Source organism: Salmo salar, chromosome 07 (genome assembly GCF_965601325.2).
Source record: "Salmo salar chromosome 07, fSalSal1, whole genome shotgun sequence".
In the NCBI taxonomy this organism is placed as follows: domain Eukaryota; kingdom Metazoa; phylum Chordata; class Actinopteri; order Salmoniformes; family Salmonidae; genus Salmo; species Salmo salar.
Window position 1 is genome coordinate 75317389 of NC_138297.1, and position 72089 is coordinate 75389477.

General features: G+C 48.4%; 2 protein-coding genes across 5 annotated transcripts in view; one reads left to right on the plus strand and one right to left on the minus strand.

Moving 5' to 3' along the window:
- Nucleotides 1-18321: 18321 nt before the first annotated feature.
- Nucleotides 18322-50892, plus strand: LOC123733059 (nuclear pore complex protein Nup50). 3 transcript variants are annotated; one of them, XR_014392977.1, is made up of 11 exons: nt 18322-18480; nt 19479-19561; nt 27586-27669; nt 29833-30055; nt 35026-35697; nt 37735-37816; nt 38157-38275; nt 43729-44003; nt 44126-44137; nt 44225-44437; nt 45013-50892. XR_014392977.1 is itself a non-coding variant. In XM_082978090.1 (8 exons), the coding sequence occupies exons 2-8, from the start codon at nt 19493-19495 to the stop codon at nt 43926-43928; spliced, it is 1449 nt and encodes a 482-aa protein (XP_082834216.1). In that variant the 5' UTR covers nt 18322-18480; nt 19479-19492; the 3' UTR covers nt 43929-44119. The 3 variants fall into 3 exon arrangements, 1 of the variants encoding a protein (XP_082834216.1); XR_014392976.1 differs by lacking the exons at nt 44126-44137; nt 44225-44437 and having other exon boundaries at nt 43729-44065; nt 44979-50892; XM_082978090.1 differs by lacking the exons at nt 44126-44137; nt 44225-44437; nt 45013-50892 and having other exon boundaries at nt 43729-44119.
- A 9343-nt stretch (nt 50893-60235) lies between these two features.
- Nucleotides 60236-72089, minus strand: part of LOC106595395 (uncharacterized protein KIAA0930 homolog) — a 78427-nt gene continuing 66573 nt past the window's right edge. The window contains exons 8-10 of one of the 2 annotated variants that reach the window (XM_082978092.1): nt 70436-70595; nt 67090-67245; nt 60236-62981 (exon numbers count right to left, since the gene is read on the minus strand). In XM_082978092.1, coding sequence (XP_082834218.1) covers nt 62941-62981; nt 67090-67245; nt 70436-70595 — 357 coding nt within the window. In that variant the 3' untranslated portion in view covers nt 60236-62940. Of the gene's footprint in view, nt 62982-67041; nt 67246-70435; nt 70596-72089 lie in introns of both variants that reach the window. The other variant, XM_082978093.1, reaches the window with a different exon arrangement.

The following is a 72089-nucleotide window of genomic DNA, read 5'->3' on the forward strand; positions in this document are numbered from 1 at the left end:
TGGGGTATGTATGGGTGTATGAGCTGTGTGCCAGTAGTTTAAACAGACCTCTGGTGGCATGTCTTGTGGGGTATGTATGGGTGTCTGAGCTGTGTGCCAGTAGTTTAGACAGACCTCTGGTGGCATGTCTTGTGGGGTATGGATGGGTGTATGAGCTGTGTGCCAGTAGTTTTAGACAGACCTCTGGTGGCATGTCTTGTGGGGTATGTATGGGTGTATGAGCTGTGTGCCAGTAGTTTTAGACAGACCTCTGGTGGCATGTCTTGTGGGGTATGTATGGGTGTATGAGCTGTGTGCCAGTAGTTTAGACAGACCTCTGGTGGCATGTCTTGTGGGGTATGGATGGGTGTCTGAGCTGTGTGCCAGTAGTTTAAACAGACCTCTGGTGGCATGTCTTGTGGAGTATGGATGGGTGTCTGAGCTGTGTGCCAGTAGTTTAAACAGACCTCTGGTGGCATGTCTTGTGGGGTATGGATGGGGTGTCTGAGCTGTGTGCCAGTAGTTTAAACAGACCTCTGGTGGCATGTCTTGTGGGGTATGTATGGGTGTATGAGCTGTGTGCCAGTAGTTTAAACAGACCTCTGGTGGCATGTCTTGTGGGGTATGTATGGGTGTCTGAGCTGTGTGCCAGTAGTTTAAACAGACCTCTGGTGGCATGTCTTGTGGCGTATGGATGGGTGTCTGAGCTGTGTGCCAGTAGTTTAAACAGACAGCTCGGTGCTTTCAACATGTCAATACCTCTCATAAATACAAGTGGTGATGAAGTCAATCTGTCCTCCACTTTCAGCCAGGAGAGATTGACATGCATATTATTAATGTTAGCTCTCTGTGTACATCCAAGAGCCAGCCGCGCTGCCCTGTTCTGAGACAAATGCAATTTCCTGAGGTCCCTCTTTGTGGCACCTGACCACACGACTGAACAGTAGTCCAGGTGTGACAAAACTAGGGCCTGTAGGACCTGCCTTGTTGATAGTGCTGTTAAGAAGGTAGAAACTAGGGCCTGTAGGACCTGCCTTGTTGATAGTGTTGTTAAGAAGGTAGAAACTAGGGCCTGTAGGACCTGCCTTGTTGATAGTGTTGTTAAGAAGGTAGAAACTAGGGCCTGTAGGACCTGCCTTGTTGATAGTGTTGTTAAGAAGGTAGAAACTAGGGCCTGTAGGACCTGCCTTGTTGATAGTGCTGTTAAGAAGGTAGAAACTAGGGCCTGTAGGACCTGCCTTGTTGATAGTGCTGTTAAGAAGGTAGAAACTAGGGCCTGTAGGACCTGCCTTGTTGATAGTGTTGTTAAGAAGGTAGAAACTAGGGCCTGTAGGACCTGCCTTGTTGATAGTGTTGTTAAGAAGGTAGAAACTAGGGCCTGTAGGACCTGCCTTGTTGATAGTGTTGTTAAGAAGGTAGAAACTAGGGCCTGTAGGACCTGCCTTGTTGATAGTGTTGTTAAGAAGGTAGAAACTAGGGCCTGTAGGACCTGCCTTGTTGATAGTGCTGTTAAGAAGGTAGAAACTAGGGCCTGTAGGACCTGCCTTGTTGATAGTGTTGTTAAGAAGGTAGAAACTAGGGCCTGTAGGACCTGCCTTGTTGATAGTGTTGTTAAGAAGGTAGAAACTAGGGCCTGTAGGACCTGCCTTGTTGATAGTGTTGTTAAGAAGGTAGAAACTAGGGCCTGTAGGACCTGCCTTGTTGATAGTGCTGTTGAGAAGGTAGAAACTAGGGCCTGTAGGACCTGCCTTGTTGATAGTGTTGTTAAGAAGGTAGAAACTAGGACCTGCCTTGTTGATAGTGCTGTTAAGAAGGTAGAAACTAGGGCCTGTAGGACCTGCCTTGTTGATAGTGCTGTTTAGAAGGTAGAAACTAGGGCCTGTAGGACCTGCCTTGTTGATAGTGTTGTTAAGAAGGTAGAAACTAGGGCCTGTAGGACCTGCCTTGTTGATAGTGTTGTTAAGAAGGTAGAAACTAGGGCCTGTAGGACCTGCCTTGTTGATAGTGTTGTTAAGAAGGTAGAAACTAGGGCCTGTAGGACCTGCCTTGTTGATAGTGTTGTTAAGAAGGTAGAAACTAGGGCCTGTAGGACCTGCCTTGTTGATAGTGTTGTTAAGAAGGTAGAAACTAGGGCCTGTAGGACCTGCCTTGTTGATAGTGTTGTTAAGAAGGTAGAAACTAGGGCCTGTAGGACCTGCCTTGTTGATAGTGTTGTTAAGAAGGTAGAACTAGGGCCTGTAGGACCTGCCTTGTTGATAGTGTTGTTAAGAAGGTAGAAACTAGGGCCTGTAGGACCTGCCTTGTTGATAGTGTTGGTAAGAAGGTAGAAACTAGGGCCTGTAGGACCTGCCTTGTTGATAGTGTTGTTGAGAAGGTAGAAACTAGGGCCTGTAGGACCTGCCTTGTTGATAGTGTTGTTAAGAAGGTAGAAACTAGGGCCTGTAGGACCTGCCTTGTTGATAGTGTTGTTAAGAAGGTAGAAACTAGGGCCTGTAGGACCTGCCTTGTTGATAGTGCTGTTAAGAAGGTAGAAACTAGGGCCTGTAGGACCTGCCTTGTTGATAGTGTTGTTAAGAAGGTAGAAACTAGGGCCTGTAGGACCTGCCTTGTTGATAGTGCTGTTAAGAAGGTAGAAACTAGGGCCTGTAGGACCTGCCTTGTTGATAGTGCTGTTAAGAAGGTAGAAACTAGGGCCTGTAGGACCTGCCTTGTTGATAGTGTTGTTAAGAAGGTAGAAACTAGGGCCTGTAGGACCTGCCTTGTTGATAGTGTTGTTAAGAAGGTAGAAACTAGGGCCTGTAGGACCTGCCTTGTTGATAGTGCTGTTAAGAAGGTAGAAACTAGGGCCTGTAGGACCTGCCTTGTTGATAGTGTTGTTAAGAAGGTAGAAACTAGGGCCTGTAGGACCTGCCTTGTTGATAGTGTTGTTAAGAAGGTAGAAACTAGGGCCTGTAGGACCTGCCTTGTTGATAGTGTTGTTAAGAAGGTAGAAACTAGGGCCTGTAGGACCTGCCTTGTTGATAGTGTTGTTAAGAAGGTAGAAACTAGGGCCTGTAGGACCTGCCTTGTTGATAGTGTTGTTAAGAAGGTAGAACATTGCTTTATTATAGACAGACTTCTCCCCATCTTAGCTACTGTTGTATCATTATGTTTTGACCAGGACAGTTTACAATCCAGGGTTACTCCAAGCATTTTAGTCACTTCAACTTGCTCAATTTCCACATTATTTATTACAAGATTGAGTTGAGGTTTAGGGTTTAGAGAACGATTTGTCCCAAATACAATGCTTTTAGTTTTATAAATATTTAGGGATAATTTATTCCTTGCCACCCACTCTGAAACTAACTGCAGTTCTTTGTTAAGTGTTGCAGTCATTTCAGTCGCTGTAGTAGCTGACATGTATAGTGTTGAGTCATCACAATACATAGACACTCTGTGTCACGCCCTGACCATAGAAAGATGTTATTTTCTATGGTAGAGTAGGTCAGGGCGTGACAGTTTTTTTTTTTCTCTCTCTATGTTTTCTATTTCTATGTTTAGGTTCTAGTTTTGTATTTCTATGTTGGTGTTTTGTTTGGGGATGATCTCCAATTAGAGGCAGCTGGTCCTTGTTGTCTCTAATTGGAGATCATACTTAAGTAGGGTTTTTTTCCACCTTGGTTTTGTGGGTGATTTATTTTGAGTTGTGTATGTGTTCGTCTCTGCGTCATGGTTTGTTTGGTTTTTCATTCAGTGTATTTATGTATTGCGTAGTTTCACAGTATAAATAAAATGCGGAACGAGACACACGCTGCACTTTGGTCCGCTCATTCCTACGACAACCGTGACACTCTGGCTTTACTCAAAGCCAATGGCAATTCATTAGTAAAGATGGAACAAAGTAATGAGCCTAAACAGCTGCCCTGGGGAATGCCCGATTCTACCTGGATTATGTTGGAGAGGATTCCAATTAAAGAACCCCCCTCTGTGTTCTGTTAGACAGGTAACTCTTTATCCACAATATAGCAGGGGATGCAAAGTCATAACACATACATTTTTTCCAGCGGCAAACTAAGATCAATAAATGTCAAAATCCACACGGAAGTCTAACAAAACAGCCCCACTCACAATTTCTTTTTTTTTTAATCATCAATTTCTCTCAGCCAATCATCAGTCATTTGTGTAAGTGCTGTGCTTGTTGAATACTGTCGAACCCTACTGTTAGTGGTCAGAAGAAGTGCACTGTGGGAATCGGTGCCATTTCGCTAGCATCCAGAGTGTAATTGTATCACTATGGAAATGGTTTTTGGCTTTGTCCACAAAATTACATTCGCCTCTAAAAATAAACAATTGTGATTCGTTGAATCTCAGCACTCTCTTTGTAAAACCTTGTATTGTTCAGTCCTGGTGAGAAAAAAAAAATCGCATGTGGAGATATACTGAATCTTGGTTTTTTTACTGTGTCCCCCCCAAAAATGGTGCCCTTATTCCCTATATAGTGCACTACTTTTGACCAGGACCCATAAGGCTCGTGTCAAAAGTAGTGCACTATATAGGGAATATGTTGCCATTTGGGACTGATCCTTTCTAGTGACTCACTGCTATTCTGAACTTCAGGATGAAGGAAAAATCTCCTGCTGTCTGTTTATTGTCTGTGGCTCTGCTCTCTTTTCTTTTTGCCGAGCTGGGGGGAGAGAGAGGCACGCCGATGTTTTCTCTTCTCAGCACACAAAGGGAAGTGAATTAAATTCTCATCAGGGATAAACAACAAACCCTCCTGCATAGAGGCAAAACGTTTTGTGGATAACGTTTTAGTCTCATCAAGTACAAAACACAAACTCAAGTAACAACACCACGCCCATCAGGAACAGGCAGTGTCTGAAATGACAACCCGTTCCCTATATAGTGCACTACTTTTAACCATAGGACTCTGGACAAAAGTAGTGCACTAATTAAGGGGACTAGGAAGCCATTTCAGACTCAACCCAGGTGATTGGTATGTAAGGAGGGTTTTTTGAAAAGACAACCAGGAATGTTAATTATCACACTTCATAGAAGTTAGTGTTAGTATCATAACTATAGACCTTTAAATAACAAGTCATGTCCATTTGTAAACCCCGTGGTTGGTGTAATGTATGTTTAATCTGGATGGTTGAGGAAACAGGAAGTACCACTGTCATAATGTAATGTATGTTTAATCTGGATGGTTGAGGAAACAGGAAGTACCACTGTCATAGTGTAATGTATGTTTAATCTGGATGGTTGAGGAAACAGGAAGTACCACTGTCATAATGTAATGTATGTTTAATCTGGATGGTTGAGGAAACAGGAAGTGACAGAGGTCAATAATGTAATGTATGTTTAATCTGGATGGTTGAGGAAACAGGAAGTACCACTGTCATAATGTAATGTATGTTTAATCTGGATGGTTGAAGAAACAGGAAGTACCACTGTCATAACGTAATGTATGTTTAATCTGGATGGTTGAGGAAACAGGAAGTGACAGAGGTCAATAATGTAATGTATGTTTAATCTGGATGGTTGAGGAAACAGGAAGTACCACTGTCATAATGTAATGTATGTTTAATCTGGATGGTTGAGGAAACAGGAAGTACCACTGTCATAATGTAATGTATGTATAATCTGGATGGTTGAGGAAACAGGAAGTACCACTGTCATAATGTAATGTATGTATCATCTGGATGGTTGAGGAAACAGGAAGTGACAGAGGTCAATAATGTAATGTATGTTTAATCTGGATGGTTGAGGAAACAGGAAGTACCACTGTCATAATGTAATGTATGTTTAATCTGGATGGTTGAAGAAACAGGAAGTACCACTGTCATAATGTAATGTATGTTTAATCTGGATGGTTGAGGAAACAGGAAGTACCACTGTCATAATGTAATGTATGTTTAATCTGGATGGTTGAGGAAACAGGAAGTACCACTGTCATAATGTAATGTATGTTTAATCTGGATGGTTGAGGAAACAGGAAGTACCACTGTCATAATGTAATGTATGTTTAATCTGGATGGTTGAGGAAACAGGAAGTACCACTGTCATAATGTAATGTATGTTTAATCTGGATGGTTGAGGAAACAGGAAGTACCACTGTCATAATGTAATGTATGTTTAATCTGGATGGTTGAGGAAACAGGAAGTACCACTGTCATAATGTAATGTATGTTTAATCTGGATGGTTGAGGAAACAGGAAGTACCACTGTCATAATGTAATGTATGTATAATCTGGATGGTTGAGGAAACAGGAAGTACCACTGTCATAATGTAATGTATGTTTAATCTGGATGGTTGAGGAAACAGGAAGTACCACTGTCATAATGTAATGTATGTATCATCTGGATGGTTGAGGAAACAGGAAGTACCACTGTCATAACGTAATGTATGTTTAATCTGGATGGTTGAGGAAACAGGAAGTGACAGAGGTCTATAATGTAATGTATGTTTAATCTGGATGGTTGAGGAAACAGGAAGTACCACTGTCATAACGTAATGTATGTTTAATCTGGATGGTTGAGGAAACAGGAAGTGACAGAGGTCTATAATGTAACCCTGTACAGTAGATGGTCTATACCACTGTCATAATGCCGTTGAGGCAGTGGCCAAATGAAATTCCCATCATGCCTTACAGCAGCGTTCTCCAGTCTAGCTGTTGTACTCATGTTTGCCAGAGAATAATGATAGCAGCTTAAGGCTGTGTGTCTAAACAGTTGAGGGACAGGCAAACCGTATGTTGAAGTCAGAGGAGGGGGTGTCCCAAATGGTACCCTATTCCCTATATAGTGCACTTATTCTGACCAGGGCCCCTAGGGTTTTGATCAACAGGAGTGCACTATGTAGGGAATAGGGTGCCAGAGTCCTACTGACCCTGGTCTAAAGTAGTGCACTATGTAGGGAATAGGGTGCCAGAGTCCTACTGATCCTGGTCTAAAGTAGTGCACTATGTAGGGAATAGGGTGCCAGAGTCCTACTGACCCTGGTCTAAAGTAGTGCACTATGTAGGGAATAGGGTGCCAGAGTCCTACTGACCCTGGTCTAAAGTAGTGCACTATGTAGGGAATAGGGTGCCGGTTGGGATGCAGCCAGAAAACCATGAGAGGAATCAACAGTGATGCTTAATGTGATTATTTTTAAATTAAAATGGTAAAAAGAGAAACACAAATAGCTTCTTAGCAAAAAGCAATTTCTCAAGCAAGTATTTTCCTAGGACTGTCTCTGGGAGTGGTCTGAGTGGGGAGGGGAAAACTAAAAACTAGCTGTTATTGGCAGAGAGGTTTGGAACTCTCTTTCTTATTGGTCTATTAACTAACGAACCAAAACAGGCTGACATTTCAGGCAGTCTTTCCAAACAGCTCTTATACTAAAACAACCCACATGGCTTGGTACACAGTGATATCAGGCTTGGTACACAGTGATATCAGGCTTGGTACACAGTGATATCAGGCTTGGTACACAGTGATATCAGGCTTGGTACACAGTGATATCAGGCTTGGTACACAGTGATATCAGGCTTGGTACACAGTGATATCAGGCTTGGTACACAGTGATATCAGGCTTGGTACACAGTGATATCAGGCTTGGTACACAGTGATATCAGGCTTGGTACACAGTGATATCAGGCTTGGTACACAGTGATATCAGGCTTGGTACACAGTGATATCAGGCTTGGTACACAGTGATATCAGGCTTGGTACACAGTGATATCAGGCTTGGTACACAGTGATATCAGGCTTGGTACACAGTGATATCAGGCTTGGTACACAGTGATATCAGGCTTGGTACACAGTGATATCAGGCTTGGTACACAGTGATATCAGGCTTGGTACACAGTGATATCAGGCTTGGTACACAGTGATATCAGGCTTGGTACACAGTGATATCAGGCTTGGTACACAGTGATATCAGGCTTGGGTACACAGTGATATCAGGCTTGGTACACAGTGATATCAGGCTTGGTACACAGTGATATCAGGCTTGGTACACAGTGATATCAGGCTGGGTACACAGTGATATCAGGCTTGGGTACACAGTGATATCAGGCTTGGTACACAGTGATATCAGGCTTGGGTACACAGTGATATCAGGCTTGGGTACACAGTGATATCAGGCTTGGTACACAGTGATATCAGGCTTGGTACACAGTGATATCAGGCTTGGTACACAGTGATATCAGGCTTGGTACACAGTGATATCAGGCTTGGTACACAGTGATATCAGGCTTGGTACACAGTGATATCAGGTTTGGTACACAGTGATATCAGGCTTGGTACACAGTGATATCAGGTTAGGGTACACAGTGATATCAGGCTTGGTACACAGTGATATCAGGCTTGGTACACAGTGATATCAGGCTTGGTACACAGTGATATCAGGCTTGGTACACAGTGATATCAGGCTTGGTACACAGTGATATCAGGCTTGGTACACAGTGATATCAGGTTAGGGTACACAGTGATATCAGGCTTGGTACACAGTGATATCAGGCTTGGTACACAGTGATATCAGGCTTGGTACACAGTGATATCAGGCTTGGTACACAGTGATATCAGGCTTGGTACACAGTGATATCAGGCTTGGGTACACAGTGATATCAGGCTTGGTACACAGTGATATCAGGCTTGGTACACAGTGATATCAGGCTTGGTACACAGTGATATCAGGCTTGGTACACAGTGATATCAGGCTTGGTACACAGTGATATCAGGTTAGGGTACACAGTGATATCAGGCTTGGTACACAGTGATATCAGGCTTGGTACACAGTGATATCAGGCTTGGGTACACAGTGATATCAGGCTTGGTACACAGTGATATCAGGCTTGGTACACAGTGATATCAGGCTTGGTACACAGTGATATCAGGCTTGGGTACACAGTGATATCAGGCTTGGTACACAGTGATATCAGGCTTGGGTACACAGTGATATCAGGCTTGGGTACACAGTGATATCAGGCTTGGTACACAGTGATATCAGGTTAGGGTACACAGTGATATCAGGCTTGGGTACACAGTGATATCAGGCTTGGTACACAGTGATATCAGGCTTGGTACACAGTGATATCAGGCTTGGTACACAGTGATATCAGGTTAGGGTACACAGTGATATCAGGTTAGGGTACACAGTGATATCAGGCTTGGTACACAGTGATATCAGGTTAGGGTACACAGTGATATCAGGCTTGGTACACAGTGATATCAGGCTTGGTACACAGTGATATCAGGTTTGGTACACAGTGATATCAGGCTTGGTACACAGTGATATCAGGTTAGGGTACACAGTGATATCAGGCTTGGTACACAGTGATATCAGGCTTGGTACACAGTGATATCAGGCTTGGTACACAGTGATATCAGGTTAGGGTACACAGTGATATCAGGCTTGGTACACAGTGATATCAGGCTTGGTACACAGTGATATCAGGCTTGGTACACAGTGATATCAGGCTTGGTACACAGTGATATCAGGCTTGGTACACAGTGATATCAGGCTTGGTACACAGTGATATCAGGTTAGGGTACACAGTGATATCAGGCTTGGTACACAGTGATATCAGGCTTGGTACACAGTGATATCAGGCTTGGTACACAGTGATATCAGGCTTGGTACACAGTGATATCAGGCTTGGTACACAGTGATATCAGGCTTGGTACACAGTGATATCGGGCTTGGGTACACAGTGATATCGGGCTTGGTACACAGTGATATCAGGCTTGGTACACAGTGATATCAGGCTTGGTACACAGTGATATCAGGCTTGGTACACAGTGATATCAGGCTTGGTACACAGTGATATCAGGTTTAGTACACAGTGATATCAGGCTTGGGTACACAGTGATATCAGGCTTGGTACACAGTGATATCAGGCTTGGTACACAGTGATATCAGGCTTGGTACACAGTGATATCAGGTTTGGTACACAGTGATATCAGGCTTGGTACACAGTGATATCGGGCTTGGTACACAGTGATATCGGGCTTGGTACACAGTGATATCAAGCTTGGTACACAGTGATATCAGGCTTGGTACACAGTGATATCGGGCTTGGTACACAGTGATATCGGGCTTGGTACACAGTGATATCAAGCTTGGTACACAGTGATATCAGGCTTGGTACACAGTGATATCAGGTTTGGTACACAGTGATATCGGGCTTGGTACACAATGATATCGGGCTTGGTACACAATGATATCGGGCTTGGTACACAGTGATATCGGGCTTGGTACACAGTGATATCAGGCTTGAGGATTAATTTGACTTTCATTTAACATCAGAGTATAGGAGTATATAACTTTTTTAAACATTTAATTTGTCATTTCTATAAAGCCATATACCACTAAAACGTTTCTGTTCCCTCCCTAACAGCCAATACGACACAGCTTTCTGCATCCTCCCCTGTCACTAGTTAGTACCCTTCCCTGTCACTAGTTAGTACCCTTCCCTGTCACTAGTTAGTACCCTTCCCAGTCACTAGTTAGTACCCTTCCCTGTCACTAGTTAGTACCCTTCCCTGTCACTAGTTAGTACCCTTCCCAGTCACTAGTTAGTACCCTTCCCTGTCACTAGTTAGTACCCTTCCCTGTCACTAGTTAGTACCCTTCCCAGTCACTAGTTAGTACCCTTCCCTGTCACTAGTTAGTACCCTTCCCTGACACTAGTTAGTACCCTTCCCTGTCACTAGTTAGTACCCTTCCCTGTCACTAGTTAGTACCCTTCCCTGTCACTAGTTAGTACCCTTCCCTGTCACTAGTTAGTACCCTTCCCTGACACTAGTTAGTACCCTTCCCTGTCACTAGTTAGTACCCTTCCCTGTCACTAGTTAGTACCCTTCCCAGTCACTAGTCAGTATCCTTCCCTGTCACTAGTTAGTACCCTTCCCTGTCACTAGTTAGTACCCTTCCCTGTCACTAGTCAGTATCCTTCCCTGTCACTAGTTAGTACCCTTCCCTGTCACTAGTTAGTACCCTTCCCTGTCACTAGTTAGTACCCTTCCCTGACACTAGTTAGTACCCTTCCCTGTCACTAGTTAGTACCCTTCCCTGTCACTAGTTAGTACCCTTCCCAGTCACTAGTTAGTACCCTTCCCTGCCACTAGTTAGTACCCTTCCCAGTCACTAGTTAGTACCCTTCCCTGTCACTAGTTAGTACCCTTCCCTGTCACTAGTTAGTACCCTTCCCAGTCACTAGTTAGTACCCTTCCCCTGTCACTAGTTAGTACCCTTCCCTGTCACTAGTTAGTACCCTTCCCTTTCACTAGTTAGTACCCTTCCCTGCCACTAGTTAGTACCCTTCCCTGTCACTAGTTAGTACCCTTCCCTGTCACTAGTTAGTACCCTTCCCAGTCACTAGTTAGTACCCTTCCCTGCCACTAGTTAGTACCCTTCCCTGTCACTAGTTAGTACCCTTCCCTGTCACTAGTTAGTACCCTTCCCTGTCACTAGTTAGTACCCTTCCCTGACACTAGTTAGTACCCTTCCCTGTCACTAGTTAGTACCCTTCCCAGTCACTAGTTAGTACCCTTCCCAGTCACTAGTTAGTACCCTTCCCTGTCACTAGTTAGTACCCTTCCCTGTCACTAGTTAGTACCCTTCCCAGTCACTAGTTAGTACCCTTCCCAGTCACTAGTTAGTACCCTTCCCTGTCACTAGTTAGTACCCTTCCCTGTCACTAGTTAGTACCCTTCCCTGTCACTAGCTAGTACCCTTCCCTGTCACTAGTTAGTACCCTTCCCTGTCACTAGCTAGTACCCTTCCCTGTCACTAGTTAGTACCCTTCCCTGTCACTAGCTAGTACCCTTCCCATGTCACCAGTTAGTACCCTGTAACTATTCCTAGGAGAGAAATACACATTAATTCCACAGTTAGCATTGTAGTTCTCGTTTCTTTTGATAATGGTGATTGTGTTGAATCATGAAATTAATTTGTCACTCTACTAATTACTGTATAACGCCGCTAAACTAATTGGGTGTAATTCTACTTCGGCGATTTGCATAGCGCCTGATTGACATTTAAATACGACACGCGTCCCAAACGGAACCCTGCTGTTCGCTACGTAAGTGCACTGACGTTAATAACCCGAGCCCTATGAGCCCTGGTCCAAAGTAGTGCACTATATAGTGAATAAGGTGGCCATTTTGGATGTAGCTAATGTCATGATGAGAACAGACCAGCTATTAGAGATGGCTGCTGTAGGAATTATGATTTAAGACCTCTGGATTTTAATTCCAGAACATCACTAAAAGAGATGGGGATGTTTTCTATGAGACAAATAGTTCATTATAATAGTTTATATGGAATTATATGGTTTGAAAGAAGCTGTTTATATCTTTCAAATATTGTACCGGATTTATCTGTGTATCCAATTTAAATTCTTTGCTCTGAACGAAGCTCTGAAATAACAAACTTGTGGTTGAACATGTATTGTCCTTGTCCTGATGTATTGACGGCGTGTTAGAATCAGAAACTCATCGGCAATAATCGCTGGGGGTCTGACATCCTCTCATAGTGATTAAAACAGTCTCTGTCTGTCCAGGGAAATAACAAGCCTGTGATTCTAACAGTGTGTGTGTGTGTGACTGTGTGACTGTGTGACTGTGTGTGTGTGTGTGGTGTGTGTGGTGTGTGGTGTGTGGTGTGTGGTGTGTGGTGTGTGGTGTGTGTGTGTGTGTGTGTGTGTGTGTGTGTGTGTAACTCTTAACCTGCCTATGGAAGTGCTTCCCCCATAGTGCCCAGTAGGGCTCCTCCATTTTGTCAGCCTGGCTGGTAATCTCCTCCACCCAGCAGGCAGGCAGAGGGCCTCCTTTTGTTACCCCATCTACGCCCCTTCTCCCTGGGCTGGAGAATAGCCTACCAAGGCCCTCTATGGATGACTGAACCTAATGCACTTCACTGATGCTCTGAATACCGGTAAGACAAATGAATATCATTATCAAGTTGAAAAGTAAACAGTCAATTTAAAAAACAATACAGCAAGCTAGATGGCTTCCCAGCATGCATTTCACTCCACTGACCCATGGTAGTTGGCTTCCCCAGCATGCATTTCACTCCACTGACCCATGGTAGTTGGCTTCCCCAGCATGCATTTCACTCCACTGACTCATGGTAGTTGGCTACCCCAGTATGCATTTCACTCCACTGACCCATGGTAGTTGGCTTTCCCAGCATGCATTTCACTCCAATGACCCATGGTAGTTGGCTTCCCCAGCATGCATTTCACTCCACTGACCCATGGTAGTTGGCTTCCCCAGCATGCATTTCACTCCACTGACCCATGGTAGTTGGCTTCCCAGCATGCATTTCACTCCACTGACCCATGGTAGTTGGCTTTCCCAGCATGCATTTCACTCCAATGACCCATGGTAGTTGGCTTCCCCAGCATGCATTTCACTCCACTGACCCATGGTAGTTGGCTACCCAGCATGCATTTCACTCCACTGACCCATGGTAGTTGGCTTCCCCAGCAAGCATTTCACTCCACTGACCCATGGTAGTTGGCTTCCCCAGCATGCATTTCACTCCACTGACCCATGGTAGTTGGCTTCCCCAGCATGCATTTCACTCCACTGACCCATGGTAGTTGGCTTCCCAGCATGCATTTCACTCCACTGACCCATGGTAGTTGGCTTCCCAGCATGCATTTCACTCCACTGACCCATGGTAGTTGGCTTCCCCAGCATGCATTTCACTCCACTGACCCATGGTAGTTGGCTTCCCCAGCATGCATTTCACTCCACTGACCCATGGTAGTTGGCTTCCCCAGCATGCATTTCACTCCACTGACCCATGGTAGTTGGGTTCCCAGCATGCATTTCACTCCACTGACCCATGGTAGTTGGCTTCCCAGCATGCATTTCACTCCACTGACCCATGGTAGTTGGCTTCCCCAGCATGCATTTCACTCCACTAACCCATGGTAGTTGGCTTCCCCAGCATGCATTTCACTCCACTGTAAAATTATTTTAGAGGTCCTCTTTGTTTCATGCACCTTACATTTATATTTACCTTGAATTATCCTCAATGACCTTTTTTTGTCCCTGCTCTCTCCACGTTGGAACAGCTTTCTCTTTCTAGCAGTGCCCAACCAACCAACCCAAGGCTCCCCGGCCTACTGTCTTCTCCTCCTGGCCAGACCAGCTGCTCCGGGCTGAAGTTTCCCCTGGTCAAGGGCCTCTAGAGCCCCCAGCTCACTTCCTCCTTTTCTCCAGCACCTGTTCCTGCCTTGTCAAGACCCTGGCACTGGACTGGAGAATCCTGGGAGCTTGGAGACCGGCCATCTGCTCTGCTTCCCAACTCTACACGATTCTATAGTTCTACCTCCCTAGTCCCTGGAGCCTCTGTAGTCTGCAGCCTGGCCTACTGCAGCCATGGTCTACTGCAGCCTGGTCTACTGCAGCCTGGTCTACTGCAGCCATGGTCTACTGCAGCCTGGCCAACTGCAGCCATGGTCTACTGCAGCCTGGTCTACTGCAGCCATGGCCTACTGCAGTACTGGAGCCATTCTACCCTCAGTCCCTGGAGCCTCTGTAGCCTGCAGCCATGGCCTACTGCAGCCTGGCCTACTGCAGCCATGGCCTACTGCTGCCTGGTCTACTGCAGGCATGGCCTACTGCAGCCTTGTCTACTGCAGCCTGGTCTACTGCAGCCATGGCCTACTGCTGCCTGGTCTACTGCAGCCTGGTCTACTGCAGCCTGGTCTACTGCAGCCTGGCCTACTGCAGCCATGGCCTACTGCAGCCTGGTCTACTGCAGCCTGGTCTACTGCAGCCTGGTCTACTGCAGCCATGGTCTACTGCAGCCATGGTCTACTGCAGCCTGGTCTACTGCAGCCTGGTCTACTGCAGCCTGGCCTACTGCAGCCTGGTCTACTGCAGCCATGGTCTACTGCAGCCTGGTCTACTGCAGCCTGGTCTACTGCAGCCTGGTCTACTGCAGCCTGGTCTACTGCAGCCTGGCCTACTGCAGCCTGGTCTACTGCAGCCATGGTCTACTGCAGCCTGGTCTACTGCAGCCTGGTCTACTGCAGCCTGGTCTACTGCAGCCATGGTCTACTGCTGCCTGGTCTACTGCAGCCTGGTCTACTGCAGCCTGGCCTACTGCAGCCTGGTCTACTGCAGCCATGGCCTACTGCAGCCTGGTCTACTGCAGCCATGGTCTACTGCAGCCTGGTCTACTGCAGCCTGGTCTACTGCAGCCTGGTCTACTGCAGCCTGGTCTACTGCAGCCTGGCCTACTGCAGCCTGGCCTACTGCAGCCTGGTCTACTGCAGCCATGGTCTACTGCAGCCTGGCCTACTGCAGCCTGGCCTACTGCAGCCTGGTCTACTGCAGCCATGGTCTACTGCAGCCTGGCCTACTGCAGCCTGGCCTACTGCAGCCTGGTCTACTGCAGCCATGGTCTACTGCAGCCATGGCCTACTGCAGCCTGGCCTACTGCAGCCTGGTCTACTGCAGCCATGGTCTACTGCAGCCATGGTCTACTGCAGCCTGGCCTACTGCAGCCTGGTCTACTGCAGCCTGGTCTACTGCAGCCATGGTCTACTGCAGCCATGGTCTACTGCAGCCTGGCCTACTGCAGCCTGGTCTACTGCAGCCTGGTCTACTGCAGCCTGGCCTACTGCAGCCTGGTCTACTGCAGCCTGGTCTACTGCAGCCTGGTCTACTGCAGCCTGGCCTACTGCAGCCTGGTCTACTGCAGCCTGGTCTACTGCAGCCTGGTCTACTGCAGCCTGGCCTACTGCAGCCTGGTCTACTGCAGCTCTGGAGCCTAGCTATTTTCATTTTGTATTATTTTTTATTTAACCTTTATTTAACTAGGCAAGTCAGTTAAGAACAAATTCTTATTTACAATGACGGCCCACCGAAAGGCAAAAGGCCTCCTGCGGGGACAGGGGCCTGGGATAAAAAGTATATTTTTGTATAAAATATAAATATAGGACAAAACACACATCAGGACAAGAGAGACAACACAACGCTACATAAAGAGAGACAACACTACATAAAGAGAAACCTAAGACAACAACACAGCATGGTAGCAACACATGACAACACAGCATGGTAGAAACACAACATGGTAGCAGCACAACATGGTAGAAAAACAAAACAGGGTACAAATATTATTGGGTACAGACAACAGCACAAAGGGCAAGAAGGTAGAGACAACAATACATCACTCAAAGCAGCCACAACTGTCAGTAAGAGTGTCCATGATTTGAGTCTTTGAATGAAGAGATTTGAGATAAAACTGTCCAGTTTGAGTGTTTGTTGCAGCTCGTTCCAGTCGCTAGCTGCAGCGAACTGAAAAGACGAGCGACCCAGGGATGTGTTCGCTTTGGGGACCTTTAACAGAATGTGACTGGCAGAACGGGTGTTGTATGTGGAGGATGAGGGCTGCAGTAGATATCTCAGATAGGGGGGGAGTGAGGCCTAAGAGGGGTTTTTATAAATAAGCATCTACCAGTGGGTCTTGCGACGGATATACAGAGATGAGCAGTTTAGAAGAGTATAGAGTGCAGCGATGTGTCCTGTAAGGAACATTGGTGGCAAATCTGATGGCCGAATGGTAAAGAACATCTAGCCGCTCGAGAGCACCCTTACCTGCCGATCTATAAATTACGTCTCCGTAATCTAGCATGGGGTAGAGCCATAATGAGTTGAAGGAAGACACCATCTCATGCCATAAGTATCACAAGCACATTCTGTGTCTATTTTGAAACATACAGTATGAATATTGTACACGCCCCAAATGCCTCACTGACAAGATATATAGTGTGGCACAAGTCCAAGAGTGTGTGTGTGTGTGTGTGTGTGTGTGTGCGTGTGTGCGTGTGTGTAAATCTCCTCATCACAAGGCTCTTGAGGAAGTGAGTTTTGGGGTTATTTTTTGGGGGGGGCATTTCAGTAGAAATATTTTAAAACAGACACCGAGCTCAGAAGGAATCTCAAACTCTGCTACAGGACTACAACTCCCATGAATGGTCCATATATTTCGCACTTGCGCATTGGGCCATCGGAGACGAGACGCGCGGAGATTCCGTTTTGTGAAATGGCGGCGTGAAAAAGGCCTGGAGAATTTTACTAAACTAAACCGAAGACTTTCTATTATATTGACAAGATAATCAAGTGACCGCTCTAACGATGGAAATACATGTTGTCAAAGATGAAATGCAGGCAGGAAGTAGAGACATTACTGAGCACGGTTACATGCACACTATAATGCGATTATTGTAGACAGGTTAATATAATAGTTCATTTAAAAGCGTTTACATGCTTTGCAAGAAGAACGATTTCCCTAATAATCCTGTTTACATGGACACATCTGAAGTCAAGCTACCTGATGGGACTTTTGAATAAATGCAAAAAAATTGCTGATCCAAAAAAAACATTCTTACTACAGTGACTATGTTATTTTTGCCAAGAGTTCGGACATATACAGTTTGTATGTTAAAACTATTTATAAGATAAATACTTTCAGTTTTTCCACTCATATATACCCGTTCAAAAGAGGAAGGCTTGCTTTACCAAGTGCTGAATTTGGTCAGTTTAATATCAAATTATTATTGTACTCAGTATGTTTCCATGCACACTAATACTTTGATATTAAATGGATTATGGCAGAAGGCTGATTATGCAATAGTCATGTAAACACCTTCGTCTGTTTATCTTGAAAATCGGCGTACGGTCAAAATCATACGCAATCTTTCGAATTATTAGGACGTGTAAACACAATCGTCATTCCAGAAGTGTATTTGACCTCAGCAATGGCTAGCACCAGCCAAGTGAACACCCATCTTTAGCAGGAGTCAGTTCGGAACGGAATCTATACTTCTTATAAGTAATTATTTTCACATACAAACTCAGAATCAAATATTCTTCCCCCCCAAAACAATAACATGTTGGCTGTGTTGGTAGAACGTTTATTTTTGACTGAATTTATCAGTTCCATCAGACATCCTTTTCAGGTGTGTCCATGTCAACAGGATTATTAGAGAAATCGTTCTTCTTTCAAAGCATGTAAACGTTTTTAATCGAACTATTACATGAATCCGACTATCCATAATAATCGCATTATTGTGTGCGTGTAAACGCAGTCTGAGGTCTGAGAGGGCAGATACACATATAAATACCATAAAGTCGTTGTTTTTTTTATTATTTATTTTTTATTAATCAAGTTCACGAAATAGTAAATCCGTCCACTTTTATCAGTGCATTGGTTACAGCCTAACCATTACGAAACTTATATTCCGCCAAAATAAATAAAAGCTCATGTAGCAAATTAGCAATTACATTTTAATAAGTTTATTAAACCCAAATTCTACACCTCTCTCATTGACCCCCATAACAACAAAATAAATCACTATTTCCGTGGGTGGAGTAAAACCTCTCGCTTTGCTTCTTCCTCGCTGATCGGACACCCAGCGACAATTCAAAGTTTAATAGCAATTCGGACTTGTTTTTACTATCAAGGGGGTTGTTTTATCGAAAACATTTTAATTAATTAGGGAAAAGGTACGTTAACTTTTATATGTAATGATATCTGAGCAGTAGTTGGCCTATAAAACACAGCTAGCAGGAGACTTCATGGTTGTTCATGTTATTGACGGTGATGCTACAGTAGCTAGCATGGAATAATATGTTGTTTATAAGGCCATGCTAAAACACACAAAGTACACTTTTTTAAAACGTTACTCTACACGACGGTGCCTAAAAGATACCGATCTATAATGCAAAAAAAAAAAACTAGCTAAATTGCTAAATTGGTTAGCGAACTAGCTTGCTAGCTACATGCTACCGGCAGTTGATGTTCGCCAACTTTAGTCGGCTAGCTACTTTTGTCTTTTGAAATTGACACACATTTTTATTAAAGTTTGCTAACATTAGGGAAAGGAAATCCACCCACAAATGGTTGGTGAAATGATCCTTAAAAACCAAAAAGAGAAAATACGTACTGGATTATATGTAACGTTAGTTAGCTAACTAGTATTACATCTAGCTAGCTACTACCAGGCATTTAGCCATAGTAATGGTACAAGCTAAAGTTACCTGTGGTGATATTTCAGAATTAGCAGCTCATAACTATTCACTAAACAAGAACATATATATATATGTGCTCTTTTTTTGTCCTCAACTTTCACTCTCTTGTACAACAATTTGTGTGATTTTTAAATCAGTATCAACGCTAGTTAGCTACTAGTAACTAGCTACATCAACTCAGTCTTAACAGGACATGGGGGGGAAATCACTCACCTTAATTAACTAGTTACTGTAGTTAACTTTAGTTTACTGGAGTTCATTAGTTCGTCCAGGTCCCTGATGTTGAAATATTGTTATTGACATTCTCTAGTGTTTTATTGTATTTGTTTTATAGTAAACTTGTATCATGTACCACTAGAACTCACTTATTAAATAACTCTACATTTTTTTTTAAAGTGTATATGTTAATAATCACATTTGGATTAATGTGTGTGTGTGTGTGTGTCTCGACTATCTCTTGTGTTGTCTTCCAGAGAGCAGCGTTGTCATGGCGAAGAGGATTGCTGATAAAGAACTGACTGACCGGAACTGGGACCAGGAGGATGATGGAGAGGAGGTGGGTTGTTTCACTGTGTTTCTACAGCCTCACTGATTTATTTATTTCACCTTTATTAAACCAGGTAGGCTAGTAGAGAACAAGTCCTTTATTTAACCAGGTAGGCTAGTAGAGAACAAGTCCTTTATTTAACCAGGGTAGGCTAGTTGAGAACAAGTTCTCATTTACAACTGCGACCTGGCCAAGATAAAGCAAAGCAGTTCGACAACATACAACAACACAGAGTTACACATGGAGTAAAACAAACATACAGTCAATAATACAGTAGAAAAATAAGTCTATATACAATGTGAGCAAATGAGGTGAGATAAGGGAGGTAAAGGCAATAGATAGGCCATGGTGGCAAAGTAAATACAATATAGCAAGTAAAACACTGGAATGGTAGATTTGTAGTAGAAGAAAGTGCAAAGTAGAAATAGAGTTAATGGGGTGCAAAGGAGCAAAATAAACTAAAAAAATACAGTAGGGGAAGAGGTAGTTGTTTGGGCTAAATTATAGATGGGCTATGTACAGGTGCAGTGATCTGTGAGCTGCTCTGACAGCTGGTGCTTAAAGCTAGTGAGGGAGATGAGTGTTTCCAGTTTCAGAGATTTTTGTAGATTTCTTTTTTCTGATAAACTATATTGACTGTATAATAATACACAGCCTGCAGGAACATGTCCCGGGGGTTTAGGCTTTTAACACATCCTGCCAAGTAACTAGTACAAAATTATTAGTCTCCCTTTCTGTTGTTGGCTGTTTTCAATAGTTTCAGCATCCCCACGAAATTATAATAAATAGACAACTGCATGTGGTGTAAAAACAGTTATCTGATTTAGTATGGAGGGGGTTGGATAGGTCTTCAGTGATTGGTGTGGAGGGGGTTGGATAGGTCTTCAGTGATTGGTGTGGAGGGGGTTGGATAGGCCTTCAGTGATTGGTATGGAGGGGTTGGATAGACCTTCAGTGATTGGTGTGGAGGGGGTTGGATAGGTCTTCAGTGATTGGTGTGGAGGGGGTTGGATAGGTCTTCAGTGATTGGTATAGAGGGGGTTGGATAGACCTTCAGTGATTGGTGTGGAGGGGGTTGGATAGACCTTCAGTGATTGGTGTGGAGGGGGTTGGATAGGTCTTCAGTGATTGGTGTGGAGGGGGTTGGATAGGTCTTCAGTGATTGGTGTGGAGGGGGTTGGATAGGCCTTCAGTGATTGGTGTGGAGGGGGTTGGATAGGCCTTCAGTGATTGGTGTGGAGGGGGTTGGATAGGTCTTCAGTGATTGGTGTGGAGGGGGTTGGATAGACCTTCAGTGATTGGTGTGGAGGGGGTTGGATAGGGGTTGGATAGGCCTTCAGTGATTGGTGTGGAGGGGGGTTGGATAGGGGTTGGATAGGCCTTCAGTGATTGGTGTGGAGGGGGTTGGATAGGTCTTCAGTAATTGGTGTGGAGGGGGTTGGATAGACCTTCAGTGATTGGTGTGGAGGGGGTTGGATAGACCTTCAGTGATTGGTGTGGAGGGGGTTGGATAGGCCTTCAGTGATTGGTGTGGAGGGGGTTGGATAGACCTTCAGTGATTGGTGTGGAGGGGGTTGGATAGGTCTTCAGTGATTGGTGTGGAGGGGGTTGGATAGACCTTCAGTGATTGGTGTGGAGGGGGTTGGATAGGTCTTCAGTGATTGGTGTGGAGGGGGTTGGATAGACCTTCAGTGATTGGTGTGGAGGGGGTTGGATAGGTCTTCAGTGATTGGTGTGGAGGGGGTTGGATAGGTCTTCAGTGATTGGTGTGGAGGGGGTTGGATAGACCTTCAGTGATTGGTGTGGAGGGGGTTGGATAGGTCTTCAGTGATTGGTGTGGAGGGGGTTGGATAGGCCTTCAGTGATTGGTGTGGAGGGGGTTGGATAGGCCTTCAGTGATTGGTGTGGAGGGGGTTGGATAGGCCTTCAGTGATTGGTATGGAGAGGGGGTTGGATAGGCCTTCAGTGATTGGTGTGGAGGGGGTTGGATAGGGGTTGGATAGGTCTTCAGTGATTGGTGTGGAGGGGGTTGGATAGGCCTTCAGTGATTGGTGTGGAGGGGGTTGGATAGGGGTTGGATAGGTCTTCAGTGATTGGTGTGGAGGGGGTTGGATAGGTCTTCAGTGATTGGTGTGGAGGGGGTTGGATAGACCTTCAGTGATTGGTGTGGAGGGGGTTGGATAGGCCTTCAGTGATTGGTGTGGAGGGGGTTGGATAGACCTTCAGTGATTGGTGTGGAGGGGGTTGGATAGGCCTTCAGTGATTGGTGTGGAGGGGGTTGGATAGGCCTTCAGTGATTGGTATGGAGGGGGGTTGGATAGACCTTCAGTGATTGGTGCGGAGGGGGTTGGATAGGTCTTCAGTGATTGGTGTGGAGGGGGTTGGATAGACCTTCAGTGATTGGTGTGGAGGGGGTTGGATAGGTCTTCAGTGATTGGTGTGGAGGGGGTTGGATAGACCTTCAGTGATTGGTGTGGAGGGGGTTGGATAGGTCTTCAGTGATTGGTGTGGAGGGGGTTGGATAGGCCTTCAGTGATTGGTGTGGAGGGGGTTGGATAGGCCTTCAGTGATTGGTGTGGAGGGGGTTGGATAGGCCTTCAGTGATTGGTGTGGAGGGGGTTGGATAGGCCTTCAGTGATTGGTATGGAGAGGGGGTTGGATAGGCCTTCAGTGATTGGTGTGGAGGGGGTTGGATAGGTCTTCAGTGATTGGTGTGGAGGGGGTTGGATAGGCCTTCAGTGATTGGTGTGGAGGGGGTTGGATAGGGGTTGGATAGGTCTTCAGTGATTGGTGTGGAGGGGGTTGGATAGGTCTTCAGTGATTGGTGTGGAGGGGGTTGGATAGACCTTCAGTGATTGGTGTGGAGGGGGTTGGATAGGCCTTCAGTGATTGGTGTGGAGGGGGTTGGATAGACCTTCAGTGATTGGTGTGGAGGGGGTTGGATAGGCCTTCAGTGATTGGTGTGGAGGGGGTTGGATAGGCCTTCAGTGATTGGTATGGAGGGGGGTTGGATAGGTCTTCAGTGATTGGTGTGGAGGGGGTTGGATAGGGGTTGGATAGGCCTTCAGTGATTGGTGTGGAGGGGGTTGGATAGGTCTTCAGTGATTGGTGTGGAGGGGGTTGGATAGGCCTTCAGTGATTGGTATGGAGGGGGGTTGGATAGGTCTTCAGTGATTGGTGTGGAGGGGTTGGATAGGGGTTGGATAGACCTTCAGTGATTGGTGTGGAGGGGGTTGGATAGGTCTTCAGTGATTGGTGTGGAGGGGGTTGGATAGGCCTTCAGTGATTGGTATGGAGGGGGTTGGATAGGTCTTCAGTGATTGGTGTGGAGGGGTTGGATAGGGGTTGGATAGACCTTCAGTGATTGGTGTGGAGGGGGTTGGATAGACCTTCAGTGATTGGTGTGGAGGGGGTTGGATAGACCTTCAGTGATTGGTGTGGAGGGGGTTGGATAGGTCTTCAGTGATTGGTGTGGAGGGGGTTGGATAGGTCTTCAGTGATTGGTATGGAGGGGGTTGGATAGGTCTTCAGTGATTGGTGTGGAGGGGGTTGGATAGACCTTCAGTGATTGGTGTGGAGGGGGTTGGATAGGCCTTCAGTGATTGGTATGGAGGGGTTGGATAGGCCTTCAGTGATTGGTATGGAGGGGGTTGGATAGGGGTTGGATAGGCCTTCAGTGATTGGTGTGGAGGTGGTTGGATAGGCCTTCAGTGATTGGTGTGGAGGGGGTTGGATAGGTCTGCAGGGATTGGTGTGGAGGGGGTTGGATAGGACTTCAGTGATTGGTGTGGAGGGGGTTGGATAGGCCTTCAGTGATTGGTATGGATGGGTTGGATAGGACTTCAGTGATTGGTGTGGAGGGGGTTGGATAGGCCTTCAGTGATTGGTATGGAGGGGGTTGGATAGACCTTCAGTGATTGGTATAGAGGGGGTTGGATAGGCCTTCAGTGATTGGTGTGGAGGGGGTTGGATAGGCCTTCAGTGATTGGTGTGGAGGGGGTTGGATAGGTCTTCAGTGATTGGTGTGGAGGGGGTTGGATAGACCTTCAGTGATTGGTGTGGAGGGGGTTGGATAGGCCTTCAGTGATTGGTATGGAGGGGTTGGATAGGCCTTCAGTGATTGGTATGGAGGGGGTTGGATAGGGGTTGGATAGGCCTTCAGTGATTGGTGTGGAGGTGGTTGGATAGGCCTTCAGTGATTGGTGTGGAGGGGGTTGGATAGGTCTGCAGGGATTGGTGTGGAGGGGGTTGGATAGGACTTCAGTGATTGGTGTGGAGGGGGTTGGATAGGCCTTCAGTGATTGGTATGGATGGGTTGGATAGGACTTCAGTGATTGGTGTGGAGGGGGTTGGATAGGCCTTCAGTGATTGGTATGGAGGGGGTTGGATAGGCCAGTTATTGGTGTGGAGGGGGTTGGATAGGCCAGTTATTGGTGTGGAGGGGGTTGGATAGGGGTTGGATAGGTCTTCAGTGATTGGTGTGGAGGGAGTTGGATAGACCTTCAGTGATTGGTGTGGAGGGGGTTGGATAGACCTTCAGTGATTGGTGTGGAGGGGGTTGGATAGGCCTTCAGTGATTGGTGTAGAGTTTTGGATGACAGCGGTCTACCTATGAGTTACGTTTTATGAGTTTTGTGTATTTTTTTAAACACACATTTTCTCTCCTCTGCTCCTGACTGCATGTGCTGCTATAGAAATAGAATGACTAGAACGGCTGGTGGTATAATGGGAGGACTGGCGGCCATGTTGAGTGTCGTCTCCCCCCCCCCCCCCCCCCCCCCCATAGGAGCAAAGCTAGGTTATAAAATGAGAAGGTTAAAGACAACGGCTTCACAGTAATGTTTGAGGTTCTACCTCTCTGAATCAACCACGGGAGCTACGCTGCCTCGGCAGAAGGCAAGCTCTCCGAAACAGATCAGGAGGTTGGTAAGGAAATAAAATAGTTTAGTTTATCGGTTAGCCCCGAGTCACTGAGGTTACAAAGAAGCTTGTCAAAACACCATGTTGATTCAATGTTGTAGAACCCCCGTCTTCAAAGGGGGGGGGGGGGGGTCACTCTAGACCCAAACTGCTATAGACCTATATCCATCCTGCCCTGCCTTTCTAAAGTCTTCGAAAGCCAAGTTAATAAACAGATCACTGACCATTTCGAATCCCACCGTACCTTCTCCGCTGTGCAATCCGGTTTCCGAGCTGGTCATGGGTAACACCTCAGCCACGCTCAAGGTCCTAAACGATATCATAACCCGTCATCGATAAAAGACATTACTGTGCAGCCGTCTTCATCGACCTGGCCAAGGCTTTCGACTCGATCACCGCATTCTTATCGGCAGACTCAACAGCCTTGGTTTCTCAAATGACTGCCTCGCCTGGTTCACCAACTACTTCTCTGATAGAGTTCAGAGTGTCAAATCGGAGGGCCTGTTGTCCAGACCTCTGGCAGTCTCTATGGGGGTACCACAGGGTTCAATTCTCAGGCCGACTCTTTACTCTGTATATATCAACGATGTCGCTCTTGCTGCGGGTGATTCCCTGATCCACCTCTACGCAGACGACACCATTCTGTATACTTCTGGCCCTTCTTTGGACACTGTGTTAACTAACCTCCAAACGAGCTTCAATGCCATACAACTCTCCTTCTGTGGCCTCCAACTGCTCTTAAACGCTAGTAAAACTAAATGCATGCTTTTCAACCGTTCGCTGCCCGCACCCGCCCGCCCGACTAGCATCACTACTCTGGACGGTTCTGACCTAGAATATGTGGACAACTACAAATACCTAGGTGTCTGGTTAGACTGTAAACACTCCTTCCAGACTCATATTAAACATCTCCAATCCAAAATTAAATCTAGAATTGGCTTCCTATTTCGCAACAAAGCCTCCTTCACTCATGCCGCCAAACTTACCCTCGTAAAACTGACCATCCTACCGATCCTCGACTTCGGCGATGTCATCTACAAAATAGCTTCCAATGCCCTAGTCAGCAAACTGGATGCAGTCTATCACAGTGCCATCCGTTTTGTCACCAAAGCCCCATATACTACCCACCATTGCGACCTGTACGCTCTCGTTGGCTGGCCCTAGCTACATACTCGTCACCAAACCCACTGGCTCCAGGTCATCTATAAGTCTATGCTAGGTAAAGCTCCGCCTTATCTCAGCTCACTGGTCACCATAGCAACACCCACCCGTAGCACGCGCTCCAGCATGTATATCTCACTGGTCATCCCCAAAGCCAACACCTCCTTTGGCCGCCTTTCCTTCCAGTTCTCTGCTGCCAGTGACTGGAACGAATTGCAAAAATCGCTGAAGCTGGAGACTTATATTTCCCTCACTAACTTTAAACATCCGCTGTCAGAGCAGCTAACCGATCGCTGCAGCTGTACATAGTCCATCTGTAAATAGCCCATCCAATCTACCTACCTCATCCCCATATTGTTTTTATTTACTTTCTGCTCTTTTGCACACCAGTATCACTACTTACACATCATCATCTGCTCATCTATCACTCCGGTGTTAATTTGCTAAATTGTAATTACTTTGCTACTACGGCCTATTTATTGCCTTACCTCCTCACTCCATTTACACAACACTGTATATAGACTTTCTTTTTTTCTCTACTGTATTATTGACTGTACATTTGTTTATGCGTAACTCTGTGTTGTTTTCAGTGTCACACTGCTTTGCTTTATCTTGGCCAGGTCGCAGTTGTAAATGAGAACTTGTTCTCAACTAGCCTAACCTGGTTAAATAAAGGACTTGTTCTCAACTGCCCTAACCTGGTTAAATAAAGGACTTGTTCTCAACTAGCCTAACCTGGTTAAATAAAGGACTTGTTCTCAACTGGCCTAACCTGGTTAAATAAAGGACTTGTTCTCAACTAGCCTACCTGGTTAAATAAAGGACTTGTTCTCAACTAGCCTAACCTGGTTAAATAAAGGACTTGTTCTCAACTAGCCTACCTGGTTAAATAAAGGACTTGTTCTCAACTAGCCTATATTACACAGTGAGGACGGACTATATTACACAGTGAGGACGGACTATATTACACAGTGGGGACGGACTATATTACACAGTGAGGACGGACTATATTACACAGTGAGGGTGGACTATATTACACAGTGAGGATGGACTATATTACACAGTGAGGACGGACTATATTACACAGTGAGGACGGACTATATGACACAGTGAGGACGGACTATATTACACAGTGAGGACGGACTATATTACACAGTGAGGACGGACTATATTACACAGTGAGGACGGACTATATTACACAGTGAGGACGGACTATATTACACAGTGAGGACGGACTATATTACACAGTGAGGACGGACTATATTACACAGTGAGGACGGACTATATTACACAGTGAGGACGGACTGTATTACACAGTGAGGACGGACTATATTACACAGTGAGGACGGACTATATTACACAGTGAGGACGGACTATATGACACAGTGAGGACGGACTATATTACACAGTGAGGACGGACTATATTACACAGTGAGGACGGACTATATGACACAGTGAGGACGGACTATATTACACAGTGAGGACGGACTATATGACACAGTGAGGACGGACTATATGACACAGTGAGGACGGACTATATGACACAGTGAGGACGGACTATATGACACAGTGAGGACGGACTATATGACACAGTGAGGACGGACTATATGACACAGTGAGGACGGACTATATTACACAGTGAGGACGGACTATATTACACAGTGAGGATGGACTATATTACACAGTGAGGACGGACTATATTACACAGTGAGGATGGACTATATGACACAGTGAGGACGGACTGTATGACACAGTGAGGACGGACTGTATGACACAGTGAGGACGGACTGTATGACACAGTGAGGACGGACTATATGACACAGTGAGGACGGACTATATGACACAGTGAGGACGGACTGTATTACACAGTGAGGACGGACTATATTACACAGTGAGGATGGACTGTACATATTTGATCTTATTTCTAATCGTTTTCTGATGGTGTTCATCAGGCAGGGATGTTTTCCATCGCTAGTGACGATGTGATGAAGAGCAGGCCCATCAAGAAGGCCAAGCGTCGTGCTGCTGGTTCAGAGGTAGGCTTCCTGACTGACTAACCAACAGGAACTAGCTCACTGCATGCTGTCTGTCTGTCAGAGGGGGGGAAACCTGGGTCATGTTCATTAGGAGAAAGAACAAGCGTTTCTTATTGCATAAGTTCAGGTGGTAACTGCATCCCTGTTTTCATGTTTTCTTCAGTTTTAGTGGCTACTGAACACAACCCAGCTTTACTTTAACCCAATTCAGCAGTCCCTTCCTCCCAGCTTTACTTTAACCCAATTCAGCAGTCCCTTCCTCCCAGCTTTACTTTAACCCAATTCAGCAGTCCCTTCCTCCCAGCTTTACTTTAACCCAATTCAGCAGTCCCTTCCTCCCAGCTTTACTTTAACCCCCAATTCAGCAGTCCCTTCCTCCCAGCTTTACTTTAACCCAATTCAGCAGTCCCTTCCTCCCAGCTTTACTTTAACCCAATTCAGCAGTCCCTTCCTCCCAGCTTTACTTTAACCCAATTCAGCAGTCCCTTCCTCCCAGCTTTACTTTAACCCAATTCAGCAGTCCCTTCCTCCCAGCTTTACTTTAACCCAATTCAGCAGTCCCTTCCTCCCAGCTTTACTTTAACCCAATTCAGCAGTCCCTTCCTCCCAGCTTTACTTTAACCCAATTCAGCAGTCCCTTCCTCCCAGCTTTACTTTAACCCAATTCAGCAGTCCCTTCCTCCCAGCTTTACTTTAACCCAATTCAGCAGTCCCTTCCTCCCAGCTTTACTTTAACCCAATTCAGCAGTCCCTTCCTCCCAGCTTTACTTTAACCCAAGGCAAGCAGTCCCTTCCTCCCAGCTTTACTTTAACCCAAGGCAAGCAGTCCCTTCCTCCCAGCTTTACTTTAACCCAATTCAGCAGTCCCTTCCTCCCAGCTTTACTTTAACCCAATTCAGCAGTCCCTTCCTCCCAGCTTTACTTTAACCCAATTCAGCAGTCCCTTCCTCCCAGCTTTACTTTAACCCAATTCAGCAGTCCCTTCCTCCCAGCTTTACTTTAACCCAATTCAGCAGTCCCTTCCTCCCAGCTTTACTTTAACCCAATTCAGCAGTCCCTTCCTCCCAGCTTTACTTTAACCCAATTCAGCAGTCCCTTCCTCCCAGCTTTACTTTAACCCAATTCAGCAGTCCCTTCCTCCCAGCTTTACTTTAACCCAATTCAGCAGTCCCTTCCTCCCAGCTTTACTTTAACCCAATTCAGCAGTCCCTTCCTCCCAGCTTTACTTTAACCCAATTCAGCAGTCCCTTCCTCCCAGCTTTACTTTAACCCAATTCAGCAGTCCCTTCCTCCCAGCTTTACTTTAACCCAATTCAGCAGTCCCTTCCTCCCAGCTTTACTTTAACCCAAGGCAAGCAGTCCCTTCCTCCCAGCTTTACTTTAACCCAAGGCAAGCAGTCCCTTCCTCCCAGCTTTACTTTAACCCAATTCAGCAGTCCCTTCCTCCCAGCTTTACTTTAACCCAATTCAGCAGTCCCTTCCTCCCAGCTTTACTTTAACCCAATTCAGCAGTCCCTTCCTCCCAGCTTTACTTTAACCCAATTCAGCAGTCCCTTCCTCCCAGCTTTACTTTAACCCAATTCAGCAGTCCCTTCCTCCCAGCTTTACTTTAACCCAATTCAGCAGTCCCTTCCTCCCAGCTTTACTTTAACCCAATTCAGCAGTCCCTTCCTCCCAGCTTTACTTTAACCCAATTCAGCAGTCCCTTCCTCCCAGCTTTACTTTAACCCAATTCAGCAGTCCCTTCCTCCCAGCTTTACTTTAACCCAATTCAGCAGTCCCTTCCTCCCAGCTTTACTTTAACCCAATTCAGCAGTCCCTTCCTCCCAGCTTTACTTTAACCCAATTCAGCAGTCCCTTCCTCCCAGCTTTACTTTAACCCAAGGCAAGCAGTCCCTTCCTTCCTTCCTTCCTTCCTTCCTTCCTTCCTTCCTTCCTTCCTTCCTTCCTTCCTTCCTTCCTTCCTTCCAGCTTTACTTTAACCCAAGACAAGCAGTCCTTCCTTCCTTCCTTCCTTCCTTCCTTCCTTCCTTGGATGCCAGAAGTCCTTTTTTAAAGCGCCCCCCCCCCCCCTCCGGTGATGTTTTAGCCTAATGGAGGGCGATGGAAGCATCCAGTTTCCTAGTGAATCATTTGTTTACTTCCTGTCTTTTCTGCCTACAGGGGCAGAGTGGAGGAGCGTTCAAAGTGTTTAAAGGTTTCTCCCTGGCCCCTACGTCTGGACCCGGGCCAGCTGCTGGGGGGGTCGCGACCTTCTCCGGGTTCGGTAACGGGGTAGGGTTCAAACCCCTGTCTGGACTGTCCAATGGGAACAGCGTCAAACCCGTCACTCCAGCCTTCACGGGGTTCACCTCGCCTACTGCCACCAAGACCACCGCCACACCAGGTAAGAGACTGATTGATTGTTAATGTGCAAGTCCGTTAGTATAACTTTTGAAAATCCTCCATTGTTCAGCGGGATCTGGTATTACAGGATAATGGAGCTGAATCAGTGGGGTTCCCTCTGTGGATCTGGTATTACAGGATAATGGAGCTGAATCAGTGGGGTTCCCTCTGTGGATCTGGTATTACAGGATAATGGAGCTGAATCAGTGGGGTTCCCTCTGTGGATCTGGTATGAGGATAATGGAGCTGAATCAGTGGGGTTCCCTCTGTGGATCTGGTATTACAGGATAATGGAGCTGAATCAGTGGGGTTCCCTCTGTGGATCTGGTATTACAGGATAATGGAGCTGAATCAGTGGGGTTCCCTCTGTGGATCTGGTATTACAGGATAATGGAGCTGAATCAGTGGGGTTCCCTCTGTGGATCTGGTATTACAGGATAATGGAGCTGAATCAGTGGGGTTCCCTCTGTGGATCTGGTATTACAGGATAATGGAGCTGAATCAGTGGGGTTCCCTCTGTGGATCTGGTATTACAGGATAATGGAGCTGAATCAGCGGGGTTCCCTCTGTGGATCTGGTATTACAGGATAATGGAGCTGAATCAGTGGGGTTCCCTCTGTGGATCTGGTATTACAGGATAATGGAGCTGAATCAGTGGGGTTCCCTCTGTGGATCTGGTATTACAGGATAATGGAGCTGAATCAGTGGGGTTCCCTCTGTGGATCTGGTATTACAGGATAATGGAGCTGAATCAGTGGGGTTCCCTCTGTTGATCTGGTATTACAGGATAATGGAGCTGAATCAGTGGGGTTCCCTCTGTGGATCTGGTATTACAGGATAATGGAGCTGAATCAGTGGGGTTCCCCCTGTGGATCTGGTATTACAGGATAATGGAGCTGAATCAGTGGGGTTCCCTCTGTGGATCTGGTATTACAGGATAATGGAGCTGAATCAGTGGGGTTCCCTCTGTGGATCTGGTATTACAGGATAATGGAGGTGAATCAGTGGGGTTCCCTCTGTGGATCTGGTATTACAGGATAATGGAGCTGAATCAGTGGGGTTCCCTCTGTGGATCTGGTATTACAGGATAATGGAGCTGAATCAGTGGGGTTCCCTCTGTGGATCTGGTATTACAGGATAATGGAGCTGAATCAGTGGGGTTCGCTGTGTGTGGCGGCTCCTCTCCCAGTGTGGTGCCTGAGGGCAGAATGACAGAACAGAGATGCTCCAGTAGTCAGTTAGTCTAGGACGTGTTCGTTCTCCGTCCGTCTCTCGCCGTCCGTCTCTCGCTCTCCGTCTCTCGCTCTCCGTCTCTCGCCCTCCGTCTCTCGCCCTCCGTCTCTCGCTCTCCGTCTCTCGCTCTCCGTCTCTCGCCCTCCGTCTCTCGCCCTCCGTCTCTCGCCCTCCGTCTCTCGCCCTCCGTCTCTCGCCCTCCGTCTCTCGCCCTCCGTCTCTCGCCGTCCGTCTCTCGCCCTCCGTCTCTCGCCGTCCGTCTCTCGCCCTCCGTCTCTCGCCCTCCGTCTCTCGCCGTCCGTCTCTCGCTCTCCGTCTCTCGCTGTCCGTCTCTCGCCGTCCGTCTCTCGCCGTCCGTCTCTCGCCCTCCGTCTCTCGCCCTCCGTCTCTCGCCCTCCGTCTCTCGCCCTCCGTCTCTCGCTCTCCGTCTCTCGCTGTCCGTCTCTCGCCCTCCGTCTCTCGCCCTCCGTCTCTCGCCCTCCGTCTCTCGCTGTCCGTCTCTCGCCGTCCGTCTCTCGCCGTCCGTCTCTCGCCCTCCGTCTCTCGCCGTCCGTCTCTCGCCGTCCGTCTCTCGCTGTCCGTCTCTCGCTCTCCGTCTCTCGCCGTCCGTCTCTCGCCGTCCGTCTCTCGCCCTCCGTCTCTCGCCGTCCGTCTCTCGCCGTCCGTCTCTCGCCCTCCGTCTCTCGCCGTCCGTCTCTCGCCCTCCGTCTCTCGCCGTCCGTCTCTCGCCGTCCGTCTCTCGCCGTCCGTCTCTCGCCGTCCGTCTCTCGCCGTCCGTCTCTCGCCGTCCGTCTCTCGCTCTCCGTCTCTCGCCGTCCGTCTCTCGCCGTCCGTCTCTCGCCCTCCGTCTCTCGCCGTCCGTCTCTCGCCGTCCGTCTCTCGCCCTCCGTCTCTCGCCGTCCGTCTCTCGCCGTCCGTCTCTCGCCCTCCGTCTCTCGCCGTCCGTCTCTCGCCGTCCGTCTCTCGCCGTCCGTCTCTCGCCGTCCGTCTCTCGCCGTCCGTCTCTCGCCGTCCGTCTCACGCATACTGAGGGCTTCCCATCTGAAACACAGGGCATACTGAGGGCTTCCCATCTGAAACACAGGGCATACTGAGGGCTTCCCATCTGAAACACAGGGCATACTGAGGGCTTCCCATCTGAAACACAGGGCATACTGAGGGCTTCCCATCTGAAACACAGGGCATACTGAGGGCTTCCCATCTGAAACACAGGGCATACTGAGGGCTTCCCATCTGAAACACAGGGCATACTGAGGGCTTCCCATCTGAAACACAGGGCATACTGAGGGCTTCCCATCTGAAACACAGGGCATACTGAGGGCTTCCCATCTGAAACACAGGGCATACTGAGGGCTTCCCATCTGAAACACAGGGCATACTGAGGGCTTCCCATCTGAAACACAGGGCATACTGAGGGCTTCCCATCTGAAACACAGGGCATACTGAGGGCTTCCCATCTGAAACACAGGGCATACTGAGGGCTTCCCATCTGAAACACAGGGCATACTGAGGGCTTCCCATCTGAAACACAGGGCATACTGAGGGCTTCCCATCTGAAACACAGGGCATACTGAGGGCTTCCCATCTGAAACACAGGGCATACTGAGGGCTTCCCATCTGAAACACAGGGCATACTGAGGGCTTCCCATCTGAAACACAGGGCATACTGAGGGCTTCCCATCTGAAACACAGGGCATACTGAGGGCTTCCCATCTGAAACACAGGGCATACTGAGGGCTTCCCATCTGAAACACAGGGCATACTGAGGGCTTCCCATCTGAAACACAGGGCATACTGAGGGCTTCCCATCTGAAACACAGGGCATACTGAGGGCTTCCCATCTGAAACACAGGGCATACTGAGGGCTTCCCATCTGAAACACAGGGCATACTGAGGGCTTCCCATCTGAAACACAGGGCATACTGAGGGCTTCCGCGTGCTTCCCATCTGAAACAGTTTGTCCATATATGGATGACGCCATTTTGTGATGTTTTGGTCTGCGGCATGATTCTTCACAGATCTGTTTGTCACTCAGTGACAGGCTAGTTTTCATGCAAATGTTTTCACTTGAGAAATTCTGCACCAAACATCCTAGTCAGATGTAGAAATATATGGTATGTCTTGAGTTATCTTAGATGAAATCTGGACTGTTTTTTGAGGAAGTGTTTACAGGCTACAGCGTCTCAAAATGGACAAACGGTGCCGTGTGACTCATGCTGAAGCCTTAAGGCTCTGAGGTATCACTGCTTCTCTCTCTGCTGTAACGTTTACGTTCTGGTTCTCTCTTCACCTCCTCCTCTCCCCCTTATCCCCTCTCCTCCTCTCCTCTATCCCCCCTCCTCCTCTCCTCTATCCCCTCTCCTCCTCTCCTCTATCCCCTCTCCTCCTCTCCTCTATCCCCTCTCCTCTATCCCCTCTCCTCCTCTCCTCTATCCCCCCTCCTCCTCTCCTCTGTCCCCCCTCTCCTCTATCCCCCCTCCTCCTCTCCTCTGTCCCACCTCCTCTATCCCCACTCCTCCCCCTCCTCTCCTCTGTCCCCCCTCTCCTCTATCCTCCCCCTCCTCTCCTCTGTCCCTCCTCTCCTCTGTCCCCCCTCTCCTCTATCCCCCCCTCCTCTCCTCTATCCCCTCTCCTCCTCTCCTCTATCCCCTCTCCTCCTCTCCTCTATCCCCTCTCCTCCTCTCCTCTATCCCCTCTCCTCCTCTCCTCTATCCCCTCTCCTCTATCCCCTCTCCTCTATCCCCTCTCCTCTATCACCCCTCCTCCTCTCCTCTATCCCCTCTCCTCTATCCCCTCTCCTCCTCTCCTCTATCCCCTCTCCTCTATCCCCTCTCCTCCTCTCCTCTATCCCCTCTCCTCTATCACCCCTCCTCCTCTCCTCTATCCCCTCTCCTCTATCCCCTCTCCTCTATCCCCCCTCCTCCTCTCCTCTATCCCCTCTCCTCCTCTCCTCTATCCCCCCTCTTCCTCTCCTCTGTCCCACCTCCTCTATCCCCCCTCCTCTCCTCTATCTTCCCCCTCCTCTCCTCTGTCCCTCCTCTCCTCTATCCCCCCTCCTCTCCTCTATCCCCCCCTCCTCTCCTCTATCCCCCCCCCTCTCCTCTATCCCCCCTCTCCTCTATCCCCCCCTCCTCTCCTCTATCCCCCCCTCCTCTCCTCTATCCCCCCTCCTCTCCTCTATCCCCCCCTCCTCTCCTCTATCCCCCCCTCCTCTCCTCTATCCCCCCTCCTCTCCTCTATCCCCCCCTCCTCTCCTCTATCCCCCCCTCCTCTCCTCTATCCCCCCTCCTCTCCTCTATCCCCCCTCCTCTCCTCTATCCCCCCTCCTCTCCTCTATCCCCCCTCCTCTCCTCTATCCCCCCTCCTCCTCTATCCTCCTCTCCTCTATCCTCCTCTCCTCTATCCCCTCCTCTCCTCTTCTCCTCTCCTCTCTCCCCCCTCCTCTTCTCCTCTCCTCTCTCCCCCCTCCTCTTCTCCTCTCCTCTCTCCCCCCTCCTCCTCTCCTCTATCCCCCCCTCCTCTCCTCTATCCCCCCTCCTCTCCTCTATCCCCCCTCCTCTCCTCTATCCCCCCTCCTCCTCTCCTCTATCCCCCCTCCTCCTCTATCCTCCTCTCCTCTATCCTCCTCTCCTCTATCCTCCTCTCCTCTATCCCCTCCTCTCTTCCTCTCCTCTCCTCTCTCCCCCCTCCTCCTCTCCTCTATCCCTCCTATCCCCCATCCTCCTCCTCCTCTCCTAGGTTCATTAACATTCAGCGGTCCCTCCTCCAGTGCTGTCATCGCGGGGCAGCGGTCTAATGGTTCGTCCCCCGTGGTTTCCAGTCAGTCTCTCATCTCCAGCTCCCCTCTCTCCTCTAACAGCGGTAACACCCGGGAATACAGCAGGCAGCTCACAGCTCTCAACTGCTCCGTCAGGGACTGGATCACCAAGCACGTCAACGGAAACCCTCTCTGTGACCTGAACCCCATCTTCAGAGACTATGAAAAGCACCTGGCCAGCATCGATAAGAAATACGGAGGGAGTGGAGGGAGTGGAGCTGTGACGGGAGCTGCTGTGGCGGTGGCGGACGGGAGCTCAGAGAGCCGTAGCGATGCGGGGGGATCAGAGGAGAAGCGGGCAGCACCACCACCGCCACCCTCCTCCTCTGGTACCGCTGGCTCGACAGCCACGGCGCCGCTGTTCTCCTTCAGTAAGGACAAGGACCCGGTGGAAAGCTCAGCCGTCGCTCCCTCTCCGATCCCCGCTGGCATCAGCTTTAACTTGGACCAGAAGCGGAGCAGCTCAGCGTTGGGGTCTCTGAGCTCCGGAGGAGCTCCCAGTGTCTTCTCCACCTCTCTGTTCGGAGGTGCTGCACCTCCTGCCTTCTCCTTCAGTGGGGCCAAAGCTGAGGCTGCCCCCACCCAGACAACAGGTACGATATGGAAGATTTAATGTATGTAGGGTAATATAAATATTATACTTTACTGTCCTGACAGCTGTGATATCATGTGGTGCTGCTAGACAACACACCCAGAATGTTACCTGGTGATATGGTGCTGATAGACAACATACTCAGATTGTTACCTGGTGATATGGTGCTGCTAGACAACACACCCAGAATGTTACCTGGTGATATGGTGCTGATAGACAACTCACCCAGAATGTTACCTGGTGATATGGTGCTGATAGACAACACACCCAGAATGTTACCTGGTGATATGGTGCTGCTAGTGATAGACAACACACCCAGATTGTTACCTGGTGATATGGTGCTGATAGACAACTCACCCAGAATGTTACCTGTTGATATGGTGCTGCTAGTGATAGACAACACACCCAGAATGTTACCTGGTGATATGGTGCTGCTAGTGATAGACAACACACCCAGAATGTTACCTGGTGATATGGTGCTGATAGACAACTCACCCAGAATGTTACCTGGTGATATGGTGCTGATAGACAACACACCCAGAATGTTACCTGGTGATATGGTGCTGCTAGTGATAGACAACACACCCAGATTGTTACCTGGTGATATGGTGCTGATAGACAACTCACCCAGAATGTTACCTGTTGATATGGTGCTTATAGACAACACACCCAGAATGTTACCTGGTGATATGGTGCTGATAGACAACACACCCAGAATGTTACCTGGTGATGTGGTGCTGTTAGACAACACACCCAGAATGTTACCTGGTGATATGGTGCTGCTAGTGATAGACAACTCACCCAGAATGTTACCTGGTGATATGGTGCTGATAGACAACTCACCCAGAATGTTACCTGTTGATATGGTGCTTATAGACAACACACCCAGAATGTTACCTGGTGATATGGTGCTGATAGACAACACACCCAGAATGTTACCTGGTGATGTGGTGCTGTTAGACAACACACCCAGAATGTTACCTGGTGATATGGTGCTGCTAGTGATAGACAACATCCTCAGAATGTTACCTGGTGATATGGTGCTGTTAGACAACACACCCAGAATGTTACCTGGTGATATGTTGCTGCTAGTGATAGACAACACACCCAGAATGTTACCTGGTGATATGGTGCTGCTAGTGATAGACAACACACCCAGAATGTTACCTGGTGATATGGTGCTGCTAGTGGTAGACAACACACCCAGAATGTTACCTGGTGATATGGTGCTGTTAGACAACACACCCAGAATGTTACCTGGTGATATGGTGCTGATAGACAACACACCCAGAATGTTACCTGGTGATATGGTGCTGCTAGACAACACACCCAGAATGTTACCTGGTGATATGGTGCTGCTAGACAACATCCTCAGAATGTTACCTGGTGATATGGTGCTGATAGACAACACACCCAGAATGTTACCTGGTGATATGGTGCTGATAGACAACACACCCAGAATGTTACCTGGTGATATGGTGCTGCTAGACAACACACCCAGAATGTTACCTGGTGATATGGTGCTGCTAGTGATAGACAACATCCTCAGAATGTTACCTGGTGATATGGTGCTGCTAGTGATAGACAACACACCCAGAATGTTACCTGGTGATATGGTGCTGATAGACAACTCACCCAGAATGTTACCTGGTGATATGGTGCTGATAGTGATAGACAACACACCCAGAATGTTACCTGGTGATATGGTGCTGCTAGTGATAGACAACACACCCAGAATGTTACCTGGTGATATGGTGCTGCTTGTGATAGACAACACAACCTCTCTAAAATCTCACATTCAGGTTTTTAATCCCAGAGATTTAAATCTATTTTTATTAGATATCACATTCAAGGGTCTGAGCTCACATGTAAGGTCACTGTGGAAAATAACTAGTGAATATTCTTAAAGGGGATTTAGGCCGTATGTTTGGTTTCATCTGTACATCGGACACTTGGTTTCTTCTTTATTATTTTATTAATGAAATAATGTTTCGTGCTCTTCATAACGTCTGCCCGTCTCTTCCTTGTCGCCCCGTAGATGAAAACGGGGAGGAATCGGACGAACCGCCCAAAGTGGAAGTCCAGGAGATCAAGGAGACTGATGCCTTCTACTCCAAAAAGTAGGTCGTTTACAGAAACATTTAAAATAAAATACTAATAATAATAAATATGTCTCTAATACATCTGTAGGATCTCCTTTATGCGTGTTAGAAACATCCAATGGAATGTATTATGGGTCACATTTGCCATAAACGTTTTACAGTGTTATATTTTACCAGTGCGTTGCTTCAAAAACCTTTTCAACTCGCTGGAAAAGACCGACTATTTTAGATAACATAACGAAAGTTTACAGTTATTCTACGCTTTTTTTTTTTTTTTTATTCGTTACACACGTCCAGTATTTTTCAGAAATGTGTTTTCTTCCACAACGATGAGATTGACGTTCCAGGTGTTTTCCAGGTGTAAACTCTTCTATAAGAAGGAGACGGAGTTCAAGGAGAAAGGAGTCGGAACGCTGCATCTGAAAACGACGTCGGACGGAAAGACACAGCTGTTAGTCCGCGCCGATACCAACCTGGGTATGTTTTTCAAATATTAAACCTTTTCCCTATTAAACCTTATTAAACCTTTCCTTTTTGAACCTTATTAACCCTTTCCCTATTAAACCTTATTAACCCTTTCCCTATTAAACCTTATTAAACCTTTCCTTATTGAACCTTATTAACCCTTTCCTTATTGAACCATATTAAACATTTCCCTATTAAACCTTATTACACCTTATTAAACATTTCCTTATTGAACCTTATTAAACCTTTCCCTATTAAACCTTATTAACCCTTTCCTTATTAAACCTTGCCTTATTAAACCTGACCGCATTAAGCCTTATTAAACCTGACCGCATTAAGCCTTATTGAACCTGACCGCATTAAGCCTTATTAAACCTGACCGCATTAAGCCTTATTAAACCTGACCACATTAAGCCTTATTAAACCTGACCACATTAAGCCTTATTAAACCTGACCGCATTAAGCCTTATTAAACCTGACCACATTAAGCCTTATTAAACCTGACCACATTAAGCCTTATTAAACCTGACCGCATTAAGCCTTATTAAACCTGACCGCATTAAGCCTTATTAAACCTGACCGCATTAAGCCTTATTAAACCTGACCACATTAAACCTTATTAAACCTGACCGCATTAAGCCTTATTAAACCTGACCGCATTAAGCCTTATTAAACCTTACCGCATTAAGCCTTATTAAACCTGACCGCATTAAGCCTTATTAAACCTGACCGCATTAAGCCTTATTAAACCTGACCACATTAAGCCTTATTAAACCTGACCGCATTAAGCCTTATTAAACCTGACCGCATTAAGCCTTATTAAACCTGACCACATTAAGCCTTATTAAACCTTACCGCATTAAGCCTTATTAAACCTGACCACATTAAGCCTTATTAAACCTGACCGCATTAAGCCTTATTAAACCTGACCACATTAAGCCTTATTAAACCTGACCCTTTACCTTATTAAACCTGACCGCATTAAGCCTTATTAAACCTGACCGCATTAAGCCTTATTAAACCTGACCGCATTAAGCCTTATTAAACCTGACCGCATTAAGCCTTATTAAACCTGACCGCATTAAGCCTTATTAAACCTGACCGCATTAAACCTGACCGCATTAAGCCTTATTAAACCTGACCGCATTAAGCCTTATTAAACCTTACCGCATTAAGCCTTATTAAACCTGACCGCATTAAGCCTTATTAAACCTGACCTAGACTGTACTAACTGAGGGAAATATATTAATTTAGTTGGAGGCAAGTCATTTTTTTGTTTTCTCACCTGCCGACGTTTCCAATATATTCATTAATTGTTGCCACCGCTGCAAAAAATGATGTTATTTAAAAAAACAAATGTATATATATTTCGGCCGAGGCGCTTTTTTAAATGTATTGTCATTGGCTCAATGATTGTAAGTCTATGACACCTAGCATGTCCTCGTGCTAATGCTAGTCCCAATGCATTCCCCCGCTAGTAGCAATGCCCCGCTAGCCCTGCCACCACCGCTGAAAACAATCCTAGGGGAAACGCTGCCTGTGGTAAATTACTGCAGGCTCTGTAAAATCCTAGGAGCAGATTTTTGAACTTTCTAAAAATGTACCAACAGGAGAAAGAGGTTTTTTTATTTGTGGTTTTAAAGTGTGATGCCCAATTCACTTTATGCAACTCACAGTTAACAAATCTTTAGTGATAAGTGTTTTTGCCTGCTGGCCCATACTGAGGCTGTGTTGAAGATGACTTTAGGCCTCCTGTTTGGCTGCTGCTGTGGAACTATAGAGCTGTAGCCTACATGAGGAATTTACTGAACTCATCTCCTCCCTCTGGTGGCCATACTGAGGTATTACTGTGGATATCTGTAGTCTCGTCCCTCTAGTGGATATCTGAGGTATTACTGTGGATATCTGAGGTACTACTGTGGATATCTGTAGTCTCGTCCCTCTAGTGGCCATACTGAGGTATTACTGTGGCTATCTGAGGTATTACTGTGGCTATCTGAGGTATTACTGTGGCTATCTGAGGTATTACTGTGGCTATCTGAGGTACTACTGTGGCTATCTGAGGTACTACTGTGGATATCTGTAGTCTCGTCCCTCTAGTGGCCATACTGAGGTATTACTGTGGATATCTGAGGTATTACTGTGGATATCTGAGGTATTACTGTGGATATGAGGTACTACTGTGGATATGAGGTACTACTGTGGATATCTGAGGTATTACTGTGGCTATCTGAGGTATTACTGTGGCTATCTGAGGTATTACTGTGGCTATCTGAGGTATTACTGTGGCTATCTGAGGTATTACTGTGGCTATCTGAGGTATTACTGTGGCTATCTGAGGTACTACTGTGGCTATCTGAGGTATTACTGTGGATATCTGTAGTCTCGTCCCTCTAGTGGCCATACTGAGGTATTACTGTGGATATCTGAGGTACTACTGTGGATATCTGAGGTACTACTGTGGATATCTGTAGTCTCGTCCCTCTAGTGGCCATACTGAGGTATTACTGTGGATATCTGAGGTATTACTGTGGCTATCTGAGGTATTACTGTGGCTATCTGAGGTACTACTGTGGCTATCTGAGGTACTACTGTGGATATCTGTAGTCTCGTCCCTCTAGTGGCCATACTGAGGTATTACTGTGGATATCTGAGGTATTACTGTGGATATGAGGTATTACTGTGGATATGAGGTATTACTGTGGATATCTGAGGTATTACTGTGGCTATCTGAGGTACTACTGTGGCTGAGGTATTACTGTGGCTATCTGTAGTCTCGTCCCTCTAGTGGCCATACTGAGGTATTACTGTGGATATCTGAGGTACTACTGTGGATATCTGAGGTATTACTGTGGATATCTGTAGTCTCCTCCCTCTGGTGGCCATACTGAGGTACTACTGTGGATATCTGAGGTATTACTGTGGATATCTGAGGTATTACTGTGGATATCTGTAGTCTCGTCCCTCTAGTGGCCATACTGAGGTATTACTGTGGATATCTGAGGTACTACTGTGGATATCTGTAGTCTCGTCCCTCTAGTGGCCATACTGAGGTATTACTGTGGATATCTGAGGTACTACTGTGGATATCTGTAGTCTCGTCCCTCTAGTGGCCATACTGAGGTATTACTGTGGCTATCTGAGGTATTACTGTGGATATCTGAGGTATTACTGTGGATATCTGTAGTCTCGTCCCTCTAGTGGCCATACTGAGGTATTACTGTGGATATCTGAGGTACTACTGTGGATATCTGAGGTACTACTGTGGATATCTGTAGTCTCGTCCCTCTAGTGGCCATACTGAGGTATTACTGTGGATATCTGAGGTACTACTGTGGATATCTGAGGTACTACTGTGGATATCTGTAGTCTCGTCCCTCTAGTGGCCATACTGAGGTATTACTGTGGATATCTGAGGTATTACTGTGGATATCTGAGGTATTACTGTGGATATCTGAGGTATTACTGTGGATATCTGAGGTATTACTGTGGATATCTGAGGTATTACTGTGGATATCTGAGGTATTACTGTGGATATCTGAGGTATTACTGTGGATATGAGGTACTACTGTGGATATCTGAGGTACTACTGTGGATATCTGAGGTACTACTGTGGATATCTGAGGTACTACTGTGGATATCTGCAGTCTCGTCCCTCTAGTGGCCAGACTGAGGTACTACTGTGGCTATCTGAGGTACTACTGTGGCTATCTGAGGTACTACTGTGGCTATCTGAGGTACTACTGTGGCTATCTGAGGTACTACTGTGGCTATCTGAGGTACTACTGTGGATATCTGTAGTCTCGTCCCTTTAGTGGCTATCTGAGGTACTACTGTGGCTATCTGAGGTACTACTGTGGCACTACTGTGGCTATCTGAGGTACTACTGTGGCTATCTGAGGTACTACTGTGGCTATCTGAGGTACTACTGTGGCTATCTGAGGTACTACTGTGGCACTACTGTGGCACTACTGTGGCTATCTGAGGTACTACTGTGGCTATCTGAGGTACTACTGTGGCTATCTGAGGTACTACTGTGGCAATCTGAGGTACTACTGTGGCTATCTGAGGTACTACTGTGGCTATCTGAGGTATTACTGTGGCTATCTGAGGTACTACTGTGGCTATCTGAGGTACTACTGTGGCTATCTGAGGTACTACTGTGGCTATCTGAGGTACTACTGTGGATATCTGCAGTCTCGTCCCTCTTTTTCTCTCTCCTTTTCCAGGTAACATCCTGGTCCAGACCTCATCAATAACAACACTCACTCACTCACTCACTCACTCACTCACTCACTCACTCACTCACTCACTCACTCACTCACTCACTCACTCACTCACTCACTCACTCACACACACACACACACACACACACACACACACACACACCCTGGTCCAGACCTCATCAATAACCTGTCTGTCTGTAACATCCTGGTCCAGACCTCATCAATAACCTGTCTGTCTGTAACATCCTGGTCCAGACCTCATCAATAACCTGTCTGTCTGTAACATCCTGGTCCAGACCTCATCAATAACCTGTCTGTCTGTAACATCCTGGTCCAGACCTCATCAATAACCTGTCTGTCTGTAACATCCTGGTCCAGACCTCATCAATAACCTGTCTGTCTGTAACATCCTGGTCCAGACCTCATCAATAACCTGTCTGTCTGTAACATCCTGGTCCAGACCTCATCAATAACCTGTCTGTCTGTAACACCCTGGTCCAGACCTCATCAATAACCTGTCTGTCTGTAACATCCTGGTCCAGACCTCATCAATAACCTGTCTGTCTGTAACATCCTGGTCCAGACCTCATCAATAACCTGTCTGTCTGTAACATCCTGGTCCAGACCTCATCAATAACCTGTCTGTCTGTAACATCCCGGTCCAGACCTCATCAATAACCTGTCTGTCTGTAACATCCCGGTCCAGACCTCATCAATAACCTGTCTGTCTGTAACATCCTGGTCCAGACCTCATCAATAACCTGTCTGTCTGTAACATCCTGGTCCAGACCTCATCAATAACCTGTCTGTAACATCCTGGTCCAGACCTCATCAATAACCTGTCTGTCTGTAACACCCTGGTCCAGACCTCATCAATAACCTGTCTGTCTGTAACACCCTGGTCCAGACCTCATCAATAACCTGTCTGTCTGTAACACCCTGGTCCAGACCTCATCAATAACCTGTCTGTCTGTAACATCCCGGTCCAGACCTCATCAATAACCTGTCTGTCTGTAACATCCTGGTCCAGACCTCATCAATAACCTGTCTGTCTGTAACATCCTGGTCCAGACCTCATCAATAACCTGTCTGTCTGTAACATCCTGGTCCAGACCTCATCAATAACCTGTCTGTCTGTAACATCCCGGTCCAGACCTCATCAATAACCTGTCTGTCTGTAACATCCCGGTCCAGACCTCATCAATAACAACCCCCTCTCTCTCTCTCTCTCTCCTCCAGGTAACATCCTGTTGAACATCATGGTCCAGCCTTCCATACCCTGTTCCAGAATGGGGAAGAACAACGTGATGGTGATTTGTGTTCCTAACCCTGTGGTGGACCACAACAACCCTACCAACCCTGTCGCCATGCTCATCAGGGTCAAAACAGCAGAGGATGCTGACGAACTGCACAACATACTGGAGGAGAAGAAAGCTTAGATAACTAACCCCTGGTCCCTGGAGGGCGATACAGGCTGACCCCACTCCACCCTTCTGCCTATCAACTAACCCCTGGTCCCTGGAGGGGGATACAGGCTGACCCCACTCCACCCTTCTGCCTATCAACTAACCCCTAGGTCCAGTCCTGTACCCCTCCACCCCAGGTCCAGTCCTGTGCCCCTCCACCCCAGGTCCAGTCTTATACCCCTAGCCCCTCCACCCCAGGTCCAGTCCTGTGCCCCAGGTCCAGTCCTGTGCCCTTCCGCCCCAGGTCCAGTCCTGTGCCCTTCCGCCCCAGGTCCAGTCCTGTGCCCCTCCGCCCCAGGTCCAGTCCTGTGCCCCTCCGCCCCAGGTCCAGTCCTGTGCCCCTCCGCCCCAGGTCCAGTCCTGTGCCCCAGGTCCAGTCCTGTGCCCCAGGTCCAGTCCTGTGCCCCAGGTCCAGTCCTGTGCCCCAGGTCCAGTCCTGTGCCCCTCCGCCCCAGGTCCAGTCCTGTGCCCCTCCGCCCCAGGTCCAGTCTTGTACCCCTAGCCCCTCCGCCCCAGGTCCAGTCTTGTACCCCTAGCCCCTCCGCCCCAGGTCCAGTCTTGTGCCCCTCCGCCCCAGGTCCAGTCTTGTGCCCCTCCGCCCCAGGTCCAGTCTTGTGCCCCTCCGCCCCAGGTCCAGTCTTGTGCCCCTCCGCCCCAGGTCCAGTCTTGTGCCCCTCCGCCCCAGGTCCAGTCTTGTGCCCCTCCGCCCCAGGTCCAGTCTTGTGCCCCTCCGCCCCAGGTCCAGTCTTGTGCCCCTCCGCCCCAGGTCCAGTCTTGTGCCCCTCCGCCCCAGGTCCAGTCTTGTGCCCCTCCGCCCCAGGTCCAGTCTTGTGCCCCTCCGCCCCAGGTCCAGTCTTGTGCCCCTCCGCCCCAGGTCCAGTCTTGTGCCCCTCCGCCCCAGGTCCAGTCTTGTGCCCCTCCGCCCCAGGTCCAGTCTTGTGCCCCTCCGCCCCAGGTCCAGTCTTGTACCCCTAGCCCCTCCGCCCCAGGTCCAGTCTTGTACCCCTAGCCCCTCCGCCCCAGGTCCAGTCCTGTACCCCTAGCCCCTCCACCCCAGGTCCAGTCCTGTGCCCCTCCGCCCCAGGTCCAGTCCTGTGCCCCTCCGCCCCAGGTCCAGTCCTGTACCCCTAGCCCCTCCGCCCCAGGTCCAGTCCTGTACGCCTAGCCCCTCCGCCCCAGGTCCAGTCTTGTACCCCTAGCCCCTCTGCCCCAGGTCCAGTCTTGTGCCCCTCCGCCCCAGGTCCAGTCTTGTGCCCCTCCGCCCCAGGTCCAGTCTTGTGCCCCTCCGCCCCAGGTCCAGTCTTGTGCCCCTCCGCCCCAGGTCCAGTCTTGTGCCCCTCCGCCCCAGGTCCAGTCTTGTGCCCCTAGCCCCTCCGCCCCAGGTCCAGTCTTGTACCCCTAGCCCCTCCGCCCCAGGTCCAGTCTTGTACCCCTAGCCCCTCCGCCCCAGGTCCAGTCCTGTACCCCTAGCCCCTCCACCCCAGGTCCAGTCCTGTGCCCCTACCCCAGGTCCAGTCCTGTACCCCTAGCCCCTCCACCCCAGGTCCAGTCCTGTGCCCCTCCACCCCAGGTCCAGTCCTGTACCCCTAGCCCCTCCACCCCAGGTCCAGTCCTGTGCCCCTCCACCCCAGGTCCAGTCCTGTACCCCTAGCCCCTCCACCCCAGGTCCAGTCCTGTACCCCTAGCCCCTCCGCCCCAGGTCCAGTCCTGTGCCCCTCCGCCCCAGGTCCAGTCTTGTACCCCTAGCCCCTCCGCCCCAGGTCCAGTCTTGTACCCCTAGCCCCTCCGCCCCAGGTCCAGTCTTGTACCCCTAGCCCCTCCGCCCCAGGTCCAGTCTTGTACCCCTAGCCCCTCCGCCCCAGGTCCAGTCTTGTACCCCTAGCCCCTCCGCCCCAGGTCCAGTCCTGTGCCCCTCCACCCCAGGTCCAGTCCTGTACCCCTAGCCCCTCCACCCCAGGTCCAGTCCTGTGCCCCTACCCCAGGTCCAGTCCTGTACCCCTAGCCCCTCCGCCCCAGGTCCAGTCTTGTACCCCTAGCCCCTCCGCCCCAGGTCCAGTCTTGTACCCCTAGCCCCTCCGCCCCAGGTCCAGTCTTGTACCCCTAGCCCCTCCGCCCCAGGTCCAGTCTTGTACCCCTAGCCCCTCCGCCCCTGGTCCAGTCTTGTACCCCTAGCCCCTCCGCCCCAGGTCCAGTCCTGTACGCCTAGCCCCTCCGCCCCAGGTCCAGTCTTGTACCCCTAGCCCCTCTGCCCCAGGTCCAGTCTTGTGCCCCTCCGCCCCAGGTCCAGTCTTGTGCCCCTCCGCCCCAGGTCCAGTCTTGTGCCCCTCCGCCCCAGGTCCAGTCTTGTGCCCCTCCGCCCCAGGTCCAGTCTTGTGCCCCTCCGCCCCAGGTCCAGTCTTGTGCCCCTCCGCCCCAGGTCCAGTCTTGTACCCCTAGCCCCTCCGCCCCAGGTCCAGTCTTGTACCCCTAGCCCCTCCGCCCCAGGTCCAGTCCTGTACCCCTAGCCCCTCCACCCCAGGTCCAGTCCTGTGCCCCTACCCCAGGTCCAGTCCTGTACCCCTAGCCCCTCCACCCCAGGTCCAGTCCTGTGCCCCTCCACCCCAGGTCCAGTCCTGTACCCCTAGCCCCTCCACCCCAGGTCCAGTCCTGTGCCCCTCCACCCCAGGTCCAGTCCTGTACCCCTAGCCCCTCCACCCCAGGTCCAGTCCTGTACCCCTAGCCCCTCCGCCCCAGGTCCAGTCCTGTGCCCCTCCGCCCCAGGTCCAGTCTTGTACCCCTAGCCCCTCCGCCCCAGGTCCAGTCTTGTACCCCTAGCCCCTCCGCCCCAGGTCCAGTCTTGTACCCCTAGCCCCTCCGCCCCAGGTCCAGTCTTGTACCCCTAGCCCCTCCGCCCCAGGTCCAGTCTTGTACCCCTAGCCCCTCCGCCCCAGGTCCAGTCCTGTGCCCCTCCACCCCAGGTCCAGTCCTGTACCCCTAGCCCCTCCACCCCAGGTCCAGTCCTGTGCCCCTACCCCAGGTCCAGTCCTGTACCCCTAGCCCCTCCGCCCCAGGTCCAGTCCTGTACCCCTAGCCCCTCCGCCCCAGGTCCAGTCTTGTACCCCTAGCCCCTCCGCCCCAGGTCCAGTCTTGTACCCCTAGCCCCTCCGCCCCAGGTCCAGTCTTGTACCCCTAGCCCCTCCGCCCCAGGTCCAGTCTTGTACCCCTAGCCCCTCCGCCCCTGGTCCAGTCTTGTACCCCTAGCCCCTCCGCCCCAGGTCCAGTCCTGTACGCCTAGCCCCTCCGCCCCAGGTCCAGTCCTGTACCCCTAGCCCCTCTGCCCCAGGTCCAGTCCTGTACCCCTAGCCCCTCTGCCCCAGGTCCAGTCTTGTGCCCCTCCGCCCCAGGTCCAGTCTTGTGCCCCTCCGCCCCAGGTCCAGTCTTGTGCCCCTCCGCCCCAGGTCCAGTCTTGTGCCCCTCCGCCCCAGGTCCAGTCTTGTACCCCTAGCCCCTCCGCCCCAGGTCCAGTCTTGTACCCCTAGCCCCTCCGCCCCAGGTCCAGTCTTGTACCCCTAGCCCCTCCGCCCCAGGTCCAGTCTTGTACCCCTAGCCCCTCCGCCCCAGGTCCAGTCCTGTACCCCTAGCCCCTCCACCCCAGGTCCAGTCCTGTACCCCTAGCCCCTCCACCCCAGGTCCAGTCCTGTGCCCCTACCCCAGGTCCAGTCCTGTACCCCTCCACCCCAGGTCCAGTCCTGTACCCCTAGCCCCTCCACCCCAGGTCCAGTCCTGTGCCCCTCCACCCCAGGTCCAGTCCTGTACCCCTAGCCCCTCCACCCCAGGTCCAGTCCTGTACCCCTAGCCCCTCCGCCCCAGGTCCAGTCCTGTGCCCCTCCGCCCCAGGTCCAGTCTTGTACCCCTAGCCCCTCCGCCCCAGGTCCAGTCTTGTACCCCTAGCCCCTCCGCCCCAGGTCCAGTCTTGTACCCCTAGCCCCTCCGCCCCAGGTCCAGTCTTGTACCCCTAGCCCCTCCGCCCCAGGTCCAGTCTTGTACCCCTAGCCCCTCCGCCCCAGGTCCAGTCTTGTACCCCTAGCCCCTCCGCCCCAGGTCCAGTCCTGTGCCCCTCCACCCCAGGTCCAGTCCTGTGCCCCTCCACCCCAGGTCCAGTCTTATACCCCTAGCCCCTCCACCCCAGGTCCAGTCTTATACCCCTAGCCCCTCCGCCCAAGGTCCAGTCTTGTGCCCCTCCGCCCAAGGTCCAGTCTTGTACCCCTAGCCCCTCCGCCCAAGGTCCAGTCTTGTACCCCTAGCCCCTCCGCCCAAGGTCCAGTCTTGTACCCCTCCGCCCCAGGTCCAGTCCTGTGCCCCTCCGCCCCAGGTCCGTCCTGTGCCCCTCCGCCCCAGGTCCAGTCCTGTGCCCCTCCGCCCCAGGTCCAGTCCTGTGCCCCTCCGCCCCAGGTCCAGTCCTGTGCCCCTCCGCCCCAGGTCCAGTCCTGTGCCCCTCCGCCCCAGGTCCAGTCCTGTGCCCCTCCGCCCCAGGTCCAGTCCTGTGCCCCTCCGCCCCAGGTCCAGTCCTGTGCCCCTCCGCCCCAGGTCCAGTCCTGTGCCCCTCCGCCCCAGGTCCAGTCCTGTGCCCCTCCGCCCCAGGTCCAGTCCTGTGCCCCTCCGCCCCAGGTCCAGTCCTGTGCCCCTCCGCCCCAGGCCCAGTCCTGTGCCGTGCCCCTCCGCCCCAGGGCAAGTCCTGTGCCGTGCCCATCCGCCCCAGGGCAAGTCCTGTGCCGTGCCCCTCCACCCCACGTCCAGTCCTGTACCCCTAGCTCCTCCGCCCCAGGTCCAGTCCCGTGCCCCTCCGCCCCAGGTCCAGTCCCGTGCCCCTCCGCCCCAGGTCCAGTCCCGTGCCCCTCCGCCCCCTATCTAGTGCACTACTTTAGACCAGGCCCCTATTCCCTACCTAGTGCACTACCTTGACCAGCTAGATGGTCTGAACTAGTGAACTAGAAAGGGAATAGGAGGCCATTTTGTCATGTGATGCCAGAGGGGTCGTCTACAACGAATTTTATCTTCACACACCTGGACTAGACACACCTGGACTAGACACACCTGGACTAGACACACTGACACACCTGGACTAGACACACCTGGACTAGACATGCTGTAACAGAGACACACCTGGACTAGACATACCTGGACTAGACACACCTGGACTAGACATGCTGTAACAGAGACACACCTGGACTAGACACACCAACAGAGACACACCTGGACTAGACACACCGACACACCTGGACTAGACACGTGACCGTTGAAATGAAATGTTTTATTTTTGCATGCGTTGTGTAGCAACACATTTTTAGTTATAAAACATGGTTCATTTGTGATTTTATTTTTTATTACTGTGAAAGTTCAACGGGCTCCACTGTCTCTTGCTCCTAACAGGTCGTGACCCCCATATTCACCTTCCTGTGGGATTCAGTAACATTCCGTCTAGATTGAATACTACTGCTGCTATAGTTTTCATTAAAGATGAGAGGGGAAGCAGGCTGATTTTTTTTTTGAACGGTTAGCGATCCTGTTATGATGTGGTTCTTCTGGTTGTGGACGAGAGAAGACATTTTAAAGTGTGGTAGACCTAGTTATGAAGAGGGTGTGTTTTTCTACCTGCTCTGTCCAGCTCTCTGAGGAACAAACATTTGTTTTTGAAAAGGGGTGTGTTGATCAGGGTTCATTTTTGAAATGGCTCCCTATTCCCTATCTAGTGCTCTACGTAGGGAATAGGGTCCCTCATAGGGGATTTGGTTAAACCTAGGGGTCCTGTCTGTGTTTCTACTGAATGTGTGTTCACAACCTTTTTGCTTTGTAAGACTGTATTTATTGTAAAAGATAAATGGAAAATATGTTGTGCTTGAGTGAGATGAATTATTTTACCTGTCTTGAGTAAATGGACTCCGATTCCCTTCTCCCCCTCGTGGAATTACACTCACTCAACATGGCCGCCGGGTTCACCCATAACTGTCTGAGTAAATGGACTCCAACTCCCTTCTCCCCCTCGTGGAATTACACTCACTCAACATGGCCGCCGGGTTCACCCATAACTGTGTAAATGGACTCACACTCACTCAACATGGCCGCCTTCTCCCCCTCGTGGAATTATACTCACTCAACATGGCCGCCGGGTTCACCCATAACTGTGTAAATGGACTCCGATTCCCTTCTCCCCCCTCGTGGAATTACACTCACTCAACATGGCCGCCGGGTTCACCCATAACTGTGTAAATGGACTCACACTCACTCAACATGGCCGCCGGGTTCACCCATAACTGTGTAAATGGACTCCGATTCCCTTCTCCCCCCTCGTGGAATTACACTCACTCAACATGGCCGCCGGGTTCACCCATAACTGTGTAAATGGACTCACACTCACTCAACATGGCCGCCGGGTTCACCCATAACTGTGTAAATGGACTCCGATTCCCTTCTCCCCCCTCGTGGAATTACACTCACTCAACATGGCCGCCGGGTTCACCCATAACTGTGTAAATGGACTCACACTCACTCAACATGGCCGCCGGGTTCACCCATAACTGTGTAAATGGACTCACACTCACTCAACATGGCCGCCGGGTTCACCCATAACTGTGTCATTGAGTTGAAAAGGGAATGTCTGCTTCAGTAATCGTCTTTCTATGGGAATATATCTCCCTTCTCACAGCCTCTCTGACATTCTAGATGTATCTTTCTAGCGCCGGTCAAAAAGTAGAGCACCATTTTTGGATGCCGGGGTGGAAGGTCCAGTCGGGTCACAGTCTGTTTCCCACAAGGCATCAGCTGGTGTGAAAGGATTCTCCATTCATCTCTGGGTTTGGTTGTTTCTGTCTGAGGTGAGGCGCTGCAGCCGTCGCCTGTCTGATACATTTCTAGTCCTTCTGATTCAAATGGGGAATAAATTCATCAATTCAACGGGTAACACTTGTTTTTCTTGTCACTGGGGGGCTGGTCGGTACCGTCTGGGGGGGGGGACGGTACCGTCCGTCTGAAATATGTACCAGACTTGCTTTAAATGCATGTCATACTTAGAAAAAAAGGTCTGACCTGGTCTATAGTAGTGCACTACGAAGGGAATAGGGCTCTGGTCTATAGTAGTGCACTATATAGGGAATAGGGCTCTGGTCTAAAGTAGTGCACTACGAAGGGAATAGGGCTCTGGTCTATAGTAGTGCACTACGAAGGGAATAGGGCTCTGGTCTATAGTATCACTATATAGGGAATAGGGCTCTGGTCTATAGTATCACTATATAGGGAATAGGGCTCTGGTCTATAGTAGTGCACTATATAGGGAATAGGGCTCTGGTCTATAGTAGTGCACTATATAGGGAATAGGGCTCTGGTCTAAAGTAGTGCACTACGAAGGGAATAGGGCTCTGGTCTATAGTAGTGCACTATATAGGGAATAGGGCTCTGGTCTAAAGTAGTGCACTACGAAGGGAATAGGGCTCTGGTCTATAGTAGTGCACTACGAAGGGAATAGGGCTCTGGTCTATAGTATCACTATATAGGGAATAGGGCTCTGGTCTAAAGTAGTGCACTACGAAGGGAATAGGGCTCTGGTCTATAGTATCACTATATAGGGAATAGGGCTCTGGTCTATAGTAGTGCACTATATAGGGAATAGGGCTCTGGTCTAAAGTAGTGCACTATATAGGGAATAGGGCTCTGGTCTAAAGTAGTGCACTATATAGGGAATAGGGCTCTGGTCTATAGTAGTGCACTATATAGGGAATAGGGCTCTGGTCTATAGTAGTGCACTATATAGGGAATAGGGCTCTGGTCTATAGTAGTGCACTATATAGGGAATAGGGCTCTGGTCTATAGTAGTGCACTACGAAGGGAATAGGGCTCTGGTCTAAAGTAGTGCACTACGAAGGGAATAGGGCTCTGGTCTATAGTAGTGCACTATATAGGGAATAGGGCTCTGGTCTATAGTAGTGCACTATATAGGGAATAGGGCTCTGGTCTATAGTAGTGTACTATATAGGGAATAGGGCTCTGGTCTATAGTAGTGCACTATATAGGGAATAGGGCTCTGGTCTATAGTAGTGTACTATATAGGGAATAGGGCCCTGGTCTATAGTAGTGCACTATATAGGGAATAGGGCTCTGGTCTATAGTAGTGCACTATATAGGGAATAGGGCCCTGGTCTATAGTAGTGTACTATATAGGGAATAGGGCTCTGGTCTATAGTAGTGTACTATATAGGGAATAGGGCTCTGGTCTATAGTAGTGCACTATATAGGGAATAGGGCTCTGGTCTATAGTAGTGCACTACGAAGGCAATAGGGCTCTGGTCTATAGTAGTGTACTATATAGGGAATAGGGCTCTGGTCTATAGTAGTGTACTATATAGGGAATAGGGCTCTGGTCTATAGTAGTGTACTATATAGGGAATAGGGCTCTGGTCTATAGTAGTGCACTATATAGGGAATAGGGCTCTGGTCTATAGTAGTGCACTACGAAGGCAATAGGGCTCTGGTCTATAGTAGTGTACTATATAGGGAATAGGGCTCTGGTCTATAGTAGTGCACTATATAGGGAATAGGGCTCTGGTCTATAGTAGGGCACTACGAAGGGAATAGGGCTCTGGTCTATAGTAGTGCACTATATAGGGAATAGGGCTCTGGTCTATAGTAGTGCACTATATAGGGAATAGGGCTCTGGTCTATAGTAGGGCACTACGAAGGGAATAGGGCTCTGGTCTATAGTAGTGCACTATATAGGGAATAGGGCTCTGGTCTATAGTAGTGCACTACGAAGGGAATAGGGCCCTGGTCTATAGTAGTGTACTATATAGGGAATAGGGCCCTGGTCTATAGTAGTGTACTATATAGGGAATAGGGCTCTGGTCTATAGTAGTGTACTATATAGGGAATAGGGCTCTGGTCTATAGTAGTGCACTACGAAGGGAATAGGGTGCCATTTTGTCCAGAATAAGAACACAGTGTTTCTCTGGTGACTGTAAATGGGCCTGAGGGGAATAAAATACTCCCGCTGTATTTTCTGCTGCTGTGTATTTATCAGTACAGGATCATGTACATACAGAAGTACGGTTCTCACATGCACATTGTACTGTCTGTTTTTGATACAAAAACCAAAAGTGGGTTAAGAGGCATTGGGAAATGTGTCGATACCACAGCAGTCGGACAGAGATGGGTTTCTCTAGTGCGAAGAGAAGCATAACAGACTAAATAAAGTTACAAAATAATATAAAATCTGATGGTATGTAAATCCCAAATGGCACCCTATTCCCTACATAGTGCACTACCTTTTTTTTTTTTTTTTACAAATGCACTATGTAGGGAATAGAGAGCCATTTTGTGACGAGACTATTTTGAACAGAGCGGATAATATTCAGCCCTCGTTTCAACGACACAGCAGTTATAATACTGAGACGATGGGGTGGGGGGGTGGGGTGGGGGGGAGAGAGACTTCTCTCTACAGTTTTGGGCCAGAGACCCTGCTAACAACGAAGAGGTGGGGAATCTTTGACTAACTAAATGAACGTTGGCTAAAAGCTTTTAATGTCACATTTTAAAGGGCGTTTATTATTAAGGCGTGAGGGAACAGAGAGGAGGAGCCCAGTTGAAATACGTTAAGAAAATGTGTCTTTTTATGGTTTCCTTGAGATAATCACAGATCTATGTGATTGGATCGGTGTCAGCCAGCGTTGTCCAATCCTGGCCCCCCTGCGGGATCCTAAAACAGTGCACTTTTTTTGGGGGTGGGGGGGGGGGTTGTTTGTTGTTGCCTTACAACACACGATTCAAATCATCAAAAGACAGATAACCCAAGACTGAGTTGTGAGGCTGACACCTATCCAACTCAAATCTGTGATCACTTCAAGGACGCGTGTGTAAAGTGTTCCGACGGGGCCCAGGGAGAGAACTCAGGAAGGAGCTAATTGGTTACAACACGGTTTCCTCATTCACACGTTGGCCCTGTTTATACCCGGTGGTAACTTGCGTCCCCTGTCGTCACATTTTAGCCATTTAGATATGTATCTCGTATCCGTCAACTGTGTTCACATTGTGACCATGTGGACACATCCACTTCCTGGTCCCATGCCTCTATGCACCAGGTGTAATCTCATCCACATTGTGACCATGTGGACACATCCACTTCCTGGTCCCATGCCTCTATGCACCAGGTGTAATCTCATCCGCATTGTGACCAGATCCACTTCCTGGTCCCATGCCTCTATGCACCAGGTGTAATCTCATTGTGACCAGATCCACTTCCTGGTCCCATGCCTCTATGCACCGGGTGTAATCATATCCGCATTGTGACCATGTGCCCAGATCCACTTCCTGGTCCCATGCCTCTATGCACCAGGTGTAATCTCATTATGACCAGATCCACTTCCTGGTCCCATGCCTCTATGCACCAGGTGTAATCTCATCCTCATTGTGAAGAGATCATCTTCCTGGTCCCATCCCTCTATGTACCAGGTGTAATCTCATCCACATTGTGACCAGATCCACTTCCTGGTCCCATGCCACTATGCACCAGGTGTAATCTCATTGTGACCAGATCCTGGTCCCATGCCTCTATGCACCAGGTGTAATCTCATCCGCATTGTGACCAGATCCACTTCCTGGTCCCATCCCTCTATGCACCAGGTGTAATCTCATCCGCATTGTGACCAGATCCACTTCCTGGTCCCATCCCTCTATGCACCAGGTGTAATCTCATCCGCATTGTGACCAGATCCACTTCCTGGTCCCATGCCTTTATGCACCAGGTGTAATCTCATCCGCATTGTGACCAGATCCACTTCCTGGTCCCATCCCTCTATGCACCAGGTGTAATCTCATCCGCATTGTGACCAGATCCACTTCCCATGCCTCTATGCACCAGGTGTAATCTCATTGTGACCAGATCCACTTCCTGGTCCCATGCCTCTATGCACCAGGTGTAATCTCATTGTGACCAGATCCTGGTCCCATGCCTCTATGCACCAGGTGTAATCTCATCCGCATTGTGACCAGATCCACTTCCTGGTCCCATCCCTCTATGCACCAGGTGTAATCTCATCCGCATTGTGACCAGATCCACTTCCTGGTCCCATGCCTTTATGCACCAGGTGTAATCTCATCCGCATTGTGACCAGATCCACTTCCTGGTCCCATCCCTCTATGCACCAGGTGTAATCTCATCCGCATTGTGACCAGATCCACTTCCCATGCCTCTATGCACCAGGTGTAATCTCATTGTGACCAGATCCACTTCCTGGTCCCATGCCTCTATGCACCAGGTGTAATCTCATTGTGACCAGATCCACTTCCTGGTCCCATGCCTCTATGCACCAGGTGTAATCTCATTGTGCCCAGATCCACTTCCTGGTCCCATGCCTCTATGTACCAGGTGTAATCTCATCCACTTCCTGGTCCCATGCCTCTATGTACCAGGTGTAATCTCATCCACTTCCTGGTCCCATCCCTCTATGCACCAGGTGTAATCTCATCCACTTCCTGGTCCCATGCCTCTATGCACCAGGTGTTATCTCATCTCATCTATCAGCCATGTCTCTCTGTTGAACCGTCTGCTTTCACAGCGTCTCAGAACGGGAGTCCAATGGCAGGAAACGGTGCAGACAGCCGCCGGGTTTTTAATTGGCTGATCTCTCAGTCCATCACCATCTAGCCCAACCCTTAGAACCTCCCCTTACATCCTGGACTTCAGATCGCTGAATGATCCCTGGTATGACCGTCATGAAAACAATTCCCTGTGTTAGCTCGGTAGAGACCCAGCCCCCTGTGTTAGCTCGGTAGAGACCCAGCCCCCTGTGTTAGCTCGGTAGAGACCCAGCCCCCTGTGTTAGCTCGGTAGAGACCCAGCCCCCTGTGTTAGCTCGGTAGAGACCCAGCCCCCTGTGTTAGCTCGGTAGAGACCCAGCCCCCTGTGTTAGCTCGGTAGAGACCCAGCCCCCTGTGTTAGCTTCCTCCAAATAATATGGTTGTGATAAATGGTTTATTTTGATTGACGATTTTTTGTTGTTGTCATTTTTCACATCTGATGGAAGCCCATTCTCGCCACCAAAATAAAATATCGACACTGTCTTAAAAACAATCTCCTGCAGCCCAGAGTATTTCCCTGATCTGGAAGGCTAAACTACATTCAGAAAGTATTCAGAGTTTCAGACCCCTGGACTTTTTCTACATTTTGTTACGTTTACAGCCTTATTCTAAAATGGATTAAATTGTTTATTTTCCTCATCAATCTACACACAAATGACAAAGCAAAAACAGGTTAAAAATGTTTTGGCAAATAAAAGACAAAACATATCCCATTTACATAAGTATTCAGACCCTTTACTCAGTACTTTAAAGCACCTTTGGCATGACGCTACAAGCTTGGTACACCTGTATTTGGGGAGTTTCTCCCATTCTTCTCTGTAGATCCTCTCAAGCTCTGTCAGGTTGGATGGGAAGCGTCGCTACACAGCTATTTTCAGGTCTTTCCAGAGATGTTCGATTGGGTTCAAGTCCAGGCTCTGGCTGGGCCACTCAAGGACATTCAGAGATTTCTCCCGACGCCACTCCTGCGTTGTCTTGGTTGTGTGCTTAGGGTCGTTGTCCTGTTGGAAGGTGAACCTTCGCCCCAGTCTGAGGTGCTGAGCGATCTGGAGCAGGTTTTCATCAAGGATCTCTCTGTACTTTACTCCATTCATCTTTCCCTCGATCCTGACTAGTCTCCCAGCCCCTGCTGCTGAAAAACATCCCCACAACATGATGCTGCCACCACCATGCTTCACCGTAGGGATGCTGCCAGGTTTCCTCCAGACGTGACTCTTGGCATTCAGGCCAAAGAGTTCAATCTTGGTTTCATCAGACCAGAGAATCTCGTTTCTCATGGTCCAAGAGTCCTTTTGGCAAACTCCAAGCGGGCTGTCATGTGCCTTTTACTGAGGAGTGGCTTCCGTCTGGCTGCTCTACCATAAAGGCCTGATTGGTGGAGTGCTGCAGAGATGGTTGTCCTTCTGGAAGGTTCTCCCATCTCCACAGAGGAACTCTGGAGCTCTGTCTGAGTGACCATCGGGTTCCTGGTCACCTCCCTGACCAAGGCCCTTCTTCCCCGATCGCTCAGTTTGGCCGGACGGCCAGCTCTAGGAAGAGTCTTGGTGGTTCCAAACTTCTTCCATTTAAGAATGATGGAGGCCACTGTGTTGTTGGGGACCTTCAATGCTGCAGAAATGTTTTGGTACCCTTCCCCAGATCTGTGCCTCGACACAATCCTGTCTCGGAGCTCTACGGACAATCCCTTCGACCTCATGGCTTGGTTTTTGCTCTGACATGCACTGTCAACTGTGGTAGTATAGTATGACATAGTAATAAACCAGGTAAAACTCCAGACCCTAGTAGTATAGTATGACAGTAATAAACCAGGTAAAACTCCAGACCCTAGTAGTATATGACATGGTAATAAAAATGACTTTATGTGGACCATGATGGGACCAGATATTCTCTGATCAGGTCATATGGTTTGAAATAAACACTGTGACAGTAGAATGACCAGGACTGTGACCAGTAGAATGACCAGGACTGTGACAGTAGAATGACCAGGACTGTGACCAGGTCTGTGACAGTAGAATGACCAGGACTGTGACCAGGACAGTGACAGTAGAATGACCAGGACTGTGACAGTAGAATGACCAGGACTGTGACCAGGACAGTGACAGTAGAATGACCAGGACTGTGACCAGGACTGTGACAGTAGAATGACCAGGACTGAGACCAGGACTGTGACTGTAGAATGACCAGGACTGCGACAGTAGAATGACCAGGACTGTGACAGTAGAATGACCAGGACTGTGACCAGGACTGAGACAGTAGAATGACCAGGACTGTGACAGTAGAATGACCAGGACTGAGACAGTAGAATGACCAGGACTGTGACAGTAGAATGACCAGGACTGTGACCAGGACTGAGACAGTAGAATGACCAGGACTGTGACAGTAGAATGACCAGGACTGTGACAGTAGAATGACCAGGACTGTGACCAGGACTGTGACAGTAGAATGACCAGGACTGTGACCAGGACCGTGACAGTAGAATGACCAGGACTGAGCTGACTGTATGCAGGGTTGTATCACCTGGAATTAAACAGTTATAATGTAATCACCATTGTGTTGATTGATAAGGTCTAGGTAGCCGAACCACCCACACTTTGAATAGGAACCAAATTTGATCCCATTCTCTCTTAACACACACAGTAAATAGTCCTATTTCAGACTGTAATACATGATGTTACCGCTTGTTTCCCCCCTGGCATGAAGAGATCTGGGAAGAGGCTTGTCTGGGCCACCTGCAGCTGCATCAGTAGGCTACTCTAGACCAGCTGGGGTAGTTATCAGTAGGCTACTCTAGACCAGCTGGGGTAGTTATCAGTAGGCTACTCTAGGCCAGCTGGGGTAGTTATCAGTAGGCTACTCTAGACCAGCTGGGGTAGTTATCAGTAGGCTACTCTAGGCCAGCTGGGGTAGTTATCAGTAGGCTACTCTGGGCCAGCTGGGGTAGTTATCAGTAGGCTACTCTAGACCAGCTGGGGTAGTTATCAGTAGGCTACTCTAGACCAGCTGGGGTAGTTATCAGTAGGCTACTCTAGACCAGCTGGGGTAGTTATCAGTAGGCTACTCTAGACCAGCTGGGGTAGTTATCAGTAGGCTACTCTAGACCAGCTGGGGTAGTTATCAGTAGACTATAGGCTACTCTAGACCAGCTGGGGTAGTTATCAGTAGACTACTCTAGACCAGCTGGGGTAGTTATCAGTAGGCTACTCTAGACCAGCTGGGGTAGTTATCAGTAGGCTACTCTAGACCAGCTGGGGTAGTTATCAGTAGGCTACTCTAGACCAGCTGGGGTAGTTATCAGTAGGCTACTCTAGACCAGCTGGGGTAGTTATCAGTAGGCTACTCTAGGCCAGCTGGGGTAGTTATCAGTAGGCTACTCTAGACCAGCTGGGGTAGTTATCAGTAGGCTACTCTAGACCAGCTGGGGTAGTTATCAGTAGGCTACTCTAGACCAGCTGGGGTAGTTATCAGTAGGCTACTCTAGACCAGCTGGGGTAGTTATCAGTAGGCTACTCTAGACCAGCTGGGGGTAGTTATCAGTAGGCTACTCTAGACCAGCTGGGGTAGTTATCAGTAGGCTACTCTAGACCAGCTGGGGTAGGTATCAGTAGGCTACTCTAGACCAGCTGGGGGTAGTTATCAGTAGGCTACTCTAGACCAGCTGGGGTAGTTATCAGTAGGCTACTCTAGGCCAGCTGGGGTAGTTATCAGTAGGCTACTCTAGACCAGCTGGGGTAGTTATCAGTAGGCTACTCTGGGCCAGCTGGGGTAGTTATCAGTAGGCTACTCTAGACCAGCTGGGGTAGTTATCAGTAGGCTACTCTAGACCAGCTGGGGGTAGTTATCAGTAGGCTACTCTAGACCAGCTGGGGTAGTTATCAGTAGGCTACTCTAGACCAGCTGGGGTAGTTATCAGTAGGCTACTCTAGACCAGCTGGGGTAGTTATCAGTAGGCTACACTAGACCAGCTGGGGTAGTTATCAGTAGACTACTCTAGACCAGCTGGGGTAGTTATCAGTAGGCTACTCTAGACCAGCTGGGGTAGTTATCAGTAGACTACTCTAGACCAGCTGGGGTAGTTATCAGTAGGCTACTCTAGACCAGCTGGGGGTAGTTATCAGTAGGCTACTCTAGACCAGCTGGGGTAGTTATCAGTAGGCAACTCTAGACCAGCTGGGGGTAGTTATCAGTAGGCTACTCTAGACCAGCTGGGGTAGTTATCAGTAGGCTACTCTAGACCAGCTGGGGTAGTTATCAGTAGGCTACTCTAGACCAGCTGGGGTAGTTATCAGTAGGCTACTCTAGACCAGCTGGGGTAGTTATCAGTAGACTACTCTAGACCAGCTGGGGTAGTTATCAGTAGGCTACTCTAGACCAGCTGGGGTAGTTATCAGTAGGCTACTCTAGGCCAGCTGGGGTAGTTATCAGTAGGCTACTCTAGACCAGCTGGGGTAGTTATCAGTAGGCTACTCTGGGCCAGCTGGGGTAGTTATCAGTAGGCTACTCTAGACCAGCTGGGGTAGTTATCAGTAGGCTACTCTAGACCAGCTGGGGGTAGTTATCAGTAGGCTACTCTAGACCAGCTGGGGTAGTTATCAGTAGGCTACTCTAGACGAGCTGGGGTAGTTATCAGTAGGCTACAGTTGAGAATCAGTCTTAACAACAGCACTTTGTCCCTCTTTCAATGCTTTTGTGTCAATTATTTTATTAAACAATATAAAGTGTTGGAGCAAATGCCAGTTCAGCAATGGACTCTGCGACGTGGACAGATGGACATTACCACATAATGCTACAAATGAACAAACACAGAGTGTATATATATACACACACACACACACAATGTATATACACATATATATATATATACACACACACACAAAAGTAGGTGGACACCCCTTCAAATCAGTGGATTCGGTTATTTCAGCCACACCCGTTGCTGACAGATGTATAAAATCAAGCACACAGCCACGCAATCTCCATAGACAAACATTGGCAGTAGAATGGCCCGTACTGAAGAGCTCAGTGATTTTTTTTATTCCACGTGGCACTTTTCATAGGATGTCAGTTTGTCACATTTCTGCCCTGCTAGAGCTGCTCCCCGGTCAGTGCTGTTATTGTGAAGTGGAAACATCTAGGAGCAACAACGGCTCAGCCGTGAAGTGGTAGGCCGCCTAGTGCTGAAGCCCGTACAAATCATCGGTCTTCGGGTTGCAACGCTCACTACCGAGTTCCAAACTGCCTCTGGAAGCAGTTCGGGCGAGGCCCTTTCCTGTTTCAACATGACAACGCCCCCCGTGCACAAAGCGAGGTCCATACAAAAGTGGTGTGTAAGAACTTGACTGGCCTGCACAGAGCCCTGTCCTCAACACCTTTGGGATGAATTGGAGCGCAGACTGCGAGCCAGGCCTAATCGACCAACATCACAGATGCTCTTGTGGCTGAATGGAAGCAAATCTCCGCAGCAATGTACCAACATCTAGTGGAAAGCCTTCCCTGAAGAGTGGAGGCTGTTATAGCAGCAATGTTCCAACATCTAGTGGAAAGCCTTCCCAGAAGAGTGGAGGCTGTTATAGCAGCAATGTTCCAACATCTAGTGGAAAGCCTTCCCAGAAGAGTGGAGGCTGTTATAGCAGCAATGTTCCAACATCTAGTGGAAAGCCTTCCCAGAAGAGTGGAGGCTGTTATAGCAGCAAAGAGGGGGGGGACCAACTCCATATTAATACCCCTGATTTTGGAATGAGATGTTGGACGACCAGGTGTCCACATACTTTTGTTCATGTAGTGTATGTATGTTCTGTCTAAATGGTTTTAGTATCTCAATGTCTAGTTAGAAGCTCAAAATGTTGAGGCAGTATGGACATTTAATTGTATTTTGGGTGGCAGGAACGGGCTTCCATAAAACCAACTAACCCAGGTTCGCTCCCTCCCACTCCTCGATTTAAAGCCTCACAGTCATGTGATTCGCTCAGAATTTGAATTAATGAGCACGTCACTCAGTAAATCCACAGCCCTTTAAGTTCCAGACAGTCCCACAGTTACCAGGCTCTACACGGCAGCCTGGGGACGAGGTCAGACCAGACAGAAACAGGCTTTTGTATCTACGACTACTAAAGCTGAGTATCAGCAGGCCCTGGGCTTCTATATTCACCCATCTTGTTTCCAGTGCTGAGGAAAAATACTCCTCTTTCTTCAGTCTTTCATACGTGTGTGTGTGAATTTACAAGTAGTTTTTTTTTTAATGTTATATGGATGCTAAAAATTCCCCGTTGAAAGTTAATCCCGTTAAAACTGTAGGGTTAAAGGATCCCCAGACCGTTTGCCGGATGGAAACCTACTCCCTGGATACTACAGCCCTGGCTACTACAGCCCTGGTCAATACAGGGAATAACGGTGACATTTTGGTCTCAGAGTAACATCATTTATGTGTCAGTGGTGGTGCTGATAGGCTGAAGACCACAGGCAACAAAGCCCTGGGACTTAGAGACACAATCCCCTTTTAAAACCTTCCCCGCCACACAGTGAACCTCGCAGATAGAAACACAAAACACAGACAGAAGCGTCACCTTTCCTAAAGGCTTATCAGTGACTAGTTAAGCAGCAGGATATTTACAACAAAACAGAGACGTTGTCCAAAATGGCACCCTATTCCCTTTTATAGAGCACTACTATAGGTCAGAGTCCACATAGGGCCAAGGTCAAAGTTAGTGCACTAAACTGGGAAATAGAGTTCCATTTTAGATTCGTCCAGAGACATTCTAAATCATTTTTAGTTCCAGGTCAGAGTTCAGACAATGGCACTTCACTTCGTGATCCTGACAGGACAGGCGTGTTGCTATGCCTGTTTCCCCGGCGACCGCCTCGCACCCACCGGCGAATCCTCATCGAGCAGGAACGTGACAGAGGGAAGAGGCACTTTCTGATTGGCTGGTTTTCATTGTGCCAAAGGTTTTTTTTAATAGTCATCTCTTGCCGTTGACTCCAGGTTTGGTTGTAGTTCTCTGTCTCGCCACCAGATGGGAGTGTTGCTGTAATTCCAGGTTTGGTTGTAGTTCTCTGTCTCGCCACCAGATGGGAGTGTTGCTGTAATTCCAGGTTTGGTTGTAGTTCTGTCTCGCCACCAGATGGGAGTGTTGCTGTAATTCCTCCATGTCACCACCAGATGGTGGTAGTGTTGCTGTAATTCCAGGTTTGGTTGTAGTTCTCTGTCTCGCCACCAGATGGGAGTGTTGCTGTAATTCCAGGTTTGGTTGTAGTTCTCTGTCTCGCCACCAGATGGGAGTGTTGCTGTAATTCCTCCATGTCACCACCAGATGGTGGTAGTGTTGCTGTAGTGTCAGTCAGGGCCTGATGCAGGAAGGCACTTCGTAGGGAGGACTGGAGCTCTGATCTGCTATGTCATCAAGATGGGCTTCTGTCTCACCTCCAGGATATCTGATGACAAGACAACAACAGAATCAGTCAGCAGTGTACGTCAATACTGTCATTTACACAACAGGGAAAGTCCATAATGGCTCCCTATTCTCTAGATGGGAGGATCCTAGCCGTGCCCCTTGGAGCATGTGCAGACCAGCTCGCTGTTGTGTTTTTCTGACATTTTTAATCTCCCTCTAGCTCGGGCTGTTCTCCCCACCTGCTTTAAGATGTCCACCATCGTGCTGCTGCCCAAGGAAGGGAAAGTTACTGAATGACTACTGACCAGTAACACTCAACGTCCTTCATCATGAAGTGCTTAGAGAGACTAGTCAAAGACCATATCACCTCCTCCCTCCCCGACACACTCTCCAATTCGTCTACTGCCCCGACAGATTCACGGACGACGCCATCACCACTGCACTGCCCTCACCCACCTGGACCAGGGGAACACATATGTCAGAATGCTGTTCATTGACTACAGCTCGACCTTCAATACCACAGCGCCCTCCAAGCTCCCGGCCCTGGGTCTGAACTCCTCCCTACGCAACTGGGTCCAACTCCATCACCAAGTTCCCTGACGACGCGACAGTAGTAGACACGACGACCAGACGGCCTACAGAGAGGAGGTAGGCACTCTGACGGCGTGGCGCCAGGTAAACAACCTCTCCCTCAACGTTAGCAAAAACAACAGAGTTGATTGTGGAGGAACCAGGCTGGGAACGCCCCCATCCTCATCAACGAGGCCCGTCGTGGAGACTGTCAAAAAACTTAAAGCTCCTCGGCGTACACATCTCTGAGGAGCTAAAATGTTCAAACTACGGTGTTTTACAGGAGCACCATCGAGAGCATACTGTCAGGCTGCATCGAAGTGTTTTCCGGGAGCACCATCAAGAGCATTTTTTGTTTGTTTGTGGGTCTTGACCTGAGGTGATAGGGAACCATTAGGGACTGATAGTGTGGGGGTCTTGACCTGAGGGAATAGGGAACCATTAGGGACTGAGTGTGGGGGTCTTGACCTGAGGGAATAGGGAACCATTGGGGACTGATAGTGTGGGGGTCTTGACCTGAGGGAATAGTGAACCATTAGGGACAGATAGTGTGGGGGTCTTGACCTGAGGGAATAGGGAATAGGTAACCATTGGGGACTGATAGTGTGGGGGTCTTGACCTGAGGGAATAGGGAATAGTGAACCATTAGGGACTGATAGTGTGGGGGTCTTGACCTGAGGGAATAGGTAATAGGGAACCATTGGGGACTGATAGTGTGGGGGTCTTGACCTGAGGGAGTAGGGAACCATTAGGGACTGATAGTGTGGGGGTCTTGACCTGAGGGAATAGGGAATAGGGAACCATTAGGGACTGATAGTGTGGGGCTCTTGACCAGAGGGAATAGGGAACCATTAGGGACTGATAGTGTGGGGGTCTTGACCTGAGGTGATAGGGAACCATTAGGGACTGATAGTGTGGGGGTCTTGACCTGAGGGAATAGGTAATAGGGAACCATTGGGGACTGATAGTGTGGGGGTCTTGACCTGAGGTGATAGGGAATAGGGAACCATTAGGGACTGATAGTGTGTGGGTCTTGACCTGAGGGCATAGGGAACCAATGGGGACTGATAGTGTGGGGGTCTTGACCTGAGGGAATAGGGAACCATTAGGGACTGATAGTGTGGGGGTCTTGACCTGAGGTGATAGGGAATAGGGAACCATTGGGGACTGATAGTGTGGGGGTCTTGACCTGAGGGAATAGGGAACCATTAGGGACTGATAGTGTGGGGGTCTTGACCTGAGGTGATAGGGAACCATTAGGGACTGATAGTGTGGGGGTCTTGACCTGAGGGAATAGGGAATAGGGAACCATTGGGGACTGATAGTGTGGGGGTCTTGACCTGAGGGAATAGGGAATAGTGAACCATTAGGGACTGATAGTGTGGGGGTCTTGACCTGAGGGAATAGGTAATAGGGAACCATTGGGGACTGATAGTGTGGGGGTCTTGACCTGAGGGAGTAGGGAACCATTAGGGACTGATAGTGTGGGGGTCTTGACCTGAGGGAATAGGGAATAGGGAACCATTAGGGACTGATAGTGTGGGGCTCTTGACCAGAGGGAATAGGGAACCATTAGGGACTGATAGTGTGGGGGTCTTGACCTGAGGTGATAGGGAACCATTAGGGACTGATAGTGTGGGGGTCTTGACCTGAGGGAATAGGTAATAGGGAACCATTGGGGACTGATAGTGTGGGGGTCTTGACCTGAGGTGATAGGGAATAGGGAACCATTAGGGACTGATAGTGTGTGGGTCTTGACCTGAGGGCATAGGGAACCAATGGGGACTGATAGTGTGGGGGTCTTGACCTGAGGGAATAGGGAACCATTAGGGACTGATAGTGTGGGGGTCTTGACCTGAGGTGATAGGGAATAGGGAACCATTGGGGACTGATAGTGTGGGGGTCTTGACCTGAGGGAATAGGGAACCATTAGGGACTGATAGTGTGGGGGTCTTGACCTGAGGTGATAGGGAACCATTAGGGACTGATAGTGTGGGGGTCTTGACCTGAGGGAATAGGGAATAGGGAACCATTGGGGACTGATAGTGTGGGGGTCTTGACCTGAGGGAATAGGGAATAGGGAACCATTAGGGACTGATAGTGTGGGGGTCTTGACCTGAGGTGATAGGGAACCATTAGGGACTGATAGTGTGGGGGTCTTGACCTGAGGGAATAGGGAACCATTAGGGACAGATAGTGTGGGGGTCTTGACCTGAGGGAATAGGGAATAGGTAACCATTGGGGACTGATAGTGTGGGGGTCTTGACCTGAGGGAATAGGGAATAGTGAACCATTAGGGACTGATAGTGTGGGGGTCTTGACCTGAGGGAATAGGTAATAGGGAACCATTGGGGACTGATAGTGTGGGGGTCTTGACCTGAGGGAGTAGGGAAGCATTAGGGACTGATAGTGTGGGGGTCTTGACCTGAGGGAATAGGGAATAGGGAACCATTAGGGACTGATAGTGTGGGGCTCTTGACCAGAGGGAATAGGGAACCATTAGGGACTGATAGTGTGGGGGTCTTGACCTGAGGTGATAGGGAACCATTAGGGACTGATAGTGTGGGGGTCTTGACCTGAGGGAATAGGTAATAGGGAACCATTGGGGACTGATAGTGTGGGGGTCTTGACCTGAGGTGATAGGGAATAGGGAACCATTAGGGACTGATAGTGTGTGGGTCTTGACCTGAGGGCATAGGGAACCAATGGGGACTGATAGTGTGGGGGTCTTGACCTGAGGGAATAGGGAACCATTAGGGACTGATAGTGTGGGGGTCTTGACCTGAGGTGATAGGGAATAGGGAACCATTGGGGACTGATAGTGTGGGGGTCTTGACCTGAGGGAATAGGGAACCATTAGGGACTGATAGTGTGGGGGTCTTGACCTGAGGTGATAGGGAACCATTAGGGACTGATAGTGTGGGGGTCTTGACCTGAGGGAATAGGGAATAGGGAACCATTGGGGACTGATAGTGTGGGGGTCTTGACCTGAGGGAATAGGGAATAGGGAACCATTAGGGACTGATAGTGTGGGGGTCTTGACCTGAGGTGATAGGGAACCATTAGGGACTGATAGTGTGGGGGTCTTGACCTGAGGGCATAGGGAATAGGGAACCATTAGGGACTGATAGTGTGGGGGTCTTGACCTGAGGGGATAGGGAACCATTAGGGACTGATAGTGTGGGGGTCTTGACCTGAGGGAATAGGGAACCATTAGGGACTGATAGTGTGGGGGTCTTGACCTGAGGGAATAGTGAACCATTGGGGACTGATAGTGTGGGGGTCTTGACCTGAGGTGATAGGGAACCATTAGGGACTGATAGTGTGGGGGTCTTGACCTGAGGGAATAGTGAACCATTAGGGACTGATAGTGTGGGGGTCTTGACCTGAGGGAATAGTGAACCATTGGGGACTGATAGTGTGGGGGTCTTGACCTGAGGGAATAGTGAACCATTGGGGACTGATAGTGTGGGGGTCTTGACCTGAGGTGATAGGGAACCATTAGGGACTGATAGTGTGGGGGTCTTGACCTGAGGGAATAGGGAACCATTAGGGACTGATGGTTTGTGGGTCTTGACCTGAGGTGATTCGGTGCAGCGGCAGGGTGACGTAGGTCAGGTGGGAGTAAAGCAGGAAGTACTCCTCTGTCCGGTTCAGTTTGAGCCAAGACCCCACCAGGGAGCGTCCTGTACCCGACAGGGAGCGAGACCGCAGGTTGGACTGGTTACACAGGTCTGCATGGGGTCACATGATCCAGGTTATAGGTTATACACTCTCTGTCCAACACATCCAGGTTATACACTCTCTCTCTGCAACACATCCAGGTTATACACTCTCTCTCTCCAACACATCCAGGTTAAACACTCCCTCTCTGCAACACATCCAGGTTATACACTCTCTCTCTCTCTCTCTCCAAAACATCCAGGTTATACACTCTCTCTCTCCAACACAACCAGGTTATACACTCTCTCTCCAACACATCCAGGTTATACACTCTCTCTCTCTCTTCAACACATCCAGGTTATACACTCTCTCTCTCTTCAACACATCCAGGTTATACACTCTCTCTCTGCAACACATCCAGGTTATACACTCTGCAACACATCCAGGTTATACACTCTGCAACACATCCAGGTTATACACTCTGCAACACATCCAGGTTATACACTCTCTCTCTCTCTCTCCAAAACATCCAGGTTATACACTCTCTCTCTCCAACACAACCAGGTTATACACTCTCTCTCTCCAACACAACCAGGTTATACACACTCTCTCTCTCTCTTCAACACATCCAGGTTATACACCTCTCTCTCTCTGCAACACATCCAGGTTATACACTCTCTCTCTCTCTGCAACACATCCAGGTTATACACTCTCTCTCTCTCTGCAACACATCCAGGTTATACACTCTCTCTCTCTCTGCAACACATCCAGGTTATACACTCTCTCTCTCTCCAAAACATCCAGGTTATACACTCTCTCTCTCCAACACAACCAGGTTATACACTCTCTCTCTCTCTGCAACACATCCAGGTTATACACTCTCTCTCTCTCTGCAACACATCCAGGTTATACACTCTCTCTCTCTCTGCAACACATCCAGGTTATACACTCTCTCTCTCTCTGCAACACATCCAGGTTATACACTCTCTCTCTCTCCAAAACATCCAGGTTATACACACTCTCTCTCTCTCTCTCTCTCTGCAACACATCCAGGTTATACACACTCTCTCTCTCCAACACATCCAGGTTATACACTCTCTCTCTTCAACACATCCAGGTTATACACTCTCTCTCTTCAACACATCCAGGTTATACACTCTCTCTCTCTCTCTCTCTCTGCAACACATCCAGGTTATACACACTCTCTCTCTCCAACACATCCAGGTTATACACTCTCTCTCTTCAACACATCCAGGTTATACACTCTCTCTCTCTCTGCAACACATCCAGGTTATACACTCTCTCTCTCTCCAAAACATCCAGGTTATACACTCTCTCTCTCTCTCTCTGCAACACATCCAGGTTATACACTCTCTCTCTCTCCAAAACATCCAGGTTATACACTCTCTCTCTCCAACACAACCAGGTTATACACTCTCTCTCTCTCTCTGCAACACATCCAGGTTATACACTCTCTCTCTCTCCAAAACATCCAGGTTATACACTCTCTCTCTCCAACACAACCAGGTTATACACTCTCTCTCTCCAACACATCCAGGTTATACACTCTCTCTCTCCAACACATCCAGGTTATACACTCTCTCTCTCCAACACATCCAGGTTATACACTCTCTCTCTCTCTGCAACACATCCAGGTTATACACACTCTCTCTCTCCAACACATCCAGGTTAAACACTCTCTCTCTTCAACACATCCAGGTTATACACTCTCTCTCTCTCTCTCTCTCTCTCTGCAACACATCCAGGTTATACACACTCTCTCTCTCCAACACTTCCAGGTTATACACACTCTCTCTGCAACACATCCAGGTTATACACTCTCTCTCTCTCTCCAACACATCCAGGTTATACACACTCTCTCTCTCTCTCTCTGCAACACATCCAGGTTATACACACTCTCTCTCTCTCTCTGCAACACATCCAGGTTATACACTCTCTCTCTCTCTCTCTCTCTCTCTGCAACACATCCAGGTTATACACTCTCTCTCTCTCCAAAACATCCAGGTTATACACTCTCTCTCTCCAACACATCCAGGTTATACACTCTCTCTCTCTCTCTCTCTCTGCAACACATCCAGGTTATACACTCTCTCTCTCTCTCTCTCTCTCTCTCTCCAACACAACCAGGTTATACACTCTCTCTCTCCAACACATCCAGGTTATACACTCTCTCTCTCTCCAACACATCCAGGTTATACACTCTCTCTCTGCAACACATCCAGGTTATACACTCTCTCTCTCTCCAAAACATCCAGGTTATACACTCTCTCTCTCCAACACAACCAGGTTATACACTCTCTCTCTCTCTGCAACACATCCAGGTTATACACTCTCTCTCTCTCCAAAACATCCAGGTTATACACTCTCTCTCTCCAACACAACCAGGTTATACACTCTCTCTCTCTGCAACACATCCAGGTTATACACTCTCTCTCTCTCCAAAACATCCAGGTTATACACTCTCTCTCTCCAACACAACCAGGTTATACACTCTCTCTCTCTCTCCAACACATCCAGGTTATACACTCTCTCTCTCTCTCCAACACATCCAGGTTATACACTCTCTCTCTCTCTCTCTCTCTCTGCAACACATCCAGGTTATACACACTCTCTCTCTCCAACACATCCAGGTTATACACTCTCTCTCTTCAACACATCCAGGTTATACACTCTCTCTCTCTCTCTGCAACACATCCAGGTTATACACTCTCTCTCCAACACATCCAGGTTATACACTCTCTCTCTTCAACACAACCAGGTTATACACACTCTCTCTCTCTCTTCAACACATCCAGGTTATACACACTCTCTCTCTCCAACACATCCAGGTTATACACACTCTCTCTCTCCAACACATCCAGGTTATACACTCTCTCTCCAACACATCCAGGTTATACACACTCTCTCTCTCTCTCTCTGCAACACATCCAGGTTATACACTCTCTCTCTCTCTCTGCAACACATCCAGGTTATACACTCTCTCTCTCTCTCTCTCTCTCTCTCTGCAACACATCCAGGTTATACACTCTCTCTCTCTCCAAAACATCCAGGTTATACACTCTCTCTCTCTGCAACACATCCAGGTTATACACTCTCTCTCTCTCTCTCCAACACATCCAGGTTATACACACTCTCTCCAACACATCCAGGTTATACTCTCTCTCTCCAACACATCCAGGTTATACTCTCTCTCTGCAACACATCCAGGTTATACACATCCAGGTTATAATATGTTGTTACCCTCGTCATCCTCGTCCCTGAAGAACTCTTCACTATCATTGGCTGAGTGACTCTTCTTCATCTCAGTGATGCGGTTCCTGGGGACCTTCCGACGGAGAGAAGGGGAGAAGAACGAGGGGCGGTTCCTCTCCGGGGTGGGAGGGGTGCTGAACGACGTCACCTGACCAAACGGAACACACAGACAGCCAATCAGAACCAACGTACTACAGAGAGAACACACAGACAGCCAATCAGAACCAACGTACTACAGAGAGAACACACAGACAGCCAATCAGAACCAACGTACTACAGAGAGAACACACAGACAGCCAATCAGAACCAACGTACTACAGAGAGAACACACAGACAGCCAATCAGAACCAAAATACTACAGAGGGAACACACAGACAGCCAATCAGAACCAACGTACTACAGAGAGAACACACAGACAGCCAATCATATACCTGTATAGTTACACTGCAGTAACAATATAACATACTGCCATGTTTAATACACTGTAGTAACAATATAACATACTGCCATGTTTAATACACTGTAGTAACAATATAACATACTGCCATGTTTAATACACTGCAGTAACAATATAACATACTGCCATGTTTAATACACTGTAGTAACAATATAACATACTGCCATGTTTAATACACTGTAGTAACAATATAACATACTGCCATGTTGTTTAATACACTGTAGTAACAATATAACATACTGACATGTTTAATACACTGTAGTAACAATATAACATACTGCCATGTTTAATACACTGTAGTAACAATATAACATACTGCCATGTTGTTTAATACACTGTAGTAAAAATATAACATACTGCCATGTTGTTTAATACACTGCAGTAACAATATAACATACTGCCATGTTGTTTAACACACTGTAGTAAAAATATAACATACTGCCATGTTGTTTAATACACTGCAGTAACAATATAACATACTGCCATGTTTAATACACTGCAGTAACAATATAACATACTGCCATGTTTAATACACTGCAGTAACAATATAACATACTGCCATGTTGTTTAATACACTGTAGTAAAAATATAACATACTGCCATGTTGTTTAATACACTGCAGTAACAATATAACATACTGCCATGTTGTTTAATACACTGTAGTAAAAATATAACATACTGCCATGTTGTTTAATACACTGCAGTAACAATATAACATACTGCCATGTTTAATACACTGCAGTAACAATATAACATACTGCCATGTTTAATACACTGCAGTAACAATATAACATACTGCCATGTTTAATACACTGTAGTAAAAATATAACATACTGCCATGTTTAATACACTGTAGTAACAATATAACATACTGCCATGTTTAATACACTGTAGTAACAATATAACATACTGCCATGTTTAATACACTGCAGTAACAATATAACATACTGCCATGTTGTTTAATACACTGCAGTAGTAATATAACATACTGCCATGTTTAATACACTGTAGTAACAATATAACATACTGTCATGTTTAATACACTGTAGTAACAATATAACATACTGCCATGTTTAATACACTGTAGTAACAATATAACATACTGCCATGTTTAATACACTGCAGTAACAATATAACATACTGCCATGTTGTTTAATACACTGCAGTAGTAATATAACATACTGC

Bases quoted from the DNA above. Each gene is read 5' to 3' on its own strand.
- LOC123733059 (XM_082978090.1), top strand. From the start codon at position 19,493: ATGGCGAAGAGGATTGCTGATAAAGAACTGACTGACCGGAACTGGGAC. The intron at 30,056-35,025 runs GTAAGAGACTGA...CTCCTCTCCTAG, and splicing joins CAAGACCACCGCCACACCAG to GTTCATTAACATTCAGCGGT. The intron at 35,698-37,734 runs GTACGATATGGA...GTCGCCCCGTAG, and splicing joins TGCCCCCACCCAGACAACAG to ATGAAAACGGGGAGGAATCG.